General features: G+C 37.1%; 2 protein-coding genes across 2 annotated transcripts; one reads left to right on the top strand and one right to left on the bottom strand.

The window, feature by feature from the left end:
• Window positions 1–10,789: 10,789 nt before the first annotated feature.
• LOC127689804 (translation initiation factor IF-2-like) lies at window positions 10,790–21,904 on the bottom strand. The gene is made up of 3 exons (XM_052189389.1): window positions 21,880–21,904; window positions 11,000–11,699; window positions 10,790–10,922 (listed from the first exon to the last, which is right to left on the bottom strand). The coding sequence occupies exons 1-3, from the start codon at window positions 21,902–21,904 to the stop codon at window positions 10,790–10,792; spliced, it is 858 nt and encodes a 285-aa protein (XP_052045349.1).
• A 6,959-nt stretch (window positions 21,905–28,863) lies between these two features.
• Window positions 28,864–71,121, top strand: Septin7 (septin 7). The gene is made up of 12 exons (XM_052189388.1): window positions 28,864–29,035; window positions 44,280–44,386; window positions 48,400–48,500; window positions 49,869–50,003; window positions 55,580–55,697; window positions 58,282–58,374; window positions 59,660–59,756; window positions 61,981–62,032; window positions 64,190–64,315; window positions 66,480–66,615; window positions 68,775–68,914; window positions 70,049–71,121. The coding sequence occupies exons 1-12, from the start codon at window positions 28,864–28,866 to the stop codon at window positions 70,086–70,088; spliced, it is 1,317 nt and encodes a 438-aa protein (XP_052045348.1). The 3' UTR covers window positions 70,089–71,121.
• Window positions 71,122–72,089: the final 968 nt, after the last annotated feature.

Below are 72,089 nucleotides of genomic sequence, written 5' to 3'. Positions count from 1 at the left end.
AATATTACTTGCCTTGAAAGGCTCTTCCAAGAATTGAATTGTACTATCTGTAAAAGTACTCAAAGACATTTGTTGCTGGAGAGCTGCTTGGCACTCAGCTTTAGAGACTGGAATCCCATCTAAGTGTGCAGAGGAGAACTTAAAAATTTGCAACTTCACTTTTAATAATAACAAACATGTCCACTGCAGGAATTCCAAATATCCAAGTGGACAAATAAAATGTACAAGGCTCCATCCAAACGTTTACACCTCGGAGATAGTCACTCTTGACAGGTTGACATTTTGCTAGGCATGTTCAAATATTTAATTTTAAAGTATAGTATAGATTATATACAGTGTTCTGTAACTTTAAATTTTGACTTAGCAGTGTATTTAGACCCAGTGTTATATTTCCTCAGTTGGATTTTAACTTAATGATATAAATATACTATTAACGAATAATTGGTTGCTTATTGTTTTTTCTCTTTCGCTCACTGGTGTAGTGAGTGATTCTTAAGTAGCCACAATTGGGCATGTGTACTAGGTATTTTTTTTCTAAGACAAATTCCTATTAGAAAAATTGGTGAGTACTCATATTGACCAGCTTTTGTTAACTTGCATGGAGAATGTTATAGGATGAGCTGTATACCTCAAGGACTACAAGCCTTTGATTTACCCGGTACTTTGGGATGAGAATGTATTTCAAGACAGGACCTTTACAAAAAGTTAAGTGAGTTAAGGGCCTTAACTCACTCCGCCTGGTATCCTAGTAAGACAAAGAAGCTCGGATGTATGAAGACAACAATGTGCACATCAAGAGCAAAGGCCATGTGAAGAGACAAGGAGGAGCCAGCAGTCAGGCGTCTGTCAGCAAGGGGAGAAGCTGCGGGAGAAGCTGGCTCACTGACATCTTCATCTTAGCCTCGCAGCTTCTACAACTTTAAAAAATAGGTTCACGGACAACATCCACATCGCAGGATTTCATTGTGGTAACCCTCACAGACTAAAGGCTTGTGTCGCCTGGCTGTGAGCCTGGTGTTGAGAAGCTGCTGCTGCAGTTCCCCCTCTGCACCCTGCCCTGTCCATCTCCCATCGCTCTCACTGCCCTGGCTTGCAGCAGTTTATCTAACCAGTTTATCTAACCAGTTGCTTACTCTGAACCTTGGGGAAACCTCAAGGATTTTGGGAGGTTTGGGAACAATTATTATTTATATTTTGGGTTCTTTTATGTGTAGTTAGTGTGTGTAGCTAATTACATATCATAGCACACGAATGGAAACTAGAAGACAAGTTGTGGAGTTGCCCCATCACTACCCCCGCCCCCATTTATATGGATCAGGCTTTCAGACTTGTGCTTTTATCTGCTGAGACATTTCTGTGGCCACATCTTTGATTTTGGTTTTATTTTTTTCTGCTTTGTTGTACCACATTTTGCCAAAAGATTACAAAAAATTACTAAAAAGATTACAACAAGTTACTAAAATATTTTTTCATTGAATCATTTTCTACTTTTTACTATAAAATAGTAAAAGCAAAAGCAATGATTTTCCCCCCCAAATTTTCTCAAATATTTCTTCCATGATGGGAATACATGCCTCACTTTGGTAGATCATTTTAAGCTTATTAAATATGTTGTTTTGTAATATTGCGGCTTGCACTTAGAGATTGCATATGCTAGGCAAGCTGTTTTGCCACTAAGCCACATCTCTGTCCCTTATAAAACTTTAATTTTTATTGTTTTTGGAGACAAGTTCCCGCCAATCTGTTCAGACATCTTTATATGACAGCTTTCCACATAACTGGCATTACAGGCCTGTGCCACCAGGCAGACACTCCTGGTTTGCATAATTAAAAGAACCTGGACTAACCCAGTAGCTAAAGGCATCCACCCTTTCACCCAGTCCCTCTTGACCACTCTGCCTTCCCAACCCTCAGTAAATCTGCTGTGTGTGCTTCCTCAAGAAGCAGGAAGGAAACCTGAAATTACCCGGGAGCTATCGTATGGTCTACAGCCTCATCAGCAACCTTCACATACTCGACATTCTTTACATTTCCTGAAGAAGTGACTCACTCAGAACTCATAGCCACAGTCGCTGGAATAATTGGCCTCACAGTCTTTTATTTTAACAATTTACATGTAAAATCAAAGACTGTTTTGCTGGATATCATTGCATGTTGAGTATAAAAGCAGAGGAGAGTATCTGCTGGGGGTCTAAAGAGGATTTTTCCTTTCTGATCTTTCTTGTCTTTTTTCTTCTCAGAGTTCATTTTGGCTGTTCAAGGGCCTGGGAAGCCTGTGTTTACTGTTCATTAACAGATTAGTAAACCAAGGGAGCTGAGTCAGACTTGCCTCAACAAACTGGTCAGGAGAGGCATGGCCTAGAAGACCTGGCTGAAGCAAGGCAGGTTAGCATACTGCCAATGTCATCAACTGAGCCTTTCATTTCAGTGCCACAGATGGGGGGGGGGGGGGAGAGAGAGAGAGAGAGAGAGAGAGAGAGAGTGTGTGTCCATGCAGAATTTACAGGAAGATTATTTACAAAAGGACTTTTCTCTTGTTCGTGTTTATTTTTTCCCTAATATATTTGCATGTATGTGCAAAGGAAGTTGGGAACAAATTAAGAAGCAAAATCAAAGATAATTTCTCTATTTGTAATATTCATGTTCTACCTTTTTGTTGGTATAGTCTTTCCCATTTTATTTAGTTTACTAAGTGACATAAGAACCTCAAAATATATAAAATTATTCCCAATAAACTTGAGTGCTTATCATGTATAGGAACTATACCAGGCCCTGTATGTGACATTAAGTCCTATATCAGATAGCTAAGAATTAATCGATCTCAATATCTAGAGATTTGCTCAACAATTTGTAGACACCTAGATTTTACCAAAAAAAAAAAAATTGTCTAGTGGCCAGTGGGAAAAATCTAAATCACTTATAATTAGCTCAAAGCCTAGGATTATTTTGAGATAATAGCATTAAATAAATACTTTTATCAGAAACCAATTCCAGAAGTGTTCATTTGCGTATCATTAATCATGAAAGGGAAAGGGAGTTTCGCCAGTGCCATATGTGCACGCCGGAGCTAAGGAATATCATCATCTGCAATACAGCTGCTTCCCCTAAATGCTCACACTCATAACTTCAATAGTAGGCAATATATAGACTATGGAAAACGTCTATTTGAGTAAGTTCTGCATTTGGTAGGTAGCTGATTGAGGTTAGGCCTCCTCTAACCTTCTAACTCTGAGACTAAGAAGGCCACACATATAGCCTTTGGAGTCAAGAACTTGAATAGAAAATGCCAATAAGCAAGCCCTTTTGTCAACTGTGATATTACTGTGTTTTTGGATTAAAAAGATGGTCATTATCTGTACAGTGTTTAACTGCATGATATTATTTACTATAAATTTTCTGGAACAAATGAAACAAAAAAAGGATTAAGGCAAACAAGACATTTGATTCACCCAATGAAATCACATTATGTGCAGCAATCACAAATACTATCACTTGTCTCTTATTTTTTGTCAGGTGCTTAAAGTAGCTCCCTAAAGTAGGGTCCAATCAACATGAAATGGTTAATCATGCAGTAAGTCTCTAAATTGGGGCTGGAGAGAAGGCTTAGTAGGTAAAGTGCTTGTCATAAAAATGTGAGGACCCAAATTTGATCTCTAGAACCCACACTAAAAACCAGATTTGTGCCTGGTGGGTGATGATATACCCTTTAATCCCAGCAAGAGGCAGACAGATTTCTGTGAGTTTGAGGCCAGCCAAGATAATTGGTGTTCCACAGAGAAACCCTATCTCAAAAAACTAAAACAACAAGGTATGATCCATGTGTCTGCAATCCCAGTGCTATAGATGCTGAGCTGGAAGGGTTTCCAGGGCTTGTTCTAATTGCCAGTGTAGCCACTTGATTCAGCCTCAACAAAATAAGATGGAAAAAAAGATGGAGAAAGACATCTGTTGATCTCTGGTCTTTGTACACATATACACACACTCATGTGGCCTAATATGAACACACATATATGTATGTGCTTACACACACACACACACACACACACACACACACACACACACACACACACAGAGTCTGTGTCGTTAGGGGCCTCACACAAAGGGCAGCGATGACACACTATTTTAACTGTTACTAACAGTTTGACCAGTCCTAGTTAGTCTCTATGATGCTGTGATGCAATTGCTCACTTAAAGGGAACAGATCCATGCATCTGGCATAAATGCCAGGGCATTTGCCTCCTCTTATTCTCTAAGGTATACCTTTAGAAAACTCATTGGTTACTAATCAAGGCCAGCTAGAAAAGAATAGGGCTAGTGCCTACAGACTGTAAAATGATCGTCTATTATATCTCTATTATATCTCTATAAACTTAATTAAGTTCAATTCACTTTTGTATAGCAGGAAGTGTTCAGTCATTGCCAAAGTCAATATATTTAGCCTAGTTGCTGCAGGCAGCTGGTTTCCCATAGATAGAACCAAGTGTCCCTATTTCCTATTTCAGTCAATTTCTGATTCAGTGGTAGGAAATGCCAAAGGGAGTTGGCAGCAATGGTCTTTTCCGCTTGCAATACATTTTATAAACTTTGGATTTTTCTACTTGATAGCTCTAAAACAAGGTACTAATGTCAAACAAAACAAAATGAAAAACAAGGTAAGTGCTTTCTTCTCATTTCTGTCCCAGAGGCAGCCGCACTGCCAGTCTATTGTCGGGGATGTGGAACCCTCAAGGAACAAAGGGACTCTTCTATATGTGAGAAATAAGTTCTTCAGAATGGCCTGGATATGAACATTCCTTGAGACTCCACTGATAAACTGAGATAAATTTGGACTTCTGGGACATCCTATTTCTGTGCTATGTCTTCACCCACTCTCTTCTTGGCTGGTGGGAAAAAGAGGTAAAGAATTTAAGAATGGAGGTTGTTCTGATATTTTTTCCAGTTGTTTAACTCTTTGGGCTAAAACTGGAATTTCCCTCCTTTTCCTTCCATCTCTCCTCTTGCTTTGTGTGTTTTGGCTTTTCTTCCATGATGTTTCATCTTTAAAGTATGGTGTTTTATTTTTCTTTATTTTTTTTTTTTTTGTTCATTAACCTCAAAAATGACATTCTTGTACTTCACAGATTCTTAATCCATATAGGGCTAAATATGTCTCCCCCTTTGTTTGTCAAACAGCACAAATTTCCATTTTAATAAGCTTGTTTGATCTCACCAAAGCTTTCTTCTGGTGCTATGCTATTTAATCACACATATTTAATCCACACTCAAAGTTCATGAAAACTTAAAGAGATTTTCTGGATAGTACACACATTAGTTTTTGTTGTTGCTGCCGCTGTGATAAAACAGACTGACAAAAGCAGCTTAAGGAAGCCTCTTTTTCTTTTTTCTTTTCTTTTCTCTTGGTTCCAGAGGGATAGAGTCTTGGGAGGACAAGGGAAAAGAAGGGTGAGGGGAGAGAGGGAGAAATGGAGGGAGAGAATCCCTATGCACCTGCATGGGATGGGATGTGCACCTGTAATCTCAGCACTAGCAAGGACATTTGAAGGTGCCCTAAGCAGTTGTCTTGAGTGCTGGTAAATGGAAGTCACTGGTGAACAGCAGATACCTGGCATGTATCATCCATACCTCTGCAGCAGGGCTCAAATGTTCCCTTGTGGGCACCTTGCCATTACTCAAGTCACTGAGGATCTTGAAGTATGCTGCCTATGTGGAACATATGAGCTACTTTATTTGAAATGGAAACCGAGAAAGTTTTAGGTTATTTTCTAATTTAATTGACAAATATCTAAAATACATTAAAATATAATAATATATGTCAACACAAAACACATCTTATGACAAATATCTGTATCTTCTAAAGCAATAAAAATTAGTTTGAGACATATCATTGCTTTACATTTTGGCACTTTAAAAAAGTGTCTAATAAGAAACAGCTGACTTAATTACTTATTTGCATTCAATCTGTTACAATTCTCATACTGAAAAATACTAGTGTATTTTCATGAGAAACTGATTTAATAGAGAATAAAACCTCATATTCAGTTTAATATTGGCTTTAAAAAATCAGTATTAGTATGTTAAAATATTGGTCTTACAGCTCCCACATTCTCAGAGACACAATTCCCTCCTCATTGTTGGGATTCCTCACTCAACACATAAGTACTGTATTAGTGCCCACTATACAATTATCCCTCAACAAATAGTTGCTGAATTAGTAATCAGTACCACACCCTGTGTTGGCGCTATATATCTTACCAAGAATCCCTGCTCTCAAAGAGTTTGTACTCCACTGGAAGGGAGTCAAATATTTACAAAATTGTACTATTAGCACAATATGAGAGTAAGTATATTATCCAATCATGAGGGATCAACAAAGGCTTTTAGAGAAATTATGGTTAAACTGAGAAAGAAAGTAAAAATCAAATAAGCACGAGGGAAGGAAAATGGAATGTTAGAGACACAGTATTATTACAGACAGAGAATCAGTAAGTCCTGCTACAGTCTAGAGAGGAAGACACAGTGAGCAGGCCAGAAATGAGGAAATAAAACATGTACATCTTCCAGGTCTGAAGACTAAACAGACTGACATAGTTAATGCTTAGAATGGTCACTATGGATATAGAAAAATGACTTATAAATTGTAGAGCAATACACAGAGCTAAGGCAAGAGAATCTATTTGCCTAAACATGATGAAGAAGGAAAGAAGTGGACGAAGAGTTGGGAAAGAAAACCTGGCTGGACTTTGTGACAACTGTCGGAGGGCAGGACCAAATACACCCGAATTTCTGCTTATACACTAGATCGATGATGATGCCATCTAGAGATCTGAAGCAAATACAGGCATAATGAAACGAGAAGTTCAGTTTGGGATATGTAATTTTGAGGTAGCTTGGACTATCCAGGATAAATATTTTAAAGGTATGTGGACTTTATAGTTAAAAACGAGAAGTGGACTTGAAACTTGTACTTAGGAGTCATCAGCACACTTACGATCTCAGAAGCCAAAGAGACCACAAGAGTCAGACTGTTAAAGGGGAGATGGGATTCAGGAGAATGCAGGATTCAGGAGAATGCAGGGATTCAGGAGAATGCAGTGGATAAGAACACTGCTGGGTAAGCCTAATGAGTGTCAGGAATGGAATCAATGGTGAAAGGATAGAAGAGTTCCTAAAAGTCCTCTGACCTCTGTACATATGGTATACCCACAACCACACCCACATACACAAATATACTAATAAATTACTTTTAAAACATGAGACAGGGATCTGGTGAGATTCCTCAGTGGTTCTGATTACAGGCTGATCTTCCAGAGGCCCTGGTTTCTGTTCTCAGCAGTCACGGCAATTGCTAATCATTTGTCACCACAGTCTTAGGGGATCTGATGCCTTCTGACCTCTTTGGGTGCCATGTATACATATGATATACATATATATATATATATATATATATATATATATATATATATATATATATATACATATATATATACGCAGATAAAACAGTGATTCACATATAATAAATACATAGTATATACATATGCATACATCTCTCAATCTATCATCTATCTAAGTGAAAATAGGAACAAATCAGTTTGAACAGCTTCTAGGTGTTAAGTGATAGGCAGAAGATGGTCCTAGACTGGAAGATTTAAAAAAAAAAAGAGATCTAGGAGGAAAACCAGGAAAGTGTGGTTTTACAAATCAAATGATGTATATTCAGGAAATCATGATTACTACTATCTAATGCTGCAGAGAAGTTGATTTAAAAAAGAAAAAGAGTTCCACTCTATTGAAAAACTAAGTAGTGATGACCTTATGAAGAATTTCATAATTTTATAATAAGGCAGAGTAATAGGGATGAAATGCTGAAGCTTATTAAGTGAAATAAAATATATATTGAGAGAAGTTCCTGAAGAGGCAAATATATGTGCTTCAGAGATAGTAGGGGCAGGGAGTACTAATTCATGGTGCCAGCTCAGATGCCTGTGCAGGCAGGCTTGTGAGGGAGGAATCAGTCCACTGGTTTATATTTTTTCTCCCTTTTTTTCTGAAAATAAGTGAGAGAGATGGCTTGAAAATAATGCAGAAATTCTGAAGAGGCCGTTGTTGAAAGTAGAAAAAAGAGCTAGCTAGGGAAATATGCACTTGAGGAAGCTGGTAGTTTACTGCATGTGTACATTGTAAATTCATATTGGAAACAGCCTACTTGACAAGCCCAGGATTTTCTTACAAGCCTCTTTGTGAATTAGTTTAAGATCTAGGCATTATTAAATGTAATACTCCACACAGCACAAAGAAAGATCATAAAATGAGTACAATTCTCACTTTCTATATCTTATATATCATTTTTTAACATATATACAGTATATAACATTGGTTACTGAATCTCTTTCTGAGAAAGCTCCACATGGTATAATCTCATTTCCTGTAATCTTCCATGCATTTTAAATGGAAAACACTGAAGTTATTATTTGGAGTGGACTTTGTATGATAGCACCAATGTACCTTTGACAGTATTTATATTGAAAAGTTATCCATTTCCAGGAAATGACAAAGCTCACAATTCACTAATCTCGTAATGGGATTCAGATGCTACTAAAAGCTCATTCTCAAAGAAATTTACTAACAGAGATAGATATTTTCTTTATAGACTATTAAGTTATATCAATAATAGTATTTTGTTCAATTTTTGCACTATAAATTAACCATTATAAATTAACTACATGTAAGAAATATCAGTAAGCTTCTACTCCACACAGGGCATGCATTAGTCTACCGAACTCAGATACTTGTGGAGGAAAAAACTTGGTCACAGAAAGTTAACCATGTATCTGTCCTTAGCCACATGTCTAATAATGCTAGCTGGGATTTGAACCCAAACACTCTAACTTTATAGACCCTGTGTTCTCTACACTGCCCTCCCCTCACCCCGCTCTCTGTCGCTGTGGCTCTGGATGTTTTGGAATTCTCTGTGTAGACCAGGCTGGCCTCCAACTCAGAGATCTGCCTGCCTCTGCCTCCTGAGTGCTGGGATGAAAGTAGTGCACTCCCACTGGCAGGCTACATTGCCTTTTTTGAGGCAGAAATTTATCGACAGAATTTTAACACAATGATCGGTTGGCAGGTAAGGTGAAATACATTTAAAATGTAAAAATGTAGGTGTGGGAACAGCTTAAAACAAGATACAACATAATTGGTTTTCTTAGGTAAAATTTCTTTCCTTAAAAAAAAGCTACTTGGAAGTATTTCAAGTACCCAGAAAATGGAACACCCATGTGCCCCATACTTAATTTTAACATGCCTTAACTTTTGGCTTTCACATTTCCATCAGATTACTTGGACAGAAAAATAAAAAGACAGAATGGAGCGCTTCCTGTCACCCCCCCCCCCACTCCCTCCTCCGTAAAAGTAGCCATTATTTTATTTTTTAATTAATTAATTAATTTTGGTTTTTCAAGACAGGGTTTCTCTGTGTAGCCCTGGCTGTCCTGGAGCTCACTCTGTAGACCAGGCTGGCCTCGAACTCAGAAATCCGCCTGCTTCCGCCTCCCAGCACTCACTGCCCGGCTATTTTAAACTTTCTATGTAGCCTTTATGAGACCTTTGCACTTTGATTTCACAGCTTCTCATTTAAAAACTAAAACCTCCCTAAAAACATTCCTTACAGCAGATAATTTTTGCAACGTGGTTCCCCCTCAGTATTGTGTTCTCCGTCTGAGTGCTGATAGCTGCAATTCACCGAGTTCACACAGTACCAACTTTTTAAACAATGTAACTTATGGATGGCTTTAGGAGATAGCGCCGTGCTGCCGCGAACTTGTCTGTGGTGCCCACAGTTAACTCTGCACACAAAATGCCTTCGCTTCACTTTGCAGCGAAGGGGACCAGCAGTCTCCAGACAGGGCTGGAGAAAGACAGGGACGGCTCGCGGCGGACCGAGGCCACTCTCACTAGGAAGCATGTGAGGGGAGGCTCCGGCCGCCGCGGACACCGGTGTCACCTCCCGCCTTGCTTTCCACACCCGCCGCTGTCACTGAGTTGCTTTCCCGTGTGTCCGTCCATTCATTTCCTCGAGCGGGGCCCGAGGTGAGTCAACAGGGAGTGTGATCACACGGCAGCGGTGGCCTCATGCCCGGGCCGTCCAGGCGAGCGGGGCCTGCCCTCCCTTTCCACCCAGAAAGTCACGGAAGTCAGGGAACGGGATGGACGGGAGAGCCAGGAGCACCGACACCTGCCTGTCGTCTTCTCTTCCACAAAGACGTCAAACCCACGGCCGCACCGCCTAGGCGGGGGCCCCCACCCCGAGGGCAATTTTCCAAGAGCTGCTGGCTCTTTAACCAGCGCCTCCCAGCGTTACGCCAACTCCGTAAGGAGAAGTGGGGGCCAACCCCGCGGCTCCCGCGGCTCCAGAACCTGACGTGAAATTGCGCGCGGGGGTGGGGTGGGGTGGTGGAGGGCGGGAGGCACTGGCGGCGGCCATCTTTAGTCCTGGCAAGACCCCGCCCTCGCGCCCCAGTCACCGCTCCCGCCGAGTCCCCAGGACTTTCAGTGACAAAAGTAGCGCGGTTAACCGTAGAGGTAGTGTCGGGGAAAAAAAATACGAAAGACCCTACTGTCCACGACAACGGAAGTGCCCAGACGCGGCCAATGTATCAACATGGCGGTTGAGGAGGCACAGCAAATCGGCGGCGGCGCTAGGGAGAATACGCTAAGAGCGGACGAAGCAGGGCGGCAGGCCGCGGAGGTGGGTAATCTCGCGAGAGCGTAGCCGCCTCGGCTCGGCCCGGAAGCCTCAGGGCGGGCGAGAGCCAGTGGGGCAGTCCGCCTGCTGCCGCGTGCGTAAGTGGGGCAGCGACGCCGAGCGGCTACGCTGCGGAATCGGCGTAGGTGGCTTTGGAGAATCCGCCGGCTGCGCCGCGCCGGGGCTGGTCGCGGAGGGGGAGGGGATGTCGGTCAGTGCGAGATCCGCTGCTGCTGAGGAGAGGAGCGTCAACTGCAGCACCATGGGTGAGCCTCAGCTCCCGGCCGCCGGCGATCCCGGCCCCGGGTCGGGACGCGCGGGTCCTCGGCGACCCCCGGACGAGCCGGGGAACGCCCTGGGGCTAGAGGGGCGAGCGTCGCGGCAGGGAGGCGGCGGGCCCGGGGCGCGGCGGCCGGGGGGAGGGGAGGGGAGGCGGCCGCGGTGACAGTTTGAATTGAGCGTGAGTGGAGCCGAGGCGGCGGCGTTTCCTGCGCCTTGGCGGGCAGGCCGGGGGAGCGAGCGGGCGGGCGGGCGGGCGGGCGGACCGTGGCCCCTGAGGCCCGAGTCGCCGGAGCCGCCCCGTCCCAGCCCAGCTCTCGCCCGCCTCCGAGACCAGTGTTTCCTGCGTCTCCTCCCGGCCTCCGGGCCCCGACCCCCGGCCCCGCGGCCTTGCTTGCCCCGGGTCTCCCGCCCGAGCAGCCTGGGCTGAGGTCCCCGTGTGGGTGTGTAGGCCGGGCGAGCCGGGTGGGGATGGATGAGCGAGTTGGGCGCGGGTTCTCCGTGGGCCGGCCAGGGAGGGCAGCTGTAGGGAGGGAGGAAGAAGATGCCCTGAGCTGGGGCTGCGATGGAGGGGGCGGCGGCGGCTGCAGCTCCCACAAACAGGCTGCTGCTCGCTTCGCCTTCTCCGGCCTCAGCCGTAGAGCCCGGTGGATGGCGGGCGAGTGTCCAGACAGATCCAGAGCTTGGTTTGGGTTTATTTATTTATTTATTTTTTTGGAAATAGGGAAAGATGAGGTCTGGGAGGGCGCCCCCCGGAGGAAGTGTAAAGGATGACAATGGTGCCTGGAGAAGGGAGGAGGGGGTTGGGCAGACTCGGGCTGGAGAAGTTGAAGGAAATTAATTTTTGAAAATAATTTCAGTAGTCTGTTTTTCTCTTAAGCCTTTTCATTTCCTCTCCTCCCCCACATGCTGGAAAAAGAACAGGCCATCTCATTCATATTTTCCACTCCAGGGTTCCACATTTCGTACTTTGTATGTAGTATGAAATAAGCACTTGAGACTTTTTTTCTTACACATTTCTTCTTTGGCTAAGTTACTTTTTATAGTACACTGTGGCGTATCTGCTTTCTTTCAGTCGAAGGGGTAGAATCTGTGATGACCAGATGTTTGCTAAGTTAGTGAAATCATTACTTATTACTTAAATCTTGGCACACTTATTGCTAAGTCGTTCAACTTTAAGAGTTACTTATTTTGATTCTCTAATTTTGACGAAAAGGAAAGCTCTTTCCAGTTGCCTCTGGGAATCCCGAGGAACAGTAATCTAGAGTGACAAGCATTTTTTTAAACATATTTATGTGCATTCAGGTAGTGAAAGTTGGGGAAACTCCTGCATTCATCCATGTATCAGGAGTGCAACTTGTAGAATCCTGACCGACTGAAGGATGGACACAGTTTCTTCCTGGATTCTTTATTTCTCCAAACAGCAAGGGAAAGAGTAGGGGATGATGGGGGCTGGGGGAATGAGGCAAGACACAGTCTTTGATTACATCCAGCTGAGTGAGACTAGAGTCCACAGCGCTTGAATGGCGCTCTGAGAGAAATGTTGAAGTTCCCTCGGTAGTTTACTTGATAGCAGTGTGTCAGTCACTGAGTGATAGGGCAATGTGATGGAGCCTGGTCCTCTTGATACTGTTATTAAAAAATATCGAATTGCACTAAGGCTTTCATAATTGGAAACAGTGTCTGTATTTAAGAGAACTTGCTACATATTTTCCTAATTTAGCAATTTATAGGTACTGGTTTTCATTTAGAGATAAGATAATTTGTAGGTAAGGACATGAGAAGTTATGATAAAGACGTAATCTGTTGAGATATTTGAAGAACTCTTAGACCAGACTTTTTATAAAGCAAAACCGAAACTGTTGATGAGAGAGGGGATGCGGTTTAGTGGCAGAGCATGGTTAGCCTAGTAGCCAACCCCGAAGAAGTCACCTTTAAGACAGTTGAAAGGACTCTACCAACAAAAGTGTTAAGGAGACTAGGAGGAGAGTAGTTAGTCTGTGACTTTTATGACTAATTGGAATGAAGATAGTTGTAGAGCAGATTGGCATCAGACATACATTTGATGATATATATATATATATATGTATATATATACTCATCATAGACTTGTATGTCTGGGACTGGACAGTAGAGTAGTGTTGCTTGACTGAATTGCTGACAGAAAGCCTAATTTCATATTTTGACTTAAAAAAGCTGTCATCAAATTTTTATTGAAAGTTGAAATTTGCAGTGCATTTTACTAAGCTTTGAGACAAAAATGTGTAGATTCCATTCTCTGTACTGTGGTCAAAAAGTGCTAATGATCAAAAGTAAGGATTTTAAATGTTGTCAAAAGGGTAGTGGACTTGGTATGAGAAAAGAAGACTTAAATAAAGGCTATTAAGTTCATATTGCATTTTTCTTATTTTGGATTCAGTTATGCTGCACACCAGAGACTAGTAGGGCTAGAGAGGCCCTGTTTGTAATCTCCAGAAGAGGTCACCTTCAACCAGATGAAAACCAGGGCTGGTCCAAAAAGAAATAGTACCCAATGACTGCTACCTTTTGAGAAGGATTTTTTGTTGTTGTTGTTGTTTGTTTGTTTTCTTTTGATCATTTGTGTCATCAGATGAGTTTCAGGGGAGAGGAAGGGGCATTTTCTGGTTCAAAATCTTAATGAAAGTACACCTTAGCTTGACTAAGAACTTGAACTTTGATGTCAGACATGGATTCAGATCTTGAGTTGTCCCTTCTACTAAGGTATCAGTCATTTTAAGTTAGTATTTCACAAAAGGTGAAGGATTTTTATTTTTTTCCCTTTCCCTTTCTCCTCACTACGTAAGTCCCTTCCTTTCTTTCCCCGATGCCCCAAATCCAAAGTTCTGCAAATGTCTTTTAAATAAAAGCAGAAAGGGAAAGATAGCAAAAGTTCCAGCTTTTTATTATTAGGTCCAATATACAGAAAATGCTCTGGCTATTTTAGTAAAACAAAATTTTGTGTGAGAGATGCAATCTAGTGACCGAGCATGGTTAGCTTAGCATTTCTGGGTTTGATTTCCAGCAGCCTCAGCCTCCACAAGAAGCCTATTTTATTCTTAAAATTTCTATCCTTTAATATCCTGTGTATCTTCATATAGTGTTCTACCATGCTTTCAGAATAGATAACTGGATTAGAGTGTTGTGACATAATTTCTGGGTGGCTAAAGATGATGCCTTTTCATCTGTATTATTATTATTACTATTATTATTATTTTTTGTTGTTTTTCTTGTTTGGTTTTTTTTTTTTGGTTTTTTGAATTTTGGTTTTTGGTTTTTTCGAGACAGGGTTTCTCTGTGTAGCCCTGACTGTCCTGGAACTCACTCTGTAGACCAGGCTGGTCTTGAACTCAGAAATCTGCTTGCCTCTGCCTCCCAAGTGCTGGGATTACAGGTGTGGGCCACCACCGCCCTGCTTCATCTGTATAAAAGATTATGGACTTGTAGCCAGTAACTTTAAAAGTACTTTTAAAACTGAGAAGAGCAAAGTATTCCTTGTGTTTAAAAGAATAGCATGGGGCTGCTCCTATTTATATTATCTTAGAGTTTTAAGTATTACATATTCATATATTTTGTTTTAGTCTATGTTTGCTTTTCAAAGAATATAAAGAGGGTATCTCCCTTCCTTGGTAATTGAAGGTTACAACTCCTTTTCATTTTAAAAATTTTAAGATTTGTGCAAGAGTGTTTATTTCTATGTGATGAGGTTGCATGTGGAGTTGAGAGGACAATTTATTGGAGTCAGTTCTCCTTTCACTGTGTTTGCCACGGAACCAAACCAGAGGTCAGACTTAGTGACAAGTACCTTTGTGCCCTGAGCATGTTAGGCCTGCTCCTTTTTACTCTGGAGCCATAAATGAATAATTTTGGTAGCATCTCTTGAGATGAGCCTTCAGTCAGTTTCTCAACCTTGGCAATATTAATGTGTTGAGTTTATCTTTGTATGTGAGTACAACCTGAGGGGGAGCATGTGTTTGCATATGTGGTGCATGTATGTGTGCATATTTACATACTCAGGATTTTTCAAACTAGGATTATCCAGGTAGCTATTTTGCTTTTATTGGTTTTTTGTTTATATTATATTTGATTCACCATTATTATTATTGTAATTCCTTGACATTGTGCTAGATCAGTCAATAGATCCCAGAGTATAAATTGTGATCATTAAAAATGCGAAGAGGCCATTGTGGCCTTGTGTTTAAAGTACAGATTATCTGGGTCCCAGTAATGTTCCTTGATTCACAGTATCTGGGAGAGGAGCCTGGGAATAATTTCCAAGTGTTTCTCAAATTAGTAACTTTAGTAAGGTATAGCTTTTATTCTATAACAGTTATAGATTTTAAGCACTTATTTCAAAGAACCTTGCTGTGTTAGCACAGTACATCTTGTAGCCTTATCTACCAATCAAGACATTGGACATTTCTAGCATCTTGACATTTTCTTGTGCTTCTCTCAACCCTACACTTTAATCTTGTTGCTCCAGATAACCACTGATCTGATTTCTGATAGTCATCAACTAGATTAGATTAGATTTTAGATTACATATAACTATATATAGTCTCAGTCTCTTTCTCTCTCTCTCATACAGTTTTTCTGGGTAGTTTTTGAAGTTTTTCTTCCTGTTTTTGTATTTGGTGTATGTGTGTGTGTGTGTGTGTGTGTGTGTGTGTGTGTGTATGTGTGTGTGTGTGTATGTCCACCTTTGTGTGTCCATCTATTCACGTATGGCAGTCAGAAATTAATCAGTGGTGGATGCCTTTTCCTATGGGCTCCACCTTATTTTTATTTTTGGTACATGTTTTTTGTGCTTGTGGTTATGCATATGACTGGGATGCATGTACCTATTTGTATCCAAGTAAAGGCCTATGAGAGATATTAGGCATCTTCATCTATTACTACTGTCTTGTTACATTGAAACAGGGTCTCTCACTGAACTGAAGCTCATTGTTTAGGGATACATTTGTCTCTTCCTCTCAGTGCTGGGGTTAGAGGTATGTGCATCCATGTCCAGATTTTTCATGTGTGTGTGTGTGTGTGTGTGTGTGTGTGTGTGTGTGTGGAGTGCTGGAGATTTGAATTTAGGACCTCGTGCTAACATAGTAAGTGTTCTTAATTACTGGATCAGTTCCCCAGCCTGTTTGTCTCATCTATGAACCTGGAGCTCAGGATTGACTAGGGAGCTTGCTAGTAAGCTCCAGGCATCCTGCTGTCTACCCGAGTCAGCACAGGGTTGCACATGCATGGTGTCACGTGGATTTTATGGCTTACACTGGGGTATTAGGGATCCAAATTGAGGCTCTATATTTCATGGCAAGTACTTTACTGACTAGGTGATTTTTGCAGCCCCTTTATAAGAGTTCAAATGCACAGAAAAAAAAGTTAAAAGATCACCTTGGTACATTTAAAGGAACATAATTGTAGTAGCTTTCTAGAGTTTGATAGACAGGCTTGGTATATACTTTATAGAAAGTCTTGTAAGATACCTATGGGCCCATAGCCTTGTGTATATTATTGTGTTCATATTTTTGCTTCTGGAATTGCTTCTGGAATTGCTTTTTGTTTATCCTCATACCTTTTTTTTTTTCTTTTTTCTTTTGGTGGGCATGTCTCACTGTGTAGTTCAGGCGGCCTGGAACTCATTATGTAGACCAGGCTGGCCTAGTAGTAATTTCAGTAGACCACTGACTCCCCCTGGGATTTAAAGTGAGCATCACCATGTCCAACTCCTCCTCCTATCTTTAAAGTCATCTTTTCTTCAGGCCATCTGTGTTAACTGTTTCTTGTATGTTAGTCTGAAGAAAATTTTAAAAGTACAGAATCAAAAATCATACAGGTTTCCTATAACATTAATACAGTGTTTTAGTTAGTTTGTGCTGTGATAACATTATATCTAAGATTGAATCAATTATAAAGAACAGAAGGTCAGTTCTTACAGTTTTGGAGACTGAGAAGGTCAAGATCCAAATGCCAACAGGTTCATTGGCTGGTTAGCTGGTTATAGCCCAGTCTGCTTTTAAGTTGGTGCCTTAGATGTGGCATCTTTTTTTGTTTGTTTGTTTGTTTTTTTTCTTTTTTGGTTTATTTTTTGTTTTGTTTTGTTTTTGGTTTTTTTTTTTTTTTTTTTGGGGATTTGGTTTTTTTCGAGACAGGGTTTCTCTGCATAGCCCTGGCTGTCCTGGAACTCACTCTGTAGACCAGGCTGGCCTCGAACTCAGAGATCCACCTGCCTCTGCCTCCCAGAGTGCTGGGATTACCACCACCCGGCTAGATGTGGCATCTTAAGGAGACAAGTGCCCTATCATTGTGATGAAAGAAGCTTAGCTCAGTAATGCTTCTATTGTTTTCTTCTTTCTCTTTTTCATTTTTTTGCTCTAAGGGCAGTAGCAATAGCATATAATATTTTGCAAGTTTCTTGGGCAACCTTGATAACTTAAAGGGGGCTTCTCATGTCATGCATGGTGAAGGAGTTTTCTTTGCTTTTGTTTTTGTTTTAAGATAGTCTATGGTTCATTTAAACAATCTGTCTGTCTGTATGTGTATGTACAGACTTAATATGTGCTATATTTAATTTTAGATAGATAATATGATTCCTTATGATTTTTCAGATAATTCTCTTTGTCTTCCTCCTCCCTTTATATTCATGCCTCTCTCTCTCCCCAATTAAAGCCCCGTTCTCCCCATTTCCCCATTGAATTCACTTATACTCTGCTATCTGCCACCCCCACCCCCTAACTTCCTTGCTTTCTGCAGTTACTCTGGGTTCTATACTCATATCTAAAGACTGGGAGCTAGGAATTGCAGATGAGCGAAAACCTATAGTCATTTGTCTTTTGTCTTTCTGTCTGGATTACCTAACTTAATATGATGAATTTCATATATTTAGCTGCAAATTTCATGATTTCATTCTTTTAACAGACTAATGATGTTACATAGTATATATGTATTGCATTTTCATTATCATTTGTTACTTGAAGGACTATTAGATTGTTTCAGTTTCCTGGCTATTGTAAATAGAGTGCAAAGAAGTTGATTGAACAAGTATCTATGCAGTGCAATGTTGAGTCCTTTGGGCATATACTGCGGAGTGATAGAGCTGGGTTGTAGAGTAGATTTGTTTGTAGCTTTTGAGGGTCCCTTCAGAGTAATTTCCAGAGTGGCTGAACAAGTTTGTAATCCTACTACACTGAATGAGGGTTACTTTTTCCACACATCCTCTCCAGCATTTGTTTTTGATTTGTTGTTGATCATCTTTGCCATTCTGACTGGAATAAGGTAGAATCTCAGAGTTGTTTTGATTTGTGTTTCCCCAATTGTTAGAGATGGTAAACATTTTTGAGATATTTCTGAGCCATTTAAAAATTTACTTTAATTTTATTTTGTATGCCTGCATATATGTATGTGCACCATGTGAATGCCTGGTACCCACAGAAGTCAGATACTCTAACTGGACTTACCGGTGGTTGTGAGCTGTGCTGTACGTGCTGGGTACAAAATCCAGGTTCTCTGTAACTTGTTGTTTTTGATGTAATATACTATTAGAACTGATGTTGTCATTATATCTGTAATGCGTTGATGTTCCTTACTGTTACGATGATGATAAGTTTGACACTACAAGTTCATTCATTTAACAAATGAATCTTGTATCTGCTATTTGTGTATTTGGCTCTGGGAAATTGAAGATAATACTTTGACAGAAACAGAGCCGTGATGATTCAGATATTTAGGTTACAAAGTCTGACCAGGATTCGCATTTCAGATTTAATGAATGCTGGGCAAGTAAGGTAGCAGTTTTCTTTTCCCTTTTAAAGTAGTGAGTGGAAAAATCTAACATGATGCCTGCTAAATAATAAACATCTAGATAACCTTATGAAGTTATTGGACTACATTACAGTGGACTGCCACCACTATAAATTCCTAATTTTATTTATTGGCTTTTGTATTCCCAGATCTGTGTTATACTTAATAAATAATTTGTGATGTGATTTAAAGGCCTGTAGTATATACTGATCCCAGACTGCACCGTTAAGACTGGAGAAGGGGAATCTAAGAGATGAGAAATGGTTATTTTGTTACAAGTTGAGAAATCATAGATTATGAAGCTAGAGGAGTAGATAGTGAAAAATAAACTCCTTATTAAAGAATTTTAAGGGAGTTGGAGAGATGGCTCAGCAGTTAAGAGCACTGACTGCTCTTCTGAAGGTCCTGAGTTCAAATTCCGGTAGCTGCATGGTGACTCACAACCATCCATAATGAGACCTGATGCCCTCTTCTGGTGTGTCTGAAGTACTTATATATAATAAATAAATAAATCTTTGGGCCGGAGCGAGAGGAACCAGAGGGAGAAGGGCTGGAGGGAGAAGAAAAAAAGTGTTTGAAGAGAGCTACAGTGTACATACATATAATACATAAATAAAATCTTTAAAAAAAAGAATTTTAAAAGAATGGCAATGATGAGCATCATCTTGATACTTGTCACCAGAAGACTAGATAAGGTATCCAAGTGATTGGAAGGTTAGTGATCTTTCCCAGGACTAAGCTAAAATTAGAGCAATCATAAGGAGTCAAAGGGTTGGTAGGTAGGTATTAGGGAGGGTGGCAATGCAGGTACAATAGTTGACCTTTTGACTATTTTGAATAGGTCAATGAATAGGTACCATTTCCTGAAATGGACAGTTTAAAACATGAGATAGACAGGCTTGGAAAACATCTAAGTGTGTGTGTGTGTGTTATTTCCTTTGGTATCAATAATAGGTCGCCTAAGATAAATAAAACTGTTTTTAAGATTATTGTATCCACTTGTGCCTTAAATTTTTATATTTTGACTAGGTTTACAGTGCCAGATCTGAATTTTCCTGTGTAGATATGCCTCAAATCCAGTCCAGTTTAAGATATATTCTGCCTGTTAAGCTTTGAGCTAGATTACTTGTTTGGTTCTCAGTTTTATCCTATAAAGTTGAGATGCTGGTTCAAAAAGAAATAAATTTAAATAGGGATAATCTTGTTCTGTGGATATATAAAATAATCTACAAGTAAAAGAGCTACCAACCCCATTTAGGCTATTGACTAAAGATGCTCAGAATATATAGCTTGCTGAACAGGGTGAATTGATATCTCTAGCTTAAGTTTGGAGAAATGAAAATTAGGCACAAATGAATGGAAATAGTGAAAACATACAGAAACTAGTCAGTCTTGCCTTGGCGTTTTTGTTAGAAAGCAAAAGTTGGTTAAATACAGAATACTCACAGGCTTTTTTGATTGAAGGGTAGTATACTAAGTTTTGTTGGCTATGGGTATATATGTTTACCAACTTAGACTCTAGCTAAGATAAACAAAAGACCTTTGTTCCTGTAGCTTCTTCATTGATTTTACTGATTTTGGCTTTTTCCTAATTAATGAATCTGTGTTAAGAGTATTGTGCCTAAACCTTTGCTGTAATAAAATTTAATTTACCTACCATGGATCTTTAATATCTTTCTATTACTTACAGAATGGGTTTTTGGGTTTATTGTTGAAATTACTATATTTTGGGCTTTACAGCTAGGATGTTTAATTGCCTGTATCTAGGTGGGGTTTAGGTGTGCACTTTCACCAAAGCTTACTAGCTTGCAAAGCTAAAGAGAATAGACCTTTTTTGCTTTTTTGAGATACTAAGTTATTTTGACTGCTTCAGAAGCTTAACAAAGTAGACTTTTCAAATCTTTAGTTGTAGAGTTAACTTATAATTTTATAAAAACCTTTATAGTTTATTACAATTTAGCTAATAATTTTGTGTAAAACAATTTTAAGTGTTTCCCAGTAACTGCATCAGAATGCTAGGTCTGCCATATCTGACCCCACCCCACTCCCCAAATCAAGTGTTCGTTTTTTCATGGGAATGCAGTAGGGAAGCAATAAAAAAATATACTGAATTTTCTCATGAAATTTTCCTGTTCAGAACCCAACAGTAAAATTAAGAGAGTGTTCATATATTGTATGAAGAAAAGATAACAGTGACTGATTAAAAGTGGGATTAAACCAATCCCTAAACTTCTGGGATAAGTACTTGATAATCTTCCCAGTACTTTCATGAGATCTCAGGATTGGAAGATAAACCATTTAGCCTTATCATAGAAGCTCACCCTACAGTCTTCTCTAGGTGGTTGCTTAACCCCATGTTGAACATGGTAGTAACATAAATGATGGGTGAACACTTCAGATGAGGTTAGTGTGAATTAAGGTAGATTATGATATAGAAATACATATTTTTATATAAAGTACCTCATTAATTTTATATTGATTATAGAGAGAATATTTTGAACATCTTGCATTGGTGAAATATGTTGTTTTGATTAATTTCATTTATTTTCTTTTGCTTTTTGATAAACTCAAAGAAAATTTAAAATCACTTATGTGGTTTGTATATCTTTCTAGTGGACAAATTAGAACCTCACCACTGTCTGACAAAGTTGTGTTATCGCTGTTCTGGAGCTGAATGCTGGTATTGAGAGGGTCTCATTTACCTCTTGAGATCAGAAGGCTATTTCTTCTTCAGTATTGTCCTCTGCAGGCAATACTGCGGCTTTTCTGAAGTTTGGTAGTTTGTTTTCCATTTCTTTTAACAGTATTTATGAGGCAGAGAACCAGAGTTTTTGTTGTACCATTGTTGCTACTTCCCTTTAAACTTTAGCCTTTTCTGGGGCTACATTCTAGAGAAATAAGTTAATGGATCTTAAAGTTAAAAAACCTTTTAGGATAATTTTATTTCCTTACTGATATATGTTGTCAACTAAGATATTTTTATCCTTTCTTCTTGGGTTGCTATAGTTTTGCTTATTCATTTTTTTTCTTAGATTCAGAGAACTTACTGAATACATCAAATATGTCCCCCATCTCCTACTTCTGAAGTTCTGTTCTAACTTCTGACCTTCATTAAAACATTGTCTTTCAGATTACAGTGTGGCAGGAGGGAAAAGGCTTGGCTCCACATATTGCCATAATAAATTTTACTTTGGAGTCTTAAGAGTCCTAGAAAGTAAATATTTAGCTTTAGTCACTTGCAGACTTCACATTTGTACCTTCTGTTTTTTCACCGAATTATGAAATAATATGACTTAAGTGGAGTCATTAAGACTCTTGAAATACATAATTCTGCTGTAGATGATATACAGCTAAGTAGCTGTTTATCTGTCTTACTAGCTCCTAATTTCTCTACTTTCCTTTATTCTCCTCATTCTTAATCTTAAGATTTTTTTTTCTTTGTAGTCTTATGACTTTGGTTTGTCCAAAAAAACCCAAAAAAGTCTGATTTACCTGTTAAAAAGGAAGAGCTGGGGTGGGACTGAAGGAGCTGAAGGGCATAGCAGCCCCTTAAGACAAACTATCAACCAACTGGACTACCCAGAGCTCCCAGGGACTAAACCACCAACCAGAGAGTATACATGGAGGGAGCCAGGACTCCAGATACATGTGTAGCAGGGGGTGGCCTTATTCGACATCAGTGGGGGGAAGAGGAGGCTTGATGCCCCAGCATAGGGAGATGCTAGAGGGGTGAGGCAGGAGTGGGTGAATGGGTGGAAGAGCCCCCTCCCCTCGCAGAGGCAAAGGGGAAGAATGTGGGGGATGGGATGGGGGCTTGGTGGAGAGGTAACTGGGAAAGGGGATATCAGTTAAAATGTAAACGAATAAAACTAAACACATGGTGGTTTATGATGTACATGGCTTCATTTTCTTTCATTGTGAATTTTTAAAAATGGAATTGCTTCTGATTCCTTGGCAATAACTTAGGGGATGATAGGAAAATTGTCATCAAGCCCAGCTAGCCAAACAACACTGGTGTTAAAAGATTGGGGTACTGTCTTCTTTTAGATTGTCTTTATTATTTTATTTACTTTTTTACATTTGTTTATTTATCCTGGGGGTGAGCATACTTGTGGAGTTCAGAGGACAACTTGCAGGAGTTGGTTCTCCTTCTATCTTGTTAGTTTGGGGGAATTGAGTTAAAGTCTTCCTGCTTGCCAGCAAGCACCTTTACCCACAGAGCTGTCCAGCTGGTTGGCTGTTAATTGACTTTTTAAAAAAATACTGTAATGATGATGACTTATGGTTTCATTTCTTTAATCTGACTCAAATACACAGATGTACACGTTTAGTTTTTTCAAGCTATTAAAAAACTTTTTCAATTAGTAGCAGCATTTATACTCCTACCAGGGATTTATGAGAATTAGGGTTTTCTATGTATTCATTTATTAGATTTATAGAGGCAACCCATTTTATTTTATTTTATTTTATTTTTATTGAGGCAAGCTCTTTTTATGCGATTCTGGGACTTGCTTTGTAGATAATGTTGGCTCCTATGTGTGGTCCTCTTGCGTTTGCCTTGAGAACAAAGCCAATGATGCAGCATGTGTGGTGGGATGCAGGGTATTCTATATAGTGAGTCTGTACCAGAGAGCTACAGCCTCTACCTCAGCTATCATTTTAATGGCCTTATGGATTCTGGAACTTGTGTTTCTTTCGTTAAATTTTAAAAAGACAGTCCCTTCTATATTCACACTTCACATTCTTTTAGTTATCTCATTGCCTTCACAGTATGTGGCCCCTTAATTCAGGGCTACTTGCCAGCTCTCTTGAGTCTTGTCCTTTTGTCTTTTCCAGAGAATAACAATTTCAGATAAATCCTAAATTTGTTACTTTATGCTCAAGTTATAGGCTAGTATTTGCAGAAAAAAAATCACATGGCTTCAGGTTTATATTCAAAGATTTTGTAGTCTACAGCCTTAATTTTTTTTATTCTATTTTTTTTTTTTTATTTTGATGTTACTCTGTATTGAACCAGGGCCCTGTTCATACTAAGTTCTCCAACACCAACTCATGTCCTATTCAGCCTTGTTAACTTTTTATTCTGAGACAAAGATCTCAAAGTTGCTGCTGTTGCTCAAGCTGTTCTTAGTCCCTGCAGCTTTGGCAGGCCTGGAGCCTGTATTCTTCCTCCCTAGACTCCTGAGGAGCTGCCCTCTGACTCCTTTCTCACCTATTCTTGTTGTTGTTTGTACATATTTGTCTCTTAAAATTTTTCTAGGCATTCCCCCCTTTTAAGATTAGAATGTGGTTTTATTTCAGGTGTTAGAGAAAATCACTTTCCTCATGGTATAAACATTTGCTTACTTATTTAACCTTCTTTCAGTGACCTGTCTGTCTTCTCTAAGGTCCAGTTGGTACATTAAATTGAAATGATTTCTACATTTACTAATGTGTATATCAGTTTACCTAGTTGCCTAGTCCTGAAATCAGAAATCTAAGAATTAGCACCCCCATAGGTTAATTATAGAAATCCATCAGCTTAGTCCTTCGGTATGTAGTCCAGTATACCATCTAAGAGAACTTTAATGCAAGTTGAGGCTGGAACAGTGCTCCGTGGTTAAGAGCTTTTTGCTGCTTTTTTTCAGAGGACTTTTTATTTCCCAGCACCTATTCTGGGAACTACTGGGTAGTTCACAACCACCTGTAACTTCAACTCCAGGGGATTTGATGTCCCAATTCTGGCTTGTATAGGTACTCATGTGCATTTGACATGTATACATGCAGACACATAGATGCACATGGATGAGAATACAAATAAATATTAGTTCATCAGTTCTATCTGTTATCCTATCACTAGCTTAAAAATTACAGCACAACAGCAGAAATGAGAGAGAACCCCATTCAGCATTGTAGAAATCAAGAACTGACTCCCAAAATTGTCTGACATTAGAGCCATTATATTGACATGTCTGTACTCATATATTAAAAATAAATTTTGCATTAAAAAAAGCTCATTGTAGTAGAAACTAGCTGGAGGAATGCAGAATAGCATATGAAACTTTGAGATAGTAGCAGAAGATATGCCTATATAATCTTGTAATATTTCAGTGTTCATGTTATACTAATTTAATATGTAGATATTTTGAAGATCATTTGATCATTTGAAGAACACCAGTTCTTCAAATATTTCAATAACCTGTTAGAACTTATTTGAAATATATTGTTATTGAAGTAGTTTTTGATATCTAGAAATAGTTAAATAAATTTAACACAGATCTATATAATGTATTTTATTCCCATCAATCAACAGAGTAGTTTGCCTTCTCTTTAATAAGATATTTGCTACAGAAATGATATCTATTAACTAAAGTATTTTATAAATACAAGCTACTGTGAGAAATCAGTGTTGTTTCTCATATGACTAGCTTATCATTCATGATTATAAATGTCATGATTTCATCACTCACACACACATATCAATGACATTTCCTTAATGTCAAGGAAATATAATATCAAGGTAATGTAAGGGAAAGAATGAGGCGTGGTTAAGTGTTTCAGATTTAAAGACTTAGGTTGTTTTTAAAATTCAGGGTAAGGAAAGATGCTTAAGAGATAAAAACTTATCTCCCCTGGTTAACAAACATTGTTATATTGTTAATATAACTTTTATACTGTATTTGGTGCTGAGTTAGCTCCAGACTTTAGGTTTTGTATATTCTGGAATTCTTGCATGCAAATTCTGGAAAACTTTGGAGGCATTAGTCAAACTGCTTTGTCATTTATCTTTGGATAAAATTTCTTCAAAAGAAATTTTTGAAAGTGTGATCACTTACTTTTATGAAGATTATCAGTTATGTATTCATAGTTTGTTAGGATTTTAGAGAAAATCTATCAGAAACCAGTCATATGGGAATTGATGAGTTAAATGTTTTAGATAATTTAAACTTAAAACTAATACAAAACAATTATGTGCATAGAATGGGGTACTTAAATCAGCCTACTCACTTCCTTGCTGTATTACTAAGACTGGTCTTGTTAAAAGGTAGCAAGCAGTAAGCTTACTTCAAATTTCACAGGTTGTATTTTCCTTTGTTAGGTATAACACAGTTGAAAGGCTGCTCCATCCTTGCACTCACCTTGGTTTTCCATCTTCTGGGTGGTGCTCTCTCAACTTTAATTTTCAGCCTAATCTTTTATAGTGCTCCAAGACTTTGCCCAGATCCTCTTTCTTTGGGAATCCAATCCCTTCCCAGTAGTATCCATGTGCAGATAACTTATTTTCAGTACCAAGCAACCTTGGAAATTTTCAGTCATATGCTTAAAGTTGTCTACCTAACACCTTTTCTTGAATATAGTAGATAGACATCTCAAACTTAACATATTTAAGGCTATTGTTGATTTTGACATTCCCTACCCAGTTTTCCTCCATTGCCCAGAGTTTTCATAATTATCACCAAACATCAAGTGCTCAAGTCAGAAGTCTTCAGTTAGTTAGCCCAGTTATCCTTGGTTTGGTTTTTTTCCCCCCCACTGGTGTTGTCTAATTTATTAGCAGTATTCCACCAACTCTACCTTCAAAAAACATATTTCAAATCTTTAATCTCTCATTGTTTTCCACTAGTAGCTTAATTTAATATACTTTCTTGGATTATTGTAGTAGTCTTCTTAGTTCTTATTCCACTTGACTTAACAATAAGCTATCTTTAAAATGTTAATCAGGTCACTTGCCTGTGTGAAACCCTCCAGTGGTTTCCCCTCATGTCTAAACTTACTTTGGCTGAGTCCCACATGATCTGGCCCCTGCCTGCCTCTCTGACCTCATTTCCTATCCTGTTGTCTTTTTCCTCTAGTATAGATCACATATCTTCTCTTTTGTTCCTGAAAGTAGCAGATTTATTGCTAGTTTAGAGGCCTTCCTGTTGTCTGGAATGCTTCCTGTCTTTTCTTAATTCAACCCTAAAACAGTACCGATTATGAGCCATAGACTGTTGAAGAAAAGACAATGAGACACAGGTCTATACTCTGAGGTGTTTTTGCCTTCTGTCTGGTGGGTCCCTTGATAGGGCAAAAGAAAAGGATAGTTGCTGAATTTTTTTAACTCTCAGATATTTTGCGCAGCACGTACATATGTGTATGACAGTTTTTGAAATTTTGCTTTTACTTATTAACTACTTTAAGTATAAGATCGAGAAGACCATAACTGCCTCAAATTGTTTGAAGTAGGTTGTACAAGTGTAAACTTTTTTCCGTGTTCTTTAAGTTGTCTTTCAGTTTTCACAGCTTATATTTACTTAATTTTCTCTCTGTGTTATGACTTATCTTTAGCTACAATCTACATGTCTTTTAACTCTGAATTCATAGGTTTTGAAATGTAGCAGTGTATGAAAAGATAGTAACTAAAATGTTTGTGTTTGTCTAAACTTGGCTATTGACTGACAACAATATGAAATTCATAGTACACCTTCCTGAAGTTCATATGTCTATATTTTCCCCAATATTTCCTGTAAGATTTCAGGCATATAGTATGGTAACTGGCCTTTATTAAAAGATAGGTCTTTTAATATTTCCAAAGGAAATATAAAAACTACTGAAAATGTGAGACTATTACTTGTACATGCATATGAGTCTGTCTCCAATTTGTTTTAATTTATTAAATTTACTTTACTTTTAACGTGTTGAGTTACATGTAAGTAACTTGTATTTTTCTGTATTTTGCTATGTTCCAATGGATCTGCTACTCCTGTTTGGACTGAATGTGCCATTACAATTTGTGGAATTCTTTACTTGCTGTCTTCTGTGAATTTGGTCTGTTGGAATTTGGAACACTGGAATGATGAAAATGTTTCCATTACAAAGTAGCTGTGAGTATACTATGTAATTTATACAAAACCTTGTTTATAGTCTAAGTTAAGTTAATTTTAACTTGTAATTAGATGAAATATGACCTTTAAGGAAATTTAAATTTAAAATACAGTTTTAGCTGTACTTGTGATACTTGGCTATATTCTTATCATGCTCCTAATTATCTTCAAAGTTAGCTTTTAATTTAATAGGCTAGTTTGAGTCTTCAATATTTGGATTAAAAATTAGTTTATGATATTGGGAAGCATGGAAGTTGTGGTTTAGCTATACATGTGATACTGGTTAAGAGTGCAAACCATTTAAATTCAGGTGTGTTGGAGTAATGTTTTGATATCACAAGTTGTTTTGCCATTAGAATTGAAATGTGTCAGAAACTTAGACAATGTTTATGCCTCTTGAGATTATTCACTTCTATATTTAAATGAGTAAGACTATTTCTGAAGTAAAATTAACCAGTAAGTCTCTACTCACTTGATAGTGTAACTATGAACAGTAGTTTTTACCAGTTGTTCAATTAAGAATCAGGCTTACTTGGCCAATTTAGAATTAAATTTTTAAAAATTACTTGTGAAATGATTATTCAGGCCATTAAAGAATCAAAACCCCATATATCTGACATAATTGCAGTTTGTTTTAAATCCAGTATACATTTCATTTCATGAAGATGGAAGTAGCAAGATCATGGGCAATCTTGAAAGATACAAGTGGGCCTGGGATTACAGCTTGAAAGAAACATGCCTGTTGACATTGATTATGAAAATCTTCAAGATTTATGGAAAAGAGGTGCTTTAAGCACAATTTTTTATTTTATTGCATGAGTCAAGATAATTTAAAGGAACACTTAAGTGTGGAAATTAGTGTGTGCAAAGGCTCTCGGTATATACATTTAAGTGTGGAAATTAGTGTGCGCAACATGTCTCAGTATATACATTTAAGGGGATTTGAATTTTTTGTGATTAAAACTTTGTTGCTTTAGTTCTCAGTTCTTGTTGCTTACTGTCAAGTGAAATCTTTGCTCTGAAAATAGGCTTCATTAATTCTTCATTCCTGGGTTTTAATAATTAATCATTTATTTTCAAGTCATGTTCAATTTATTCTGTACCTTTTGCAATTAGTACTTTTATTGATGATAATATAAGCTATTTGATTTGCTATGAAGAATAGTTTGTATAATTTAAATAAAATAGATGAATGTGGGAATTTGTAGTGTTACAGCATTGATATTTGAGTTACATGGTTCTTCTTACCTTCCTCAGCAACCGAAGAACCTTGAGGGCTATGTGGGATTTGCCAACCTCCCAAATCAAGTGTACAGAAAATCGGTGAAAAGAGGATTTGAATTCACTCTTATGGTAGTAGGTGAGATGATTTCTTCTTATTAATCTAGAGTTCTGCTCTTTTTAATCATCTTTGGCTAAATTTAAAAATAATATCTCAAATTACAGTGAATGCATGTTGTATTTTATGTTATGTGCAAACATTTAAAAAGACAGCTATTGCATAATATGGTTTGTATCTCTTCTCTTTTTTCCTTCCTTTGGCAAAAGCTGAGAATGGCAGTATAGCGATTGAATAGCCTTTTCAAGTGATTGCTAAAAAGGAAAGCTACCAAGTGGTGCTTACTACTGGAGGATGTTTGTCCTCTGGCTAATCACCTTCAGTGAAGTTGTGTCACATGAGCACTTAACGTTCAACAAGTATTTGCTCTGAGTTTTGGAAAGAAAGGTGTATTAAAAGGTCATAATTCAAATGCTTACCATTCGATTTACATTCATTGTGTGGATGTTGTGGGGAAATGTTACTCTCCTTGTTTTCTAATTCAGTCTGAACACTTTAATCTATAATCCATTTGATGTATTGTTAAAGGTTATTTTGAATATAGGTTGGTTAATATCATCATTATATATAAAGAAACAGCCTGTACTTTTACTCTGGGTAAGATGAGTATCTTCAAAGGCATTCTTATTCTCAAGTGACTATTTTCTCTGGCTAGAGGCTGACTTAAAATCCTAAAATCATGAGTGTAATGGAAATCTGTTATATTTCCTTGTTACTGGTTTTAAGAAGGTGAAAGCAGGACAAATGATGAAGTTGAATCTATGCTGGACTAAAACAGTGTATATTGTTTTGCTAATCATGTTTTACCACATATTTATTTTTATATTAAGTTATTAGACTTAACTGAAAAATACTCTTTACTGAAGGGAACAGTATTTTTCTCAATTACATTTTTTCCCTATTGGATTTTGGAAGTTGGATTTATTATAATAGTTCATGTGGTTAAAACATTAAAATTTTATACTTAATAGTGTTGGTGTAGTAGTTTGAGTGAAAATGAAAATGTCCCTCATATCTGAACATTTGTTTCCCAGTTGCTGGTATGACACTGTTTGTGGAGGTTTAGGAGACACAGCTTTACTAGAGGTAGAAGTCACTGGGAGCAGACTGAGAGTTTACAGCTTTTCACTACTCCCAACTTGCTCTCTAAGTTTCATGCCTGTGGTTAAGATTGTAAGCTCTTAGCTTCCTACCTCAGCTGCCTTGTCTCTCTGCCTTGATGGATTCTTATCCCTCTGGAACTTGTAAGCCTAAATAAATTCTTTGTTTTGAAAGTTGCCTTGCTTGTGTGGCTTTATCATAGCAACAGACCAGTAACTAAGACAGTTGGTTAACTTGATTGATTCTGGCTGGGAACAAGTAGTGCAGGTGTAGCTTTGGAGCAGAGGTGAGCCTAGACAGGTGGATAGAGTTGAGGTTACCTTTCTTCTCTAAGTTGACAACCTGATAATTATATTTAAAGAAACATTGCATCTTACTTTGAAGAGATGTCAGTAATTTAAATGATAAACTATAGACAATATGAGTCGCTAAGTGTGGTGGTTTGAATAGGTGTGGTCCCCAAAGACTCATGTTTGAATGCTCGGACCATAGGAAGTAGCACTGTTAGGTTTGTTGAAGAAAGTGTCTCACTGTGTGGACAGACTTTGAGCTTCCCATGCGTAAGCTCTGCTCATTGTGGAACATTGTCCCCTTCTGCTGCCTGGAGATGAAGATGCACAACTCTCAGCTCCGTGTTCAGTACCATGGCTGCCTGCATGATGATAATGTACTAAACCTCTGTAATTATTAGCCAGCCCTAATTAAAATGTTTTCCTTTTATAAGAGTTGCCATGGTTATGGTGTCTCTTCACATCAATAAAATTCTTAAAACACTAAGAAAACTTTTTCTTACATTAATGTAAAGTTTTTACATTAGAATTTAAAGAATAGCATTTGAATGTGTTTTTAGTAGAATATCTGGACGTTTGAATAAGATTTCCTCCATAGTCTCTGTGGGGCAAGCTGGAGGGTGTGGCTTTCCTGGAAGAAGTATATCACTTCTGAAGTATTTCCTACTGAAGTATATCAGCAGGCATTGAGAGCTTAAGGTCTTACCTTATTCCTACTTGGCTCTCTGTTTCATAGTTGTGATTCAAAATTTGGGCTCTCAGCTTGCTGTCCCAGCTGTGCCTGCTGCTATGATTTCCCTGCTATCACGAGACTCTAAGCTTCTGGGACCATAAGCCCAAATAAGCTCTTTCTTAAGTTGCGTTGGTCATGGTGTTTTATCAAAGCAACAGAAAAGTAAGTAATATATTTTTTGTAGCCCTGGCTATCCTGAAACTCACTCTGTAGACCAGGCTGGCCTGGAACTCAGAGACCTGCCTGCTTCTGCCTCCCAAGTGGGAGGATTAAAGGCGTGCGCCATCATGCCCAGCCAGCCAGCTTGCCTTTTTTAAAGGGGAAAAATACACCTGTCCCAGCACTGCTTTCCTAGAGGTGACACTGCCCACAGTGGGCCGGGCATCCTATCTCAGTCATAATCAAGAAAGTGCCCCACAGATTTGATAGACGCCTTTTCTCATTTGAGGTCCCTGCTTTTCAGATTATCCTCTCCACCCCTCACACAAATTAACCAGCACAGTATCTGAGGATCACGGCCGTATTGTGTTGTTTTCCAGGATGTGTGTTTGAGAAGGCTAAAGTCACCTGATACTGATTATTTTTTAGAGGAAATATTAAGTCTCTTAATGGATCTTATTTATGAGCTTTACTGATGAATCTTTTAATAAAATGCAACTTGTTTGGTGTTCTTGCCATTAGTGTTCCTAATATCTTGAGGGTGGCCATGAATGCACTCTGTAGCAGTTCTAGTTTGCCATATTTACTAGATTTGCCTACATGAGTTTAATTTGGTTGTTCAACAGCAGCCATATGCATGCAGAAGTGAAAAACCTGATAGTTAATCGGTCTAAAAAGCTGGATGTCTCAGTCACAATATGGTTCAGAAGACCTGCTGCTGTGTTCCAGTGTCAGTGAAAGACTGTCCTGCCTCAGGATACAAGCGCCTACCTGAAGATAACTGCAGAAGCATTTCCCCCACACTTTTCTGTCTGGCTACTCCAGAGAAGTGCTGTTCACTCTGGAGGGGATTCCTCCTTAGTTGATCCTTTTTAGAATTACTCTCACATACTTTCCCAGAGCTCTATCTTTAGTTGATTTCAGATCCAATCAAATTGATAACCAAGGTTACCAATCACACCACTTTTTTATAATTTACATGTCAGGCACATGTTTATTATGTATGTTAAGTCACAGTCCTGTAGTAACCATTTCAGAGATGAAATTGAGGTATTAGATTAGCTTACATCTGCTCATGTAAAAATTCAGTCTTTTTCTGACTGTTAACATTCATGTCCCTCCTTGGGACATCCAGTCCCACCAGAACTAAGCACATCCTTTCCCACTAAGGTCCAACCAGGCAGTCCATGTAGGGGAAGGGGATCCAATGGCAGGCAACAGAGTCAGAGACAGCACCCCCCCCCCCCAACACACACATACACTTCAGATATTAGGGAACCCATATGAAGACCAAGCTGCACATCTGCTACAAATGTGTAGAGGATCTAGGTCCCACCCCTGCATGCTCTTCAGTTGGCAGTTCAGTCTTTGTGAGCTCCCATGCGCCCATGTTAGTTTACCCTGCAGGTTCTCTTGAGGTGTCCTTGATCTCCTCTGGCTAAGTCTTAAGCCCCTTTTTGTTAGTACATTTTCATGACTTAATTTTAAGATCCAGAACTAGGGATGAAGTGGAGAAAAAGGCCAGGGATGTTAGGGCAGGCAGTTAATAGGTTAGATGATTGATTAGGCTTTAGTTTCAACTTTAGTTGAATTTCTTTAAAATACAAACATTGGGAAATAACTATTATGCCTCTATTCGCTAGTGAAGTATAGATTTCTTTACAGAGCTAGTCAGATTTAGTTCATTTGAAAGATGATTTATTATTTTCTCATAAACAAGATTTAGCTGTTTAACTTGAATTAACTGGTAGTTTTGATGCCTTCATTAGAATCCATTCCCACTTGCTATCTTCAAGTTTGCCATATGACATAGTATCTTCTATATATTAGAATTTCTTTCTTTAAAAAAAGTACTGTTGTGTTTATGCACATGAATTCAAATGACGTTTTTTGGTGCCAAGTAATATTCTATTTTTTAAATGTATCATTGTTTATCTCTTACTGATTAAACATCTTGATTTCTTCTAATTTTGGACAGCTATAAACAAGCTACAGGAAGTTGTAGAGATTTTTGTCTTGAACACTAGTTTGTACTTGCATGCTTACTGTATTTACATGACTAAAGTATTTTTCTCAAGAAATCATAAAACTGACTTCCAAAGACACTGCACTCTTGTGCATTCCCGGAAGCAATGAATCATAGTTTCCATTAGTTCTATTACTCTACATATTTTTCAGCATTTGATTTTGTCATTGTTTTTAATTTGAACAATCTAATAGGTGTTGAGCTATATCTTAAATTTTCATTTACATTTCCTTAATGACATATAAAATAGTCTTATATACTTATTTGCCATTTGTATGTCTTATGCAGTAATGTATCAAAGTATTAGGTCCATTTTATATTCCCATCCCCAGTTTTAAAGCGTCCATATATATTTTTTAGTATATATGTATATTATAAAGTATATAATAGTATGTCAGTCCTTTATCAGGTAGGGAGGTGTGTGTGTATGCTTGTGAATGTGTTCTGTCTTTTCATTCTATAGACATTGCCTTTCACAGAACTGAAGTGTTTGATTTTAACAAAGTCTAGCTTATCAGTGTGGTTCCTTCTCATGAGAACCTTTAGTGTTTGTACTGGCTGGTTTTGTGTGTCAACCTGACACAGGTTGGAGTTATTACAGAGAAAGGAGTTTCAGGTGGGGAAGAGCCCCCATGTGATCATCTGTGGGGCATTTTCTTAATTAGTGATCAAGCGGGGAGGGCCCCTTGTGGGTGGTGCTATCTCTGGCTGGTAGTCTTGGGTTTTATAAGAGAGCAGGCTGAGCAAGCCAGGGGAAGCAAGCCAGTAAGGAACATCTCTCCATGGCTTCTGCATCAGCTCCTGCTTCCAACCCTGCATGAGTTCCAGTCCTGACTTCCTTTGCGATGAACAGCAATGCAGAACTGTGAGCTGAATAAACCCTTTCCTCCCCAACTTCCTTCTTGGTCATGATGTTTGTGCAGGAATAGAAACCCTGACTAAGACAGTGTTCTTAGAAACCATTGATATGTCAGGGACATCTAGGTTTACTCTGTTATCTCCCATGAGTTTTTCATTTTCAAATAGGACTATGATCTATTTGGGTTGTGTGTGTGTGTGTGTGTGTGTGTGTGTAAGGTGTGAAACATGGAGATTCACTGGATTATGAATAGTCAGGTGTAATAACACGTGGAGTTGTTTCAGTACCACTTGTGGGAATAACTTTTGTACTCTGCAATATACCTTTTTTTTTTTAAATTTATTTATTATATGTAAGTACACTGTAACTGTCTTCAGAGACCCCGGAAGAGGGCATCAGATCTCATTACGAATGATTGTGAGCCATCCGTACATGGATGTGGTTGCTGGGAATTGAACTCAGGACCTTCGGAAGAGCAGTCAGTGCTCTTAACCGCTGAGCCATCTCTCCAGCCCTGCAATATACCTTTATTTCTTTATTATTATTAGTTTTTTTTATTGGATATTTTCTTTATATTTCAAATATTTTCCCCTTTCCAGGTCTCCCCTTCGGAAAACCCCTAGCCCATACCCCCTCTCCCTGCCTCTATGAGGGTACTCCCTCACCCATCCACCCACTCCTGTCCTCCTGCACTGGCATTCCCCTACCCTGGGACACCGAACACCCTCAGGCCCAAGGGCCTCTCCTCCCACTGATGTTCAACAAGTCCATCCTCTGGCCCATGTGTGGCCAGCGCCATGGGTCCTCCATGTGTACTCTTTGGCTGGTGGTTCAGTCCCAGGAAGCTTTGGGAAGGGGAGGGAATGGCTGTTGACACTGTTGCTCCCACCATGGGGCTGCAAACCCTCTCAGCTCCTTCCCTCCCTTCTACTCCTCTGTCAGGAACCCCCAAGCTCAGACCAATGGTTGGCTGGGAGCTTCTGCTTCTGTCTTTGTCAGGCTCTGGCAGAATCTCAGAGACAGCTTCTGTCAGGCAGCACTTCCCAGCATCCATGGGTTTGGTGGCTGTGTATGGGATGGATCCCCAGATGAGGCAGTCTCTGGATGGCCTTTCCTTCAGTCTCTGCTCCATACTTTGTCTCCATATTTCCTCCTGTGAGTTATTTTGTTCTCCCTTTTAAAAAGCACTGAAGCATCCACATTTTGGTCTTCCTTCTTCTTAGGTGTCATATGGTCTCTGAATTGAATCTTGGGTATTCTAAACATTTGAGCTAATAACACTTATCGGTGAGTAAAAACCGTGTTTGTTCTTTTGTGACTGAGTTACATCACTCGGGATGATATTTTCAAGTTTCTTCCATTTGCCTGCAAATTAGTACTTGAAGTTCTAGCTAGAGCAATTAGACAATAAAAGGAGGTCAAAGGAATACAAATTGGAAAGGAAGACGTCAAAACTATCACTGTTTGCAGATGATATGATAGCATACTTAAGCGACCCAAAAAGCTCCACCAGAGAAATCCTAAAGCTGATAAACAACTTCAGCAAAGTGGCGAGATATAAAATTAACTCAAACAAATCAATAGCCTTCCTATACTCATAAAGGATAAACAGGCTGAGAAAGAAATTAGGGAAACGACACCTTCACAATGGCCACAAACAATATAAAATACCTTGGTGTGACTCTAACCAAACAAGTGAAAGATCTGTATCACAAGAACTTCATTCTCTGAAGAACTACATTGAAGAAGACCTCAGAAGATGGAAAGCTCTCCCATGCTTGTGGATTGGCAGGATTAATGCAGTAAAAATGGCCATCTTGCTGAAAGCAGTCTACAGATTCAGTGCAATCCCCATCAAAATCCCAAATCAGTTCTTCATAGAGTTAGAGCAATTCTCAAATTTATTTGAAATAACAAAAATGAACAAATTCATTTGGAAAACAACAGGGTAGTGAAAACTATTCTCAACATTAAAAGAACCTGACCTCAAGCTGTACTACAGATCAATAGTAATAAAAAACTGCATGGTATTGGTACAGTGACAGGCAGGTAGATCAATGGAATAGAATTGAAGACCCAGAAATTAACCCACACGCTTGATGGTCACTTGATCTTTGACAAAGGAGCTAGTACCTTTATTTCTGTGTAAGATTGGCTGACTCTTAGTTTCTCTAGGTTGTCTGTTCTATATTAATCTGTTTCACATGTATATAAGCATATGTACACAAAGTGTATATAAAAATAATTAATTGAATACATTGTTTCTATTATTTTTGAGCAAAATATCATGTTAGATCAATTAGATATAAGAAAGAAATGAGGATAAGAAAACTAAAAGTTGGGGCTGGTAAGATAGCTTAGCCATTAAGGAGCACTGGCTGCTCTTCCAGAAGTTCTGAGTTCAATTCCCAGCAACCACATAGTGGCTCATAACCATCTCTAAGGGGATCTGATGCCCTCTTCTGGCCTGTGGGTGTACATGCAGCAGAGTACTCATACATTAAATAAATAAGTTAAATAAGTAAAATAAGAAAAGAAACATTTAAAAAAAACTATGTAAAAGTTGCTGAGCACAGCATTTGGGAGGCAGAAGTAGGTAGATCTCTCTGAGTTCAAGACTAACCTGGTTAACAGAGTGAGTTCCAGGACAACCAAAGCTATATAGTGGTACCCTGTCTTGGAAAAAAACCCAAAAACCAAAAAAGCAAGCCCCCCCCCCAAAAAAAAAAGGAAAGAAAAAAATAAAAATAAAACACAAAGCTTCATATGCTGGTTTGATTTTTTTCCTTTGGTGCATTTTCTTTTATTCAAAGTTTCTGATCTGCCTTATTCAGTGTGGTATTTTCCAGTTATATCTCTTTGCTTAAGCATTTGCAGTTTTAGGAGCATTAAAATAGAATGTACATGTCCTCTAGGTGTGTGCATGTTGTCACAAATGACAAGATTTACTTCCCTTTTAAGGCTGACCATTATTCCATTTTGTGTGTGCCAGTTTCTTTAAATATCCACTCATTGGCTGTTGTGAATTGTGTTACAGTAAACATCTCTTCTGATGTAGCAGTTTCCTTTGCTTTGATTACATAACTATTGTTTGGGTTGCTGAATATGTAGTCGTTTTAATTTTAATTTTCTTTTTTGTATCTGTATATGTTGTGATGGTGCTCTTGTTTGTGTAATTTGATGCTTACATGGGTATGGATGTGCATGTGAAGGCTAGAAGACTATCTTTGATCACTGTCTACTTTATTTACTGAGACAGGTTCTCTTGCTAAACCTGAAAGTCTTGAACTTGATCCAGGGACTTCTGTCTCTGCCTCAGGGGCACAGCTCCACCTAGCCTTTCTCTTTGGTCTATTGAGTCTTCCAGTCTTCACGATGTCTTGGTATGTAATTTATCCACTGAGCCATTTCTCTAACCCCTTATTTTTATTTTTAAAGGAATTCTTTACTGTTTTTTATAATGTCTATAATATTTCCATCAGTGCAGAAAGATATTAACTCTTTCCTTTTAAGTAATAGGCATTCTAACAAGTATGGTCTAATTGTGCTTTCTGGTCTGATTGTACGTTTAAGTTGTGTTTTCCTGTTAGTTACTAAGACTGAGTGTGTTATGGTATCTAGTGCAGTGGATCTGATTTTACAGATTGGCTTACACATTATTGTCTGGGTAGCCACAAGGCTGTCTCCACACCAGAGAAGCTGAGAACCTGTCCTCTGCTCAGTTTATGAGTCTGAACTGTTTGGTGAAGGCTTGGAGGATTACTGGGCAACAAGTAGTCCTCAGGCAGTATTGGAAGACCCCAAGAAGCTGTATTCTGTTGTTACTGAAGAAATGAAGTAGTAACAGCTGCAGCAACAACTTGCCAACAGGGTAATGGAACTCACCTATGAAATAGGAAGGCAATGAGGCATACAACAAAGGCTTTTCTCTTTGTCTGCCTCTCTCTCTCTCTGTCTGTCTCTCTGTCTTTCTCTAGCTACATTGGAAAGTGCCACCCACATTTATAGTGTGTCTTCCAACTTTAAATAGCCTGATCAAGAAGATCATTTATATGTATGAGTGAGTACTTTATCTTTTCATTGAACCCAAATCCAGGGCTAATTGAAAACTAAGATTTAGCCATTACACCGAGACTTTTCACATAATGTGGCCATTTGTAAGTCTTGTTTTTAAGACAGGGTGGCCTGGAACTCTATGTAGTTCAAGCTGTCCTTGAACTTAAATTCATCCTGCTGTTCTGAGTGCTGGGAGTACAAGTGTCTTCTTGGCTTATATGTTCTTCTAACAGAAATGTCTGTTCTAACCTTTGCTCATTTTAAAATTTGTTGTTATTACTTTGTTGTTGAATGATGAGAGTCCCTCACCTATTCTGCATAGAAACCCTGTTGTACATGTGTTCCACATATTTTGTCCTATTTTGATCACTCCTGACCTCTGCCGTGCTATGTAGAAGTTGTAGTTTTAATCCTGTTGTCCTGATTATTTCCCCCATCCCTAGTTGGTTGTCTGTACTTTTAAACCTTAAACTGAGAAGCCAATAATTGCAGAGATATATTTCACTTAACAGTTTCCCATGGCCAGGCGGACAGAAGCAGGCGGATTTCTGAGTTTGAGGCCAGCCTGGTCTAGAGAGCGAGTTACAGGATAGCCAGGGCTACACAGAGAAACCCTGTCTCGAAAAACCAAACCAAACAAAACAAAACAAAAAGCAAACAAAAAACAGTTTCCTATGTTTCTTCCTTGTGATTTTACAGTTTCAGGTCTTATGCTTAAATCTCTTAATTTATTTTGAATTGAATTTTGTAATGTCAATTTTGCTTTTGGACATTCAGCTTCTTTAACACTGTTTATTGAAGGAGCTGTTCTTTTCATTGTGTGTATTTCTCATTTACGTTCTTTGCTGAAAACTAATTGGCCACAAATTTGTTTTATAACCATACTTCTGAACTTTCTCTTCTGTGTATCTGCTTTTGTATAAGAACAATTGTTCTTATTACAATAGTTCTGTAATGTAATCTGAAATCAGTTTAATGCCTTACTTTGCTTATGATACTCAGAATCATTTTTTCTTTTTAGATTGTGTGTGGGGGGTGTGGGGGGGTGAGGGTGGTGGTGGTGGTAGTGGTGTATTTGCATGTATGTGTTGTGTACTGTGTGAGTGCCCGGTGCCCATTGAGGTATAGTTAATTATTAGTATGTAGAAACACTTTTTTTGGTGTGTGTGTGTGTGTGTGTGTGTGTGTGTGTTTAGACCACTCCCCACCACAGAAGTTTAGTAGACCAAAAATTTAGTCTCCTAAATACAAAAATGATGTCAGTGGAAAACAAGCTATTTTTCTATTTTAGACCCTCCTTTCTTTTTCTTGTCTAATTGCTCTGATGCTCTGACTTGGACTTCCAGTGCTATTATGTTCTGTACATGTGGAAGAATGACTATCTCTACACTTGGGGACTTGAAGGAATAGTTTTGACTATGCAATTGAGGTTATCAGCATTGAATTGTCAAATGGTTTTCATGAAAGATTTTGTCTTTTACTATTTTGTCTTTTTTTTGTATCTATTGAGATTTGTGTTTCTTACTCTCAGTGATGCTATTGTTTGATTATGAGTAAGAATCTTTTCATTTAAGGTGCAAGTTCACCTCAGCCATGGCATATGATTCTTCTAATGTGTTGTATGATTCATTTTGATAATTGCTTGTTTAGGAGTTCTGCATTCTCATCTGGTGCTGGTCCCAGTGGTGCCGGTCTCTAATCCCATGCTCCATGCCTATTTGTTTGGAACAGCATCTCCTATAGTCTATATCTTCCTGTAACTGACCAAGGCTACCCTCAAACTCCCCAGCCTGCTATCTTGGGTTTATAAGCCTGAACTTTTACACCTAGCTTAATTTTCTCTACTTGTGTTTGCTTGAGCTTAGTATGAAGATGATGAATAGAATGAGTGTTCCTTCCTCTAATTTCTGAGACGAATTAGAAGAGAACTGGTTTTCTTTAAGTGCTAGGTAAGACGTTTAGTGAGACGTTCAGCCCAAGGCTTTTCTTTGGTGGAAAGTTTGGCTAGTTCTAATTTTCTTCCAAGATGTAAATCTGTTAGCGTGGTTTCTTCTTCATAGCTTGTGTTTTATAGGATATTTATGTTTTAGAGAGTCTTACCTATTTTATGTGTTTTCTAGTTTGTTGGCATATTCACTGTACTCTGTTAGCCTTTTATTTTTTGCTGTAAAATTAGGAATAATCCATTTTTAATAATTTCAATAATTTTAATTTTCCTCGATTATTGATGACTTGTTAATTTTGAAGGCCCTTTTGGGCAGCTCAGTTTTGCTAATTTTCACGCTCTCTTCCCTCCTTCCTTTCATTTTTGGTCTGCCATAGCCATTATTATCTCTTTTTGTGTTTCATTCATTCACTCTTTTCTAGATCAGTAACCTGAAAAGATAGTTTTAACATCAGATCATCATTGTAATGTAAGCATTTACAATGGACTGGTTCCTGTATTTCTTACTGCCCTAAGGCTGGCACACTGCATTGTCATTTTCATTGTTCTCTATATGTATTTTATTTCCTCTTACAGTTTCCTTTTGTTTTTGTTTTTGTTTTTGTTTTTTTGAGACGGTTTCTCTGTATGGCCCTGGCTGTTCTGGAACTCACTCTATAGACCAGGCTGGCCTCAAACTCAGAAATCCGTCTGCCTCTGCTTCCCAGAGTGCTGGGATTGCAGGCGTGCACCACCAAGGCCCGGCTTACAGTTTCCTTTTTGATCCTTTGGTTACATGAGAGTATGTGGATTTATTTCTAAATACGTGTGGATTTTTCATTTTATTTTTTGTGTTTGTTCATGTGTTCGTGTGTGCATGCACGTGGAGGCCAGATGTTGGTATTACTGTCTTCCTTGGTTGTTTTGCCACCTTGTTTTTTTTTTTTTTTAGACAGGATCTCACTGAGCTTAAAGCTCACTGATTAGACTAGGCTGACTGAGCTCCAGGGACCCTCATGTCTCTGCTTCCCTAGTATAGGGATTACTGGTGAGTACAGTCACATCCTACTTTTTTTGTGGATAGTGGGGATCAACTCTGGTCTTCATGTTTTCACTGCAAAGCCTTTTATTCACTGAGCTGTCTCTATAGCACCAATTTTATTAGGTATGATGAGAAAATACATATTTTATTTCACTTTTAATTTTAAGATCCGATTGTTACTCTTTTTAGACTTACTTTTGACTAGACTCAGATTTAGAAGTAGACGCTCTCAGTGAGGACAGCCTGCGTCTCTTGGTGATCTGTTCCTGGCGCTTTTCTTTGACTTTCTTCATTCTCTTGGCTAAGAGTTTAGCACATTCTGCAGCCTCCTCCTTGTTTTCTTGGTGCTTTGTTTCTTCAGAGCAATAGTTGGTGTTTGTGTTGCAGGACACATGGTGTAACAAGACGCTGAATCATGGGTGTTTTTGGTTTTGGGCTTCTTACCATCTGTAAGATTTTTCTGACTATACATTAGTGACCATCATTTTTTTTGGAGAGAGTAACAAGTTTTCATATCCTGCTAGCTCTTTTAGTCCCTAACTGAAGAGGGATAGTAGCATCTATCAGGTCTGGAATATCCTTATCTGTTGTTATTGTTGTTGTTGTTGTTGTTGTTATTATTATTATTATTATTATTTTGGTCCAACAATATCCAAGTTGAGAACGATTCCATTGGAACACTGAAATTGGAATCCACAATTCGTCTGCAAACAAATTTGTGCTTCCTCTCTCAAGTTCTCCTTAGTCTTATCACAAGAGCATCTCTTACTCAATAGGAGGTGCACTCGCTAGTTAGTCAAGATTCCTTGATTCGTGGGAAAACCTTGTTTCTCATTCCCACCACTGATTCAGACCAACATAACCCCTCCGCTCTTCACCCAGAGCATCAGCAGCCACTTCTGTGGCCATGCACTTCTCATAGAACCAATGGAGCTTGCACACCATCCACTTGAGTGGGATTTTGACAACATGAAGCTTTTAGTCATTCCTGAAAAATGTTTCACTTTACAGTAAAGAATAATGTGTGTTACCTTTCTGCGTTCAATGTTTTATCTGTATTGTTAGGGCTACTTCATTCACAATATAGTTCAGATCTTTATTGTTTCCTTAGATTTTTGCTGATCTAGTTCTTCTGTCTATGACTGCAGTGTCCAACTGTAGTTATAAAACTATTTCTCTACTGTTATCATCATTTCCTTTACATTCCTTGACGTTATGGTATTTGGTATATAAGTATTACATTTTTGTGAATTGATGTGTTGTTTATAAGTGTCATATCTTTATGAATTGATACTTGTATCAGCATAGCAAGTTCTTTTTGACTGTCTTGATAGTTTAACTTCTATTTTGTGTGATAATAGCATAACTGTTCTACCTCTTTTTGCATGGAGTGTCTTTCTAACCTGTCTGTATTCTTAGGTCTAAAGTGACTTCTTTATAGATGCCATGCAACTATACAATGCTTTTTATTCATTTGACTTTAGAAAGATTCACATGTAAATGTAAGTAAAGAACTTGCTCCATTCTGCATTTGTTCTCTGGATATCTTATAACTGTAAGGATCTTAATTCTTTTTTTGAGATATTATATACCGAACCCAGCCTGCATCTGTAAATGTTACTTATTCAAAACATGCCTGTTATTGTATATTAAGTGGTAAAAAATACGTTAACTATTACATTAATCATTATGTTTTATAATATATTTTAACCTTGTATGTTTTTGGCAGTAATAAACTGTATGCTTGGTAGTGTATACTAGACATAAAAAGTTGAAGAGTATGTGATCATGGTAGAAATCATGCTGTAGCTCCTTTTCTTTTTTGAGCATGTGCATGGAAGTGCATGTGTCCACTGATGCTAGAGGCATTGGATCACCTGGAACTGGAGTTTCAGACAGTTGTGAGCTTCCTGAAATAGGTGCAGGGAACCCAAGAACACTTAACCACTCCTAAGCTGTCTTTCTAGTCCCAGATTTCTTTGATCATTCATTATTATCTGTAATAAAGATTAGTACTTTTACTTTTTATTTCACTGTGAAGTGCTGATATATAAGCTAACTAATCTTTTTTTGTTTCTTAAAGTGACTGCCTTTGGTTGCTAAAATACTTTTCTGTTAAATGTATCAGATACAGTATTAGATATGTTACTTTTAAAGGTGATGGAAGATGGGTGTTAAACTATTAAACATTTATTTTAAAAACCTTTGATAGTGTGGATCTTATTTGGTCAGTGTTTTACTTTTCCTGTGGCTATGATAAAATACCTTGACAAAAGCAACATCAAAAGGGTTCACTTTGGTTCATAGTCTTGTGTAGCAAGGAAAGGCTGGTATCAGACGCTTGAGGTAACTGGTCACATACCCAGTCAAGAACCTGGTGCAGGGAACCCAAGAACACTTAACCACTCCTAAGCTGTCTTTCTAGTCCCAGATTTCTTTGATCATTCATTATTATCTGTAATAAAGATTAGTACTTTTACTTTTTATTTCACTGTGAAGTGCTGATATATAAGCTAACTAATCTTTTTTTGCTGATTGCTTGCTCTCAGCTAGCTTCTTTTTATGTAATCCAGGGCCATTCTTTAAAGATGGGTTTTCCCATTTATATTCCCCAGTAAAAATAATCAATCCCTCACATTCCTGCCCAGTGGCTAATCTAAAGAAGCTGGAAGTTTATTTCCTAGGTGATTCAAGATCCTATCAAACTGACTGCCGTAGCCATCAGTGTATGAAACTGGGGACAAAAATATTTTTTTCTGAGCCCTGATCTTTTCTGAAGAGAAATAGAGAACCAGTGGTGGCAAGGCAAACTCGGAGGAGTGAAGGGAAGGGAGGCTGTGCTTGGGATATATTATATGAGAGGAGAATAAATAAAAGGAAAAAAATAAAAAGTGTTTTCTAATATGGAGTCTTGATGTTTTTGATCATGAACCTAGCCTTTGATTGCTGGACCATCTCTTCATTCCCAATATGGAGTCTTTGTAGTGTATTTTTGAATGTCACTAACTAGTGAAGTACTATTATTTTAGTCAAAAAACTGTTAAGTTTGACAGGTTTTTCTTCTATTTCTTTTAGGTGAATCTGGATTGGGCAAGTCGACATTAATCAACTCATTATTCCTCACAGATTTGTATTCTCCAGAGTATCCAGGGCCTTCTCATAGAATCAAAAAGACTGTACAGGTATATATGCTATTGTTGTTACGTTGACAACAGAACTTTTATTTGGTGTATAGAAGTAGATTCATATTTGACCTTAAGTGGAAAGTAGTAAGCATGACTTCACTAAATTAAAACCAAATACATATATAGTTAGCTGATCAGAGGAATTATCTTGACTGCCTTAATTACCCCAGCAACCCTCCTAGAAATTGCACTGTGATCTAGTAATAACCCTAGAGTTGTGTTGTCCATTATGATACTCATTTTGCACATATGATTAAGCTTCAACCAATAACATTAAATAAAGTTTAGTATGCAATTTCTTAATTGCATCATACACATCTCAAGTGCTCCATTGCCACATGTACTGTTTCATATTTTAGCAGTCACTCTATTGTGATGACTCAATGCCATATGTTAGCTAAATGGCACTAGTAATTATGTAAGACGACCAAGCTATGTATGTTCCAATTTATGACCCCTCAGTCTTAATAAGCATGCAGGTGAACTATTAATTCATACAGTTCCTAATTGTGTCTATTTGTGGTACAACCGGCTTTCTGCATTTCTAACAGGATCCCAAGTGGCAGAGCAAGACCTAGACTTTAGACCAGTGTTTTTCAACCTTCTGATCTTATAATGCAGTTCTTCATGTTGTGACTCCTATTCATAAAGTTATTTTGTTGCTACTTCATAAATATAATTTTGCTCTTCTATGAATTGTAATGTAAATATCTGATATGTAGGATTTCTGATATGTGACTCCCAAAGAGGCCACAACCCATAGGATGGGAACTGCTGATCTAGACTCTAGACCTGTAGCTACATGTTGTTCCTGAGCTTTTGCCATAAATGTAGTCCAAATTACGATATTCTGCAAGTGTAAATGTACTGCAGATTTTGAACAGTTAGCATGGAGGAAAAGAATGTAACTATATTTAAAATAGCTAATGAAAAATTTTAAAGTACTAATGTAGATCACTATATATTTTTGTTTGGTAGCACTGGCTCAACTTTTGGTTAAAAGCTTATTTGTTGGTGGTCTGATGAAGTAAATAACAGCACATTATTGAGGCAGGTGGGAATAGAGCTAGATTTGAAAGTCCTAGTGATCATTCCAGTGTATAAGATGCACAAAAACATGTACACACTGCCAGATGCAATTTAGTCATTTGATTAAGGAGTGGTTTTGTAAAGAAAATATTTTATTTTTCATTTAGTTTTCTTTGGTTTAGAGAGGGAAGAAAATGTAACAAAATTACCCTCAGAAAGATATTTGTAAGAATGTGAACCTATATGGCATATTTTGTGATTAATATTGAAGATTCTAATTCTAAAGAACAAAAACATTTTTTATATATGTTGTAATAGTCAAGATTAGGAAGCGTGGAAATTTTAATGAAGTCTTCAGAATAGACTTCTAAGTTCAGATGTATTTGGTATAAAACAATATGCTAGATATTGTCATGGACCTACAAAATCTATTTTTGGTTAGGTAATTTTCTAAGTTTTCATTATTGTTCTAACCTATAGGTAATTAATTCCAGATCTGTATCAGGAATAAAATCTAATACTTAATGAGTCACTGTTGTCACCTTCTAGCTAATACTGTAAGTGCTGTGAATGTCTATTAATTTACTTGATCCTTAGTCTTACAACTTTATGTGATTGATGGTAGTAATATCTCACTTCACAAATGCAACTGTTGAAACAGAAACTGTATTGTGCCCTGAGATGATGTAATATATGGAAGAGACAAGTTTCAACTCCAAGCTGTAGTGTGTCCACTCCCTTTTACACACACATGCACACAAACACATATCCTGTAGGTGTTTAATGACTGTTAGTTGAATAGACTAATCAGATGATAAAATTGGATCCTGTGAATGGCAATAGTTTACAGTTTTTGGATCTTTTTCATTAGTTGCTGACTTCTTTGTATTTAATCATGTATGTATACTCAGAATTTTATAGGCTAGAGATGGGAAATATCTGTATAAATAAACTCATCAAAGTATATAAAAACTTAATTTTCTTATAAAGGCAATAAGTAACTTAAACTTTTAAAAAATGGTACTGTGGGTTGAACCTGGAGTCTTGAAATGCTAACTAGTCACTTTGCCACTTACAGCCTCAGTGTTCATAATCTTTTTAAATACAAAAAATGTCTTAAAATATAAGCTTTTCTATTACCATTAAAGGAGTAGAAAGATTTGTTAATAAGAGAACCAGACACTATTTGGAGCAGATTTGTTTTATGTATGTTATGTGTATGTACACTATGTGCATGTTCAGAGGTTTAGAAAAGGGTGTCATATCTTCTGCAACTAGAGTTACAGTTACTTGTATGTCACCTGTAGCTGCTAGTAACCAAACCTGGTTCCTAGACAACATACATTCTTAACTGCCGAGCCGTTCAATACTCTAGCCTCTGGTTGTTTCTGTTTAGTGACATATCATTAATTATTATTATTAATTATTATCTTAATGTCATTTGTTTCTGTTTATGACATGTATCATTAATTATTATGAAAAAGCCGAGAATGAATTAAAAATAATTTAAGAAGTAGATTTGACCAGATTATCCTTTGATAACCAAATGAAAATTTTAAAGTCTGAACTTCTTAGACTTTTGTTTTATAATCAAACACTGATGAATAGTTAAACTCTTTTCTTTATTGATACTTAGTTTTTAATATCCATAGACCTCATACTTAATATTTAATTGGTATCCTCAAATATTCTAATTGCTATTAGATAAATATGCTTATATTTGGGATACTCAGTTTTCACTGATCATATAACTCAAGGTCAGAGCAGTTTAAATAGCATGGTAAGTTCAAGGCTTACCTAAGAGATAGGAAACAAGCCTTCCATAGACAGGTATGTTCAGATTGCTTGTTTTCTTTTCCCCAGTTTCAATTCTTTCCTCAAATTTCAATATCTTCCCGATAATAAACTAGTTTCATTTAAAAAAAAAAAACCCTTGATTGCAGTAAACATATAATGTTCAGTTTGTTAGCTACATGAAATACAACTAAATATTCAGTTCCTTGATCACACTCATCAACAGTCCAAGAGGTAAGTAACCATGTAATCAAGAATTGCTGTATTGGACAGTATAGGTAAAGACCAATCTTGTCATCTCAGAAGCCACTTTTTACATGCCTGTGATCACATTTGCTCCTTAAATCTGGTAATCTTAACGTCATTTTAGGTATTTGACTCTCAAAGATTGAGTACAAGTGTTGGTTTCTTTAAGTTAACTTAGCCCCTGGGAGAAGTATTTCGCTCTTGAAGCAGTGTTTGTTTTCACTCAGACATTGGAAGGTAGATACCACAGAATATGCTTTGGATAAATGATAAATACCTTCAGCAATACATTTGGGACCTGCAGAAAATCTATTGCCAGGAACTAGAGCTATAGTTTGAGGCTCTTTTCCTACAACACTAAAACTTCTAAAGACACTTTAAGATGAGTTTGCCATACCATTTACATGTAGTTTTCTTTCAAGTAACTAGGTCTCTAATGGCCATAATTAAGATTTTAAGATGTTATTTTTAAGATATTTGGGGCTGGAAAAATGTCTCAGTGATTAAAAGTAGTTTTGGTGCTAGTATGAAAATTTGAGTTGTGATCTGGATCCAAAACCCTTGTAAAGAGGTAGTGGGTGTGGCAGAGACAAAGTGACTACCCAGACCAGTGATGTCAGTGAGCTCTGGGTTCAATTAAGAGACCCTGTCTCAGTGCATGAACGATTCCCGCATCTATCTGCCTTGGGCCTCCACAGCCATGTATGTACCATGCCCACCACACCCCCACCGCTGCCGTGTGTGTGTGTGTGTGTGTGTGTGTGTGTGTGTGTGAGAGAGAGAGAGAGAGAGAGAGAGAGAGAGAATGCATTCAGGTGGTTTGATTTAATTTGCAGTCAGCTTCCAAAATTGGTTTTGAGAAACTTGAGTGTTCTTGCCTCTTGTAATAGAAAACAACTCATATAATCCATAATTAACATGTACAACAATGACTCTTACAGGTGGAGCAATCCAAAGTTTTAATCAAAGAAGGTGGTGTTCAGTTGCTGCTGACGATAGTTGATACTCCAGGATTCGGAGATGCAGTGGATAATAGTAATTGGTAAGATTAGTGGTTTTTCCTCATTGTTTCCCAGTATAGTTAGACCTTTTCCTCTTCTTTAATCCTATCAGGTGGGAGGCAGATGCAGGCATTATCTTTTGAGTTCAAGGCAAGCCTGGACTATATACATAGCAAGTTCCAGGCTAGTCAGAAATATACAGTGAGACCTTGCCTTACAAACAAAAACAAAAAGAGAATAACAAAAATGTAACAGTGAGAATCATTAATATTAAATGATTAGGGCTTGTACCAACTTTGCTGTATTTCTTACTTGCTTTCTGGATTGGTTTGGATTCTTGTGTCTTTTATTCTCTTTTGGTGTTATGAGACGATCTTTTTGGGTTCTAAGATAGTTGAGAATTTAAATCCTTTTGCTTCAGCCTTTGAATTTTCTCTATACAGTGGAATAATGCCACTTATATATATATATATGTATAAGTATATACACATCTATTACTATTATAATATATTAATACCTCTTATATTTATATAAATTATAAATTTAAACCTTTTAACAAATTTTGTTATATAAATTATATTTCATAACTAAGTTTTTAGACTTTAATTTTTTGGTGTTATAGATAAATTAAACACTCATGGAACTACAATTCACATTGAAGTTAAGTTTTAGTTAATTAACATTTTTTCAACTCTTAAAATATACCCAGTAAATGTATCAGGTTCTTTTTTATTGTTTAATCTTTGTTGGAAATTTAAAACTGTGGATGCAGTTTTTCTTTTTCAGATTGTAAAATATTTATCATTGATATAATTATTAATGTAAATAATTACTAATTATCAAAGTTTTTTCACACATTTTTTTAAATATGACTGATAATAATGAATCAAGATATACTTCATGTAGTTTTATCTATTTTTTTTTCTGTGTGTGTGTAGGGGATTGGTGTTTTCATGGTGTTTTATATACATGTATGTATGTATGTATGTATGTACATTCAAATGTAGATGCCCAAGGTCTAGGTTAGCGTCTCCTTGATTGCTGTCTACCTTTTAATTTTTGAGACTGGGTGAAGCCTATCAGTTTAGCTAGGCCAACTGGTCAGTGAGCTCCAGGGATCCATCTCTACCTCACACCGTCCTTCACGTTTGGGGTAACAGGCACTTGCCACTATGCCTAGCTTTTTACATGGTTGTAAGGATTATAGTACAAGTCCTCATGCTTTATTTAGTGGTTGAACCATCTCCCTAATCCTAATTTTTACCTACTTTTGAATTAGTATGTAGAAAAATTTGAGATGTTTTCTACTGGTGAATTATTTTATCAAATTAAAACTACTATCCTTTAATTGTCAGTTAGTTTCTTTATAGGATTGCAACTTAATTGTTCTGTTTGTCTGCATTATACAGCTGGCAGCCTGTTATCGACTACATTGATAGTAAATTTGAAGATTACTTAAATGCAGAATCTCGAGTGAACAGACGTCAGATGCCTGATAACAGGGTGCAGTGTTGTTTATACTTCATTGCTCCTTCAGGACATGGGTCAGTACCTTGATGCTTTGCTTTGCTACATCATTGTTTTTATTGTGTATAATTACTCCTCTTATATGCATGTTTTAGAATAATGATGTCGGAGTACTTGAAACTAGATCCTTTATAAAATAACCAAATTCCATGTAAAGTGGCTTGTTTAAGTCCTAGGTAGGAAGCATTTCCAGTTTCCAGTCTGAGTTTTGAGATCTTAAAACTAATAGCTTTTTGAAGTTTTTGTTTTAACCTCACTTTTATAAGAGGTTGAACCACCAAATTAAAAAGACAGCCACAATTTTTGAATTTATAGAGATTCTAGTAAACGCCAATGTAACAACTTATAAACAAAGTAGCTTCTTATAAACCTATTAGAAAAGTTAATAAAAAATAAGCCTAAGTGCCAATAGTTTCTTATGCTATTTTTTTTCAGTAAGTGGTTTGTTATAACTTAACTGTGAAGATCATTTTAAGTCAGTTTTAACTATTTTAAGTAGTTAAGACTAAACTATTAAGACATTCGCCTGATACTATCTTCTTGATAGTAACTAACCCATTCTTCAAAAACAGAACAAAAGCTCTCTACTCTTCCACTATTTGGGGTAGATACATGTTACGATTAGCTATTAATATTCCCATTAATCTTCACCTTTTTTTTTTTTTTTGTCCATGGGGGCATAAATCACAGCCTAATTTAACCACCTAACTTGGCAATTCTACCTTCTCTGCCAGAAGGAACTAGACTATTATATGATATAAAACTATGTAGTAATAGTAGTAGTAGTTGTTGTATCCCGTATTCAAATTAGAGTAGTATACCCTCCTTCCCTCTTCTGCTTTTGGTTTCTCTTCCTTTGTCCTACTGTAATGCTTGCTTTCAGTCTGATAGCACAGGGAGCCATAGTTATGGGATCACTATTTGTGGGAAGATTAGAAAGGTTTCTTTTATGCTTAATATTATGCCTTATTTTCAGAAGTTTATATCACTAAACCAGCATCTACTTATAAGACTCATTTTTGTTTTTTTGTTTTGTTTGTTTTAGAAATGTGACATGTCAGCAGGCTCTGATGGCACATACCTCATCTCAGTACTCAGAAAACTGAAGCTAAAAGATTACAAATTCAAGACCAGCCTAGGCTATGTTTTTGGTAGCAAGATCCTATCAAAAGAAAAAAAATGCTAAAAATAGATAAAAACAAAACAAAACAAAACCATGTACTAGAATATAGCTCAGTTCAAAGATCTGCAATCAATCCTCAGGACAGCTAATTCTTCACCCCTGTCTACTTCTTAGAAACCAAACCCCCAAACTGTCACACAATCACTTCATATACGGCTTTCTGTGAGCATGTAGTTAGCTCTTGAATTTATGTGTCTTAAATCATTCTAGTCTTTCTTTCTTTCTTTCTTTCTTTCTTTCTTTCTTTCTTTCTTTCTTTCTTTCTTTCTTTCTTTCTTTCTTTCTTTCTCTCTCTCTCTTTCTTTTCTTTCTTTCTCTCTTTCTCTCTTTCTTTCTTTCTTTCTTTCTTTCTTTCTTTCTTTCTTTCTTTCTTTCTTTCTTCCTTCCTTCCTTCCTTCCTTCCTTCCTTCCTTTCCTTCCTTTCCTTCCCTTTCCTTCCCTTTCCTTCCCTTTCCTTCCCTTTCCTTCCCTTTCCTTCCCTTTCCTTCCCTTTCCTTCCCTTTCCTTCCCTTTCCTTCCCTTTCCTTCCCTTTCCTTCCCTTTCCTTCCCTTTCCTTCCCTTTCCTTCCCTTTCCTTCCCTTTCCTTCCCTTTCCTTCCCTTTCCTTCCCTTTCCTTCCCTTTCCTTCCTTTCCTTCCTTTCCTTCCCTTCCTTTCCTTCCTTTCCTTTCCTTTCCTTTCTTTCCTTTCCTCCCATCCTTCCTTTCCTCCCTTCCTTTCCTTCCCTTCCTTTCCTTCCCTTCCTTTCCTTTCTTTCCTTTCCTTTCTTTCCTTTTCTTTTGTCGGGTGGGTTTTTTTTTTTTTTTTTTTCTGTGTAGCCCTGGCTGTCCTGGAACTTGCTCTGTAGACCAGGCTGGCCTCAAACTCCTAGAGATCCACCTCCCTCTGCCTTCTGAGTACTAGGATTAAAGGTATATGCCACCACTGTCCAGTCCTAGTAACTTTTTATTAGCACAGTTTTAGGAGTCAGCCTGATAATATCATCTACATTTAGTAGAAATGAGTGAGCTTATAACAAGTCTGGACTCTTTCCAAGTGTTATGATTCTCATGAAATTACATTCTTATTTTCCTTTGAGGGTAATTTTTATCTCTTAAAATTACATGGGAAATAAGAGTTTTTTTTTTTAAAGAAATGAAATTATAATTCAAATTATAGATATGGCTTTAATCCATTTCTTGATTTTCACAAGGGAAAATTTTTATTTCCTATATCTATTCCTAAATAGTTGACTAGCTTAATAATTTTTAGAGATAGAGCAACATTTTTCCTGTTGATTTGCAATACTTATAGATTAAATTAAAGACTGTGGCAGTGAATTTGGTATCAGATTACAAATGGCCTGCTCTCTGAAAGCTGAAAATGCATACAATCTGGCAAAGGAAACACAGGTCTTCAGTGAGTCCCTCAGTTCTGTACAATACAGTATCAGTTCCTTCTTCCATCACCTACTTGTGTCATTACTGGATATTAGGCGATTTAAATTTCATTTTTTATTGTTTCATTTGTCTTGTTCACTGTTCAGTAACTGCTATTAAAAGCTAGCTTTTGGATATTAAAATGCTGTTTTATCCTTTTAATATTGATTGCCACTTTAAACAAAGATCACTCAATGAGTTTTATTTGGAAATATATGTAGTTAATGTTTGTTGTTTGGTTTGAAATTATGTTGCGGGCTTTCAAGTAAAATAACCTTTTCCCTTAATGCAGGTTTGTCTTCTAGAAATTGTATATAAAGGTCTTTTTATTGTTTCAAAACTAATTTGTCCAACTGAACATGTAATCTCTTCAGGGTTGGCTCTATAGTAGGTTCAAGTTTCGCCTGGGTCTTTAAGACCGTGTTTTAATCCTGCCCCTGCACACACACACTTTGAATTCTTATATTAATTTGATCTTAGAAAACTAAATGGGCACAGAAAATATTTTAGCCACCATATGATTAACATGTTGAATTAATGGTTTTTGCTGTTAACTCTCTTTGTAAGCGGCTGATATTTTTATACTAATTCAAGAGTATGGAAGAGTTTTATGGAGGTTTTTACCCTTTTCCCTACAATTTAATTTTCAATGTTCTTTGGTCCTGATTTTATTTATTATTTTATCATATTTCAACTGTATAAACCAGTCTATCCTGGAATGTGCTTTGAGCTCCCACTTTCCTCCATTTCCCCAGTGCTACAGATACCAGCACACACTCCTGTGACTGCTGGAGCCCTTTCTTTATGCTTAAGACATTGACTTCCCTGAGTTTCTGCCACAGCTATTATATGTACCTTCCTCTTTAAAAGTTGTGATGCTTATGCTAAATGCATAGTATTTAAATAATAGAATTAAAGCAGAACTTGGGTATTGCTTTTAAATATAATATCCTTGTGTTTAAGTATAAAAACTGAAAATTTTATGATGATGTTTTATACTGTTCGCTGTTAAGATTCTGTTAAAAACTAAATTTTGCCTTTATCACTGTTTATAACAGTGAATTGTAACAAAATTCAGCCATTCTTTAATTTTTCTCATTGTTCCTTATATAGTTAAGGAATATCCTTTGGGATCACATTTCCATTATCTTGACATATTACTGTGGAACATTAATTATAGTCCCTAGAACATTTTAAGTATACAGACTCAGTCTTCACTGTGGTTTCTAAAAGACTTGAGAAAATGGCAGCCTTTTACTTCTTTTGTCAACAAATATTTGGGAACCTTTTGCCCCTTTGCTGGGTGCTAAAAAACACAGATGAATGAGATAAAAGCACTCAACTAAAAGGATTTTTTTTTTCATGTTAGAATGGGAAAACAAACACAGGGTAAATATTTCCTAACACAGCACATGAAATGCTGAGGCCTCTCTTCATCTAGAAAAGGATTTCCAGAGGGATTGGACTGTCAGCCATGTCTAAAAGAATGAATAAATACTAGGGAAGCAAAATAGGTGGAGTATGAAATTTAAGAGTGTTCCAGGCAGGGATGGTAGTAGCCTGTGACACTTTTCAAGTATAGCACTTTTGAAGAATTATGACAGGTTAAAAATGCTGGCACATTTCAAGTAGATTAAGGAGAGAATATCTGTCTTCACAATGTTGGTGAGTCACAGCAACTAAAGAATATGGCTTTTAGTAAGACTGTCAGTCAATGAATGATTCTGTCAGATTGAGGTAGTAGTTGTGTGGGTAGTATGCTAGGAAACCAGAAAGGCTTATGTAGTTCTCCACTGTTGAATTCTTGGTGGTCTGAATAAAGGGTCGAAAATGGGTAGGGTAGTATTTGTGTTAGTGCCTGTGTGTCTTTCATGCAGGCCTTGACAATCTCAGGAAATGAAGGATAAAAGAATGAGCAATCTTAGGTAGTGTTCCAGGATAAGTGTTTGAGAATATTGTGTAGTACTTACCATGCGCTGAGATAGAAAACATAGAAGAGGAGGGAAAAATGGAGATTCAGGTTGAGCTCTTGATTCTAAGGAACATGGCATATTGCAGGAGCATAAGCACTGAGTTAGACGATGTCTTGAACATCTGAGTGAAGTTTTGAATGGGTATAGTTTGGGGACTTATTGGCCCTAAATGACTGTAGTGATTTTAGTCACACAGAATATAGGGTTAACAAATGAAGATGACTTAGAACAAAAGTCTGGGAAGCATAAGTTAAAGATCAACCTTACAAGGCTAGAGAGATGGGCTGGCTCAGCAGTTAAGAGCACTGGCTGCTCTTTGAGAGGACTTGAGTTCAATTCCCAGCAATCACATGGTGGATCAACCCTCTGGGATCTGATGCCCTCTTCTGGTGTGTCTGAAGACAGCTACAGTGTACTCACATACATAAAATTAATAAATAATCCTTTAAATATCTGGCTTAAAGAGGATCCTGAAGATTCTAGAAGAGCTGGTGAGGGAATATATTTTAGATGCTGCATACTGGCCACATTAGATGGTAAGCACCACAGTGGAAGTATTTGGTTTTGAAAGTATAAGTGCTAGAACACAGCAGCCAGATTGTCATAAACAGAGGCATATCGAAGACTGACTTTTAGTATTTTGTCTGAGAAAGATAGTTGACAGCAAGTATTGCATATATCAAAAGAGGACTAAAATTTTTCATGGATTAAAAAATTTAACCACCTTGTGAACCTTAATAAATATAAAGCAGATTCTAGGAAATACTATTAGGAGCATTTCTGGTTTTTCCAATTCCTCTTTAGGGCTAAAACCCAATGACCAGGGTATTTCACAGGCAAGAGTCAAAAAGCTTCCTTAACCACTCCATTGCTTCTTAAAGTTATGTTCTGTCTGTTGGCTCACCCAATACATCGTCAGAGTGTTTCTGATAAGTAAAGTAGCTTGTTGTATTAGTTGTTGAAGATGTGAAGAATTTTTTCTCAGATGAATTTAGTCATCTTAAATACTATATATTTCAGACTTAAACCATTGGATATTGAGTTCATGAAACGTTTACATGAAAAAGTGAATATCATCCCATTAATTGCCAAAGCAGACACACTTACACCAGAGGAATGCCAACAGTTTAAAAAGCAGGTAAGAATTAATTAACTTATATGTTTTCCAGCTGTTCTTGTAATTAATAGCTTTTTAGAACAATATAGTCCATTTATCTTTTGCTTATTCTTACAAGCTTATGCTTTTTCTATTTTCTCCTGAATCTTAATTTTGTTTGTATTACTTAAAGCTTTCTCTCCTAAACTCGTTATTGCAGTAATATTCTTAATGATATATTTTTCTCATCTTATTGTGGTTGTATTGTTACCTATTGCACTTTCAAAATCTAAGGTAAATTTCTGAAAGTCTGTCTTTTCCAATACTTTTTTTTTTTTTAATTTTATTTTAGGACAATATTTTAAAAATAACAGCAACTTTGTATTATATTCAAAATAGACTTTAGATTTGTTATCTCATTATCTTTATAGGTTTCTGTGTAACAAAATACCTTTTTAAAATGAATTTTAGAATACTTCAAAACTTGTTACAGTAAGAAAAACCTGTTAAAATTTGCTTTGAAGTGGTGTTACATTCTTAGAAATTTTGACATCTTAAACAGGTTTTCCTAATATTCTCAGCACAGGTGTGTTTCTTCTCTTCCTTTAGCCTCTTCCATGCTTTTTTCTCCTCTGCTTTCACTTCCTGTTCATCATCTTCTTTTTCCTCATTTCTCATTTTACCCTTCCTCTTCCTCTTTTCCATTTTTCTTATTTCTTCATTGTTGTTACTTGAGACAGGATGGTCTATAAACTGGACTGGATGCAGCATCATGGCAGTCTTCCTGTCTCTACTCTTAAGTTTCTTCCTTGAAAAATCTGTATCTCTCTATGAATTTCTTGTGACAAGTTAGAGGTGAAAGGATGGGTTAGTACTGAGTTCTACTTTCAGATTGATCACAAGCCTGTCTCCCTTCCTCTCTTTCTTTCACTGAACACTGAATCCAAGTCCTTTCGCCCATATACTTTAGCTCTGTGTTATTTTTCTAGTCTCAAATTTCTGTTCTGTATGCTTAGAGCCTTGTTTCTTACCTATAGAATCATTCAGAGATTTTTTTCAAAATCATTATCCCTACCAATTAGTTCTATAGAGGAAGTTGGGGTCTTAGCATTTATTTTGAAAATGCTTCTTTATATAAGTTTACTGTGTAACTTCTGACCAAGGACCACTACTGTTAAAGCTAGTAGCTATTTTATCTGTTGTTTGTTTTATTAAAGACAGGGTCTCTAGCTTTGACTTTATAGATCAGAATTTATGGAACTTACTCTATAGAGCAGGCTGCCCCCCAGCTTTCAGAGATTTGCCTGCCTCAGTTGGCCTTCTGAGTGCTGGGATTGAAAGCATGAGCTATCATGCATGGCATCACTTATTTCACTGTTTATCCTTTGAGATCTGGTCTCACTGTGTAGGTCTGGTCTGCCTGGAACCTATTTAGACTAGGATGGCCTCAAATCAGAGATCCACTTCCCTTCTAAGTGCTGTGATTAACGGCATGTGCCACTTCACCCAGCCATTATTTTGTGTTAAAGTTCATATATATACCCAGTGATAAAGATAATGGTCTTATTGATGGGCATTGATAATTTAACTTGTTCTTTTTTGAGTTAGACTCTCACCTGCAGCCTAGGCTAGCAAGGAACTCTCAGTCCTCTTGTTTCAGCTTCCCACATACGAGTATTACAGACACGTACCACCATGCAGAGCTTTCTTCTGTTTATTTCTGTATGGTAGTCATATAACTCACATTGTTTATAGTCATTTTATTGCTGTTAGAGACTCAGTGAGAATAGCAGTGTAATGAAAGTGCAGCTAGGAAAGGTGGTAGGAGAACGGGAAGAGATGACATTGTATGGGGAGGTGACAGTTTCCTGCATGTCTGTATTCTCTTGACCTTGAAATCTGCTTGGATAAGATTTGATTTGAACCAAATTAGTAATTCTGATATTACTAAGTCTTGAGCTTCTTTATTTCTACTCTGTTTTCTTCTTGCTTGCTTGCTTACTTGCTTTAGATTCATCCCTATGCAATTTATCCATGTAATGAATTTTTTTGTTAAAGTGTTAAATCTTTATCCTGTGACTGTTGTGTTTTTTACTTGCCCTTGCAACAATTTTGAGGTGACTTTAGGCTCTGTTGTTTCAGCTTTCAAAGTTAAGTTATATGAAGAAAAATAATCTTCACTTTAAATAAAGGACCAAAAGCCATTATATAGTAGAGACCAGCTGATTAAATACCATTGCAATTGTAAAATAGTCTGTCATTATTTCAAATTCATATATGATTCATACTTCTGAAATAATTGAATTTAAAATATTTTAAATTTCATTTCACTATTTCTCCCTGTGTATACGGGTTAAGGAAGGGAGGAAGGTGCATGCCTTGTAGTACTTGTGGAGGTTGGAAAGGAATTTTGTAAAATCAGTTCTCTTTCTGTTCTTTCTCCTTCTACTTTGCATGGTAGGCACCTTTACTTTCCCTGTTCCCCTGTAAAGGGTTTTGGTATTTAAATACGAACAAGAAAGCACTAGAGGTCTCATATTAAAAAAAAAAAAACCCAATAAATATTTAGTAAAAATACTGCTAATGTCATAATCATGTGTGGTGCCTGTTCCTCCCTCTGTTTTAGATAATGAAAGAAATCCAAGAACATAAAATTAAAATATATGAATTTCCAGAAACAGATGATGAAGAAGAGAATAAACTGGTTAAGAAGATAAAGGTGGGTTCCTTTCTCTGCATAATAAACTGTTTGACTCTTCTGATTGTGCTCAAATATGAAAGACCAAAAGTCTTAATATTTGGCTTTTTTTTTTTTGGTTTTTCGAGACAGGGTTTCTCTGTATAGCCCTGGCTGTCCTGGAACTCACTCTGTAGACCAGGCTGGCCTCGAAATCAGAATTCCGCCTGCTTCTGCCTCCCAGAGTGCTGGGATTACAGGCATGTGCCACCACTGCCTGGCTTGGCTTTTTTTTTAAGAGCCTGATACAACTTGTTTCTTTTTATAAAAGTCAACAAGCACTCTACATCATTTTAATTTTGTGGTGTTTGTTTTGTTTTGCTTTGTTTTGTTTTTCTTCCCAAGACAGGGTTCTTCTGTATAGCCTGGCCATCTTAGAACCAGCTTTGTAGACCAGGATGGCCTTGAAGCTCAGAGATTATTCACCTGCCTCTGTTTCCCAGATGGTGGGACCAGCACACCTGGCTTTTTAATTTTGTATGTTTAAATTTATACTTGTTTTTGAGTACCTGGAACCAAAATGGTTTAGTGAATACTGGTCTTATGTACATGCATAATATAATTACTGTATAATTGATAGAATATTTATGTCTGATCAATGAAGAATTATGGAAGTTTTGCAAAATAGCCTATAATTCGGGGAGATACAAACAATTGGGAAGTTATACTCTGCATTAAAATGGGTGAATACATATTTGACAAGTGGGTGTGAGGTTCTGACTAGTTTAGAAAATGACATTTCCTGCATATCATATTGTTAAGGATAATAATGAGATAGATTTGTGGTCCTCTCTTTTCTTTTTCAATATCAATGTATTTTTTTCATTCTGTGTCAAATATGGGATGGTTTTTAGAGTAATATTTGGCAACTAATTTGACCAATACATAGTACATTATTATTCTTTTTTGTTAAAGGGTCTGGGGTGAGGTTAAGATCACCTGGAGCTTGAGGTAAGGGTGATTGTAAGGCACCATGTGGATGCTGGGAATCGAACCCAGGTCCTCAGTAAGAACAGCCAGTGCTCTAAACTGCTGAGCCATCACCCCAGGCCCCATAGTACATTATTCTTAAAATTTCACCTAAAAAGCAATTATTCATCACATACTTTGGTAATACTGTTTGAGCAACCATTTTCTGGATAATCATTGCTTGGCTGGTAAGAGTGAATATAGATAATTTTTTGTTAATATGTTGAATATTATAAATAATTATTATTGAATCATGAGTACTGTAGAAATGTGTTTACAATATCACTTTATTTTATAGGACCGTTTACCTCTTGCTGTGGTAGGTAGTAATACTATCATTGAAGTTAATGGCAAAAGAGTCAGAGGAAGGCAGTATCCTTGGGGTGTGGCTGAAGGTAAGGTTCTTTTCAGTGGATAACTTAATGTAAGGTCTCATAAAATGTGTACTGTAGTAAGTAATATAAAATACATGGTGTATAATACATTGTAGGTTGTCAATGATAGTTTTTATTTCATTTTCCTACTCTTCATTTTTCTGTTAAGGAGAATTTGGTTTCTCAGATGACCTAAGTCAGGGAAGTATATGTTAATATTTCAAGTTGTAATACTTCTCAGTCATTTGTCATTGTCTCAATCTCCTGGGCCTGTGCAACCTTCACTCCGGTTTCTCTCTCTTGCTTGAAAGCATTTTATAGGATCTAATAAATCTTTGGAAATGGAGCAATTTGTAGAGAGCTAGTCACAGTCATGTGACTAGTTCGTGCCTTTTCTTTCCTCAAGAAAAGGTCACTTTTTTCAGTATGATTCCTACTGTGTTAGTTTTCAGTGCCAGTAAACCCCTCCCCCCCCCCCCCCCCCCCCCCGACAGGGTTTCTCTGTGTAGCCCTGGCTGTCCTGGAACTCACTCTGTAGACCAGGCTGGCCTTGAATTCAGAAATCCACCTGCCTCTGCCTCCCAGAGTGCTGGGATTACAGGTGTGCGCCACCACTGCCTGGCCTGCCAGTAAACTCTTTAGTGATAACATCAAACCTCAGAAATCTTATTAGCAACAGAAGTATTTTCATAATTTTGTGTTATAGTAGTTTTATATTCAGTCTTCTGTATTGTACTGAGTTGGAGTTGCTGTTTCCTCTATTATGTGCTGATATTTTAAATGGTTGGGTAATTTTTATAAAATCACACCAAGTTACTGTTTTTATTTGTGATTTTACCCAAGGATCGTCAACTTTGTTCCCAGGTGACCTATAATTAAGGCTTTACAAGTTTTATGTCCCTTAGAAGTATACTCTGAAGCAATTGCTTTATTTATGCAATTATTATTTTTTTCCCATTCCCTTGCTTTATCCTCATTTAGTGTTCCTGTTGATACTCTTTCTTTCTTTCTTTCTTTCTTTCTTTCTTTCTTTCTTTCTTTCTTTCTTTCTTTCTTTCTTTCTTTCTTTCTTTCTTTCTTTCTTTCTTTCTTCCTTCCTTCCTTCCTTCCTTCCTTCCTTCCTTCCTTCCTTCCTTTCCTTTTCCTTTTCCTTTTCCTTTTCCTTTTCCTTTTCCTTTTCCTTTTCCTTTTCCTTCTTTCTTTCTTTCTTTCTCTCTTTCTTTCTCTCTTTCTTTCTCTCTTTCTTTCTCTCTTTCTTTCTCTCTTTCTCTCTTTCTTTCTTTCAAATAAAGAATCTTAAAGCCCTTGAGTAGCCTTTTCATTTTGGTTGTCTCAAGGAGGTTTTTATATATTCTCCCTCAGCCACAACACTTAAGATTTTTTTTTTTAAAGATTTATTTATTTGTTATATATGTAAGTACACTGTAGCTGTCTTCAGATACTCCAGAAGAGGGCATCAGACCTCATTACGGATGGTTGTGAGCCACCATGTGGTAGCTGGGATTTGAACTCAGGACCTTTGGAAGAGCAGACAGTGCCCTTAACCACTGGGCCATCTCACCAGCCCCAACACTAAAATTTTTTAATGAATCATGTAATAAATACATTCTATACTGATATGGAGAAAGTAGATCTTTCTTTGAAATTATCAGTGTTTGTTTCCAGAGAGTTCACTGGAACTCTCTGGAGTATCACTGAGGATTAAGCTGCATGAAGAAGAGCTAAGGGGATGGATATCTGAAAACGTGAGGACTGGAGTTCTGATGAAAAAGCCTTATGGGCCTGGCATTCCTCTGTAATCACAGTGATCTGGTGGTAGAGACAGGACCCATCAAGGAAGCTAGGTGACCCAATTACTGAGCTGCAGGTTTGTCAAGAGACTCTGCCTCTGTAAATAAAATTGAGAGCGGAAATAAGGAGGAGGCAGGTGATGTTAAGCGTTCATTCACAGATATACATAAATGCATCCACACATACATCTGACACACATGCACATTCACAAAGAAAAATTTAAGAATAGGAATGTGATGTTTTTATAATGCTCCAGTAGTAGTATTAAGATTTCTTTGTCTGTTGTTCCTTGTTAGTTGCATTGTATAGTTCTGTGTTAGTATTAAGCCTCAATAAAAGTCGAATCTAGGTGGTTTACATATTCTTTCCTTGGTTTTATTTCCATATTCCTTTGAAAAGATAAACTTTATTAAAATTAACGTGTGGTCTGTTTTCTTTTACTTCTTTTCTACAGTTGAAAATGGTGAACATTGTGATTTTACAATTCTAAGAAATATGTTGATAAGGTAAGTGTAGGAGCAGCCATGAAAGCAGCACAGGGTCTTAGCACCCAGTGGAAGTTAAAGTTCAGAAGACTGACTTTGTCTTCTATAAGTGGAGCTACTGTGTGTGACATCTTTGCTCCTATTGACTTGTAAATAATGTGTGGCAATAATTGATACCATTTATCCAAGATTTTAGTCAGTAGCTGCTTTGAATGTGCATAGCTTCAGAACTGGTAAGGTGGACTCCCTAGTATTGCAGAGGAATTTGACCATGCTTGCAGGAGGATTTAATAACCATATCAGCAAGATACTTCATGCACATATTCATGTAAATATAATTCTGCTATTAGACTGAAGAGATGGCTCACCAGTTAACATCACTGGCTGCTCTTCGGAAGGACCTGGGTCTGATGCTTTGTAGCTCACACTCTCTAACTCCAGGGAATCCGATAAACTCTGGCTGCCATAGCAACAGGCACACAAGTGGTACACAGGCATACGTGTGGGCCAAACACCCATACACGTAACATATAAGTAAATTTTCTAGTGGATTTGCCATAAGAAGCATGGATGTTTTATATAGCTACTGGTTGCTTGATAAATATTTGAAGGAAGGAGATGTAAATGATAGTTACCTAATGCCTGTTTCTATAAGTCTCTTGCAAGTACTTAAAATCTTACAGGCTAACGTTGGGAATCATGCTTGACAATCACAGACAGTATTTTAGTGACATGGATAACCACCATACTAAATGACACTAGTACAGTAGTTTAAAATATATTAATTTATTCATAAATTTATTTTATTTTTAAGGGATATAATGATAAAATTAGATTTAAATTAAGAAAATACCATGTTTTTCTTTCATTTTTAATTTTAGTGAAGTTGTATTTAATGTTTCATGCAGTCCAGCCTGGCCTTGGATTTTGTATATAGCTAACGCTGGCCTTGTATAATTCATCCTGCAGCCTCCACTTCCCAAATGTTGGGAATACAGATGTGCACCACCACACTCTGCTACAAATATTGTTTCATGTTAGCATCATAAAATTCTCTTTATTCTACACCTGGAGAAACTCACACAGTGATAAATTCTTAAATATTGTTTGTCTTCTGAATGTTGTTATTATGCTTTTTAAAGTTCCCACTTTCTAGTATTTATCTGAAGCAAGAGTATAAAAGAAATATATCTTTATGTTAAAGAAGAGCTCACAATCTAGCTAAATATGTAATTTGGTATCACTCATGACTTATACCAGTTTCAAAAGATTTAACAAATTAGTGTGAGCTGTTCCCTTTCACTTGCCAGGTGTTCTCGGAGCTGGGACCTGCCCAGTCTGACTAACATAGAAGGAATAGAAGCTTAGGTATAACTGTTGTGGCTAGACGAGAAAATGAGTGTGGTGGTAGACAGGAAAATCAAACTTAGTACTAAGACAAACTTTGAGAAGTGCATAGGAATGTCAGAAGATGAACAGGATAATTAAGTTACCTGTGTTCATGACATGTGAGGTAAGGTACTTCATAATAAATGGGATTTGGGTGTGAGGGAAGGACAAAGCACTGTATCTTTATTTTTGTTGAAGTTGTGATAAAATGATAAAGATGATATATATTGGAAGTTCGAAGTGTAGTGGGGAATGAGGAAAGGGAGGATATTACTCAGTCTTTATTATCTCTAATCATTAAATCATTGTGTCATCATATCCTATAAATTGTATACTTTATTCCTTGTACTTGATTTTTATATACAACAGAAAGGTTGCCCAAAACCATACATTCACTGGACATCTTTGATAAACAGGAAGTTATTTTAAATTCAGAATTCCTAGTTGGTAAACAATCTAATCTGTTATTTTAAGGGTCCATGTATAAACTAACCTGGTGAAGCTCAGTATTACCATGATAACAATTGCATCGAGGAAAGCAGTTTCTGTTAGGTACAAGCTTCAATAGCAACCCACGTTTCCCTATTAAACTATTTCTTTGTGGAAAGTTTATTCTTTGAGTGATGTCCCTTGAAAGCTCATCTGGAATCTAAATTTGTTTGTCTTCATCTACCAATGAAGACATGTGAATACCATTTTTCGTAATATTTTAACTCTGAAATTTTGTCTTGGTGAAATTGTTAATTGTGTCAAAGCCTTTTTAACATAAACTCTTGCTGTTTATGACAGAACACACATGCAGGACTTGAAAGATGTTACCAATAACGTACACTATGAGAACTACAGAAGCAGAAAGCTAGCAGCGGTGACTTACAACGGAGTGGATAACAACAAGACCAAAGGGCAGCTTACCAAGTATGTAATAGCTTTCTCCAGGGAAAACAACTAGTTCATTTCCTTTCTGGACGTTCTTGTTACTTAGCTAGAATATTTGGGCGATAATTCTCTATATATAACAGCAGAAAACTATGCTGTTAAGATTTGTCTTGGTAGGGTTTTTTTTTTTTTATTATGTCTTACTGATATTACTAATTGTTGGAATGATTATTGTTCTGTTCTTTAAGAACTATATGTGTTCTTGTCATTTGCCAATCATCTTTATAATTCATATAACACACAGCTAAACAGATGAATATAGTTTTGAAGAGAAAGTTATAAGCAATTTCTTGGGCTGGCAAGATGGCTCAGCCTGGGGATGCATTTTGTTGTGTGATGGAGTTTTTATCATTGCAGCTTGAGGATCATAGTTGAAGTTGATTGATGACTTTTATCCTGGCAGCATGCATATCGTCCTAGTGTAGATTAAACATCTAGTTGAGTTCCAGAGAGATTTTTTCATGTTCTTTGATTCAAGTTTGTGATGTCTTCAGCAATATGATCTCACCATCAAATCTGGAGAGTAAATAACATTGGCAATGTCCTGTAATTTGTATGCTTAGGGGACTTTTATGGGGTCCCCATTGCTCACAACTCAAAAGGGGGGTAATCCAATCCTGATACAGGGGTGATTAAGTTATTTGGTAGCATGTGGTGTCTCTTTGGAGCATTGCCCTCAATTACAGGGTGCCTTCATTGAACATCCTTTTATATGTGTACATTTTAGAAAGCATCTACAGTACATTTTTGTTTGGCTTTTTCAAAAGGCCTTTAATGTTATCTTTCCTCATACTTTCTTCCTGTGCTTCCCCTACCATACCCCTATTTCTCTTTCATTTAGGGATAGTCTTCCTTTCTCCCTTTATAACACTGTATTTTATTTCACCTTCTTCAAAAGATCTCTGTGAGCTTTAATGTTCATAGACTGAATTAGTTTTTTATTTAATTCTTTAACATCTATTCTAGCATTTCAAAAACATTTTATGTTTAACTTATTGAAAATGTTTAAAGCTTAACTCAATAAAATATTTAAGTGAATGGATTTTCATCAGCATTAAACTTATAAAGAACATAAAAGTAGTCTGCATGACATAAATGGTGTTTTAGGTCTTAGATGGTAGTTATCTTCAGCATATCAATTGAGTTTCATAAATAAATTATAACAAATGTACTTGTGACATTAGTTGTTATCCTAGAGATTATAATACTTGAAATTTTAGTAAAACTAAGCATGTTCTCTACATACTGACTTTATTAGCTAAGTTATTTTTTTTCTCCCACTGATTTTTTTTTCCTCTTTAAAGGATAATAAATCATGTGACTTTCTGTAGTTTTTTTATGATGTATTTTGGGACTGTTCCTTTTTGGTTTTCCTTGTACAGTTTATTTCAAATATAACATTGTCTTAGTTCTGGTTTCTGTTGGCTGTGACCAAAAGCAACTTGGGGAGGGAAGGTTTTATTTATACTACCTTAATCCAGTTCATCATTGTAGGAAATCGGGACAGCCACTCAAAACAAGGCAGGAACTTTAAGGCAAGAAGCCAGGGAAGAGTGCTGCTTACGGCACTTACGTGTCACTCCTTAATGGTTTTCTCAACTTACCATCTTATATAAACCAGGACCAGTCCAGAGTGGCACCACCCACAGTGGGCTGTGCTCCCCCATCAATCACTAATTAAAGAAAATGACCTACAGGCTTACTTAAAGTCTAATCTTATGGAGGAGTTTCTCAATTCAGGTCTCCTACTCTCAGCTGGCTTTAGCTGTGTCAAGTTACATAAAAACTAGCCAGAACAATCATCTTTAGAACTAAGGTACACAAGATTTAGAGTTTTATTCTTAGGCTTTACTTCATAGTAATCATTTGTAGAGATTGAAGTTTAAATAAAACACTAATGATGAGAGTGTTAACTTCTATGGTTATGAGCATATTTATACTTTTTACAGTTTCTGAAGGATTCTTCACCCATATGTATTATATAAGACTTGGAATCTCTGTCTAAAATGATGTAAATATTTTTATGCATTCAAATGATAATGGTATCTGTAACATCTCATTGTTCCCATCAGCTCATGGACAATTTAGTATTGCAGTTTTGACTTACAACACCGTAGTGATTATTTCTAACTGTTGGTGGCAGGAGCCCTCTGGCACAGATGGAGGAAGAAAGAAGGGAACATGTAGCCAAGATGAAGAAGATGGAGATGGAGATGGAGCAGGTGTTTGAGATGAAGGTCAAAGAAAAAGTTCAAAAACTGAAGGACTCTGAAGCAGAGGTAATCAGTTTAATTAGCAGTCTGTCAGTATTCCTTTTAATTAATATATTTATTAAAGTTTAAATTACATCTGTATACACTTTCAGAAATAATATACAAATATAGTAAAATAGAAGAATGAAAGTAACTATTTTTATTTTAAGAATATATTTATGTAAGGGCTTCTAAGCAGTATACTGAGTGGGAAGACAAACACAAACTAGTCTTCTGACAATAAATTATTAGTTATAATGAACAGTAAAAAATATAACCCATTTCCTAAACAAACTAGCATTTATACCACTTGACAGTTAATGCCAGGAACAGTGCCCTCCTGCTAGACTTGTGAAGATACCTGGAACAGGTCCCTTTCCCAGTTGCCTACTTGTCTCTTCCTACTTCAGAGAACCCCACTCCACAATGCTTACCAACATCTGTCAGATAAAGTCTGTAAAGCTTTCTAATTACATATGTAAAATATTTTAATATATACAAATAAATTATAGACACCTCTTTAGCCTTGGTTAATATAATTTGTTCTTGAATCATTCTGCTAGAAATACTTGGTATGTAATTGCTAATACTTAGCAACATAGTATGTCATGAGCAGTACAAAGTTTCTGATGTGTTATGCCATCTACTATGGACATAATAAGAATAGGTATTACTGCCCATTTTCACTTGCACAGATGTGAGGAGGGATGAAATATATTAGTCAACACCGCAGGTGCATAAGCCAGCATAACAACAATTTGTACATGTTTTGGTTGTTGTTGCTGCCCTAGATAACTCAGAACGTCTAGTTTTAAACATAACTTACATACTTTTAAAAGATTTAGTTAATTATTTTTTTGTGTTGGGGTGAATGCATATCATGGCATCAGGGTGGAGGTTAGAAGACAGCTAGTAAAGCCACTTTCCTCCTCCTACCACGGGGGTTCTGGGGATTAAGCCTGGGTGATCGGGCCTGGTGGGCAGCCACCTTTACAGCTGAGCATCTATCTTTTAGGCCTGTTGCCTTTTTTAATACTTGAAAAAATTTCAGCTTCCTAATACATCTGACCTAAAGATTTCTTAGAAAGAACTGATTGTGACCTTTGGAAATTATTTATTTGTAAAATTTAAATGTTGGTTATTTGTAAAGAATAAACAGCTTTAAGCCTACTTCACAGCTTGAAAAAATATAACTATGAATTCATTTCAGTTCTGTGTGTCCTCTCCTTTATATGCTATCTCTCTTTCCCAGAGGAAATGACTCTTCTGAATTATGTGTATTATGTGATTTGCGATTGCTTTTTATTCTTATACCAACTCTTTGGTACAAAATTTGCGTTCTCTTGTTTTCCATTTTCTTAGTTAATTGCTGTCATGAAGAAGGTTTCATCTCAGATTTGACTCACCTTGGAATAAATTTCTTTTATAGGAATTAGGTGAAATCTTTGCAATAGGAATAAATAAAAAATTGCTTTTGAAGGTATACAAAACATCCATTAGATGTATACTTTTTGGTCTGTAGCTCACCTGCTGTGAGCCAGCACTTCTTATGCAGCATTAGAATCACTAGGACCTACCTGTTGAAATCCAGATCTCTACATTATAACACCTGAAGGCTTTAACCCACTACATCTAGATTAAAGTTGAGGATTCAGTATTTTTAGCAAGCACCCCAGATAAAGTTTGTATGAAGAACAATGTTGAGGAGCCACTCCCTTAGAGGAATTGGGAAACATCCCCTACCGGATCCATTTGGAAATAGATCCTTCACTACCTGCCCTACCTGTTGCCTCAGATTTCTGAACCTGGAATTAGGAAACTTGGGAATAAGTTCTTTATATTGTCACCCTCTGAACTATAGTCCATAGCTATTTCTTTGTAAAAAAGAATGATGCTTTTTCTGTACTTTCCTCATATTTGTGAACCTAAAAAAATAGCAGTTGTTTATTATAAAATATACACAAATATAAATTTGTTGGATTTTTAAAAAAAAAAAAAGGTTACTTTATATTTTCTAAGGCAATTCTTTGAAGTCATTGGCTTTTGGGGTGGCATATTCCACAGTGGAAGGAATCTCAGCAGTGCTTCCCGATGGCACTCTGATGTTGTGACACAGACACACATTTTTGACACAATATCTACCTACATGTCTTAAGCAGCTTACGTCATCTATGATTCTTATTTAGCTCCAACGGCGCCATGAGCAAATGAAAAAGAATTTAGAAGCACAGCACAAAGAATTAGAGGAAAAGCGTCGTCAGTTTGAAGAAGAAAAAGCAAACTGGGAAGCTCAACAACGTATTTTAGAGCAACAGAACTCTTCAAGGTAACTAATATCAGGATACCTAAGAAATAGATATTTTAAAGAACTTTTTATCCATTTTTTTTAAAAATTAAAACCCCATATTGTATTATACATCTCATTCTTAGTTTTCTATTTAAGAGAAAGTTAATTTAGGGCTTATGTTCATGGCAAGAGCACGGATGGCGGCACCCCGGCAGCACTAGAGCAGTAGGGAGAGCTCACATCCTGACGCAGAGCTAGAGATAGAGGGAGCTAACTGGGGATGGTGTGGGCTCTTGAAACTTCAGTCTGCTCCCAGTGACACTCTCTTTACAAGGCCACATCACCTAATCCTTCCCAAGTCCTTACACCAGCTGGGTGCCAAGTATTCAAATAAGAACATGAGCACCTACAGGGGCATTCTCATAATCATCACAATCCCCCAGTCAGCTGGTTTCATGGCAGATGTTTTTAATTTCATTTGGTGTGCTGAAATAGTGTTTTCTTCAGCTCGGATGTTTTTATGGGCTTTTAAATGATGCTTCAGTAGCATCATAACAATGTCTACAGTTAGCTTATCAGAATTGATTTTCTTACCTCCTTACTTCAGGTATTGGATATAATGATGGTTTGGGGTGCTGGGATTGAACCTGGGGTCTTGCACACACTAGGTAGGAACTCTACTTCCCAGCCCTTAGGAGGTGCTTTAATTATGTCTTTGGAATAAATTCCTTAAGGTAAATAAGAGATATATAACTTGTTATACATCTAATCATTTCCTCCTCTTAATTTATACAAACCTCAGTAGTCTTTGGTTTTCTTTTGAAAATTAGTATCATTTAACATTGAAATGTGATATCCCTTTGAGGAGTCTTTAATATGTTCTCATAGCTAGGCACTTAGCTTAGCCATTTCTCCAGCACCTTCCTATGAATTGTCTGTTCAAAGAAGAAACTACATTTGTCAAAGCAGATATGTCTAAAAAATGCAGCTGGCAGTAGAAGGGGCACCAGAGTAAGTCTAAGTTTCTACAACTTTAATTTTAGGGAAAAAAATTCTTATAAATTGAAATAAAATAGATCCTTACTGTGTGGTTTTACTGCTTTTTTAAAAATACTGCCATTTGTTCTCTAGTATTTATAGTGTCCCTCACCTTACTGTTTTCTTGTCCCTTAGAACCTTGGAAAAGAACAAGAAGAAAGGCAAGATCTTTTAAACTCCACTGACCACCAGTTATGTATTAGTTGCCAATATGCCAGCTTGGACATCAGTGTTTGTTGGATCCGTTTGACCAATTTGCACCAATTTTATCCATAATGATGGATTTAACAGCATGACAAAAAAATATTTTTTTGTTGTTGTTCTCGAAGGAGATTAAGATGCCTTGAATTGTCTAGGATATTGTGTACTTAGAAAATAACAGCTCTAAGTACCTTTCTACATTTTTCTTTTTTTTTTTTTAAATTAAAAAGATGTCTTCAGTTTAATGCAAGAAAACATTTTACTGTTGTACAATCATGTTCTGGTGGTTTGATTGTTTACAGAATATTCTAAAATAAAAGGACTCTGGAAGGTTTTCATTGAGGATAAATTGCCATAATATGATGCAAACTCTGCTTCTCTATGATAATTATAATACAGAGGCTCCATTCGATGCAGCCTATACAATAATGTATTTAGTCTAACACAGTGGACCCTATTTTTTGACACTTCCATTGTTTAAAAGTACACATGGAAAAAACCTATATGCTTACAGTGCACCTAGAGCTTTTTATAACAGCCTTTTTTGTTTGTTTGTTTGTTTGTTTGTTTTGGATTCTTTAAATATATAAATATATTATTCTCATTTAGTGCCCCTTTAGCCAGAATCTCATTACTGCTTCATTTTTGTAATAACATTTAATTTAGATATTTTCCATATATTGGCCCTGCTAAAATAGAATATAGCATCTCTCATATGGTAGGAACCAATGGGGAAACTTTCCTTTAACTCCCTTTTTACACTTCATGGTAAGTAGCAGGAGGAAAATGCATTTGTAGATCATTTCTAGGCAAATTGTGAAGCTAACGACCAGCCTGTTTCTACCTATACTCAGTCTTGTTTTACTAGAAATGGGAATCATGGCCTCTTGAAGAGAAAAAAAGTCACCATTCTGCATTTAGCTGTATCTATATATTGCATACCTGTATTTTTTTGTTTGTATTGTAAAAAAAAATTCACATAATAAACAATGTTGTGATGTAACCGAGTGCAGTGTCTTGCATATTCTGTAGTAGACTGACAAGTTGGGAAGAAACTTGAGTCCCCTCTGAGGGGCCTGCTGCATGTCCATCTTGGTAAGAATGTGCATGAGCCAGTTCTCAGCGCCAGCAGCACCTCAGCTCTCACTAGTGCTCGTTGGAAAGTCACTTCTGGGACTGTTTTCCCATTCACTTGGATTATATGTGCCCTGGAAGCTTGCTGAGACTATTGCATCTTAGGGTAAGAGTATAGTGCTATCTTTTTGTTTGTTTGTTTGGTTTGGTTTGCTTTTTTCTGTTTTTTTTTCTTTCTTTTTAAACTAAGGTCAAAATACTTGACTTTGCTCAGGTTTTTAAATTAATGACCAAAGCTGATTCTAATTAGTAGTTTTTATTTTAGAACTTTAAGACTCAAGTCATATGCTTGAAAGATGCTTACTGCTTTTCATAAATACTTAGTTCTGTATTTTAAAACATTAGTTAGAAATACTCTTCATATTACAGAATCGTTATCTAAAAATTCACCTAAAGGTGGCTATTTTAAAAGTAGAATATACAAGTTATTTCAAACATTATTTAAGAAAACCCAATAAACATTAAGAGATGACCATTGTTAATTTGAAATTACCTTATTATTTATTTTAATACTAAAATACCATCTACTTTTGGAAAACATAACATACTATATGTGGCTTTTTGAAAATAAAAGTATAGTGATACTGGTTGTGGTAGTGAAACGGTATCCCAGCTTTGAGGAAGCAGAGGCAGGGTGACTGCTCTAAGTGTGAGGCCATCCTGGCCTACATAGTGAGATGTGTGTCCAAGATAAGTGAGTACATTTATAGCACGTAGTGTATGTGCTAAAGCAGAGTAACTGACAAGGGTTTTTGTTGGGATGGTTTTTGGTTTGGTTTGGTTTGGTTTGGTTTGGTTTTTGTTTTTCTTCCTAGTGCTGGTGAGAGATTAACTTAAAAGC

Source organism: Apodemus sylvaticus, chromosome 7, assembly GCF_947179515.1.
Source record: "Apodemus sylvaticus chromosome 7, mApoSyl1.1, whole genome shotgun sequence".
NCBI classification, from domain to species: domain Eukaryota; kingdom Metazoa; phylum Chordata; class Mammalia; order Rodentia; family Muridae; genus Apodemus; species Apodemus sylvaticus.
Note: the sequence above shows the minus strand (reverse complement) of the source record. Positions and strands in the feature narration are given on the sequence as shown.

Bases quoted from the DNA above. Each gene is read 5' to 3' on its own strand.
- LOC127689804 (XM_052189389.1), bottom strand. From the start codon at position 21,904: ATGGGGGACATATTTGATGTATTCA. The intron at 11,700-21,879 runs GTAAGTTCTCTG...ACCCAAACCAAG, and splicing joins GGACATATTTGATGTATTCA to CTCTGGATCTGTCTGGACAC. The intron at 10,923-10,999 runs GTGCTGCAGTTG...CTCCGCGACCAG, and splicing joins GGAGCTGAGGCTCACCCATG to CCCCGGCGCGGCGCAGCCGG.
- Septin7 (XM_052189388.1), top strand. From the start codon at position 28,864: ATGAATGTGGGAATTTGTAGTGTTACAGCATTGATATTTGAGTTACAT. The intron at 66,616-68,774 runs GTAATCAGTTTA...ATTCTTATTTAG, and splicing joins TGAAGGACTCTGAAGCAGAG to CTCCAACGGCGCCATGAGCA. The intron at 68,915-70,048 runs GTAACTAATATC...CTTGTCCCTTAG, and splicing joins GAGCAACAGAACTCTTCAAG to AACCTTGGAAAAGAACAAGA.